At 36.0% G+C, this 72,089-nt stretch overlaps 5 protein-coding genes across 5 annotated transcripts; 3 read left to right on the top strand and 2 right to left on the bottom strand.

Moving 5' to 3' along the window:
- Positions 1-8,159: 8,159 nt before the first annotated feature.
- On the bottom strand, positions 8,160-22,411 carry LOC110739684. The gene is made up of 8 exons (XM_021920139.1): positions 22,028-22,411; positions 12,130-12,696; positions 11,991-12,045; positions 11,683-11,901; positions 11,498-11,590; positions 11,222-11,331; positions 10,654-11,109; positions 8,160-8,600 (listed from the first exon to the last, which is right to left on the bottom strand). Exons 2-8 carry the CDS (start codon positions 12,690-12,692, stop codon positions 8,585-8,587), a joined length of 1,512 nt encoding a protein of 503 aa, XP_021775831.1. The 5' UTR covers positions 12,693-12,696; positions 22,028-22,411; the 3' UTR covers positions 8,160-8,584.
- An 8,043-nt stretch (positions 22,412-30,454) lies between these two features.
- LOC110739685 (11-beta-hydroxysteroid dehydrogenase 1B-like) lies at positions 30,455-39,834 on the top strand. Its single transcript, XM_021920141.1, has 6 exons — positions 30,455-30,650; positions 36,394-36,586; positions 38,479-38,564; positions 38,711-38,842; positions 38,938-39,102; positions 39,295-39,834. Exons 1-6 carry the CDS (start codon positions 30,468-30,470, stop codon positions 39,583-39,585), a joined length of 1,050 nt encoding a protein of 349 aa, XP_021775833.1. The 5' UTR covers positions 30,455-30,467; the 3' UTR covers positions 39,586-39,834.
- Positions 39,835-44,529: 4,695 nt separating this feature from the next.
- Positions 44,530-49,056, top strand: LOC110739687 (11-beta-hydroxysteroid dehydrogenase 1B-like). The gene is made up of 6 exons (XM_021920143.1): positions 44,530-44,981; positions 46,383-46,575; positions 47,057-47,142; positions 47,248-47,379; positions 47,463-47,627; positions 48,283-49,056. Exons 1-6 carry the CDS (start codon positions 44,796-44,798, stop codon positions 48,550-48,552), a joined length of 1,032 nt encoding a protein of 343 aa, XP_021775835.1. The 5' UTR covers positions 44,530-44,795; the 3' UTR covers positions 48,553-49,056.
- Positions 49,057-49,676: 620 nt separating this feature from the next.
- On the bottom strand, positions 49,677-58,594 carry LOC110739686 (recQ-mediated genome instability protein 1-like). The gene is made up of 8 exons (XM_021920142.1): positions 57,858-58,594; positions 57,001-57,171; positions 56,152-56,297; positions 54,110-54,279; positions 50,745-51,247; positions 50,357-50,467; positions 50,140-50,268; positions 49,677-49,925 (listed from the first exon to the last, which is right to left on the bottom strand). The coding sequence occupies exons 1-8, from the start codon at positions 58,485-58,487 to the stop codon at positions 49,755-49,757; spliced, it is 2,031 nt and encodes a 676-aa protein (XP_021775834.1). The 5' UTR covers positions 58,488-58,594; the 3' UTR covers positions 49,677-49,754.
- Positions 58,595-63,785: 5,191 nt separating this feature from the next.
- On the top strand, positions 63,786-65,139 carry LOC110739622. The gene is made up of 3 exons (XM_021920072.1): positions 63,786-64,244; positions 64,324-64,675; positions 64,757-65,139. Exons 1-3 carry the CDS (start codon positions 63,786-63,788, stop codon positions 65,137-65,139), a joined length of 1,194 nt encoding a protein of 397 aa, XP_021775764.1.
- Positions 65,140-72,089: the final 6,950 nt, after the last annotated feature.

Consider the following 72,089-nt stretch of genomic DNA (forward strand, 5'->3'; position numbering starts at 1 on the left):
AAGAACAAATTGTTGCCGCTGCAGCTCCTGTTAAGGCCGGAGTCTTTGCTGTTAACTCCTAGTAGAATGCTGAGCAATCAACACCTGTTGCTGGGCCAAACGCGCTCACTGCTTCAGAAAAGGAGCTGCTAAGGAGTTCAGTAAGCTTTTTTAAATGCATTTGAACTTTTCGGCTTTGACTTAGAATTTCATTTGAACTTTCAATTTGTGAAATAATTCTTCGAAATTTTCCTAAGTATCGAATTTCGGCTGCCTTATTCTGTCTATCCAGACCTTTCAACTTGTGAAATTTGTCTAAGTATTAAGCTTCGGCTCATAGTCTTATATATATATATATATATATATATATATATATATATATATATATATATACACATATATACATACATACACATATATACATACATACATATATATACATACATACATACATACATATATATATACATACATACATACATACATACATATATATATACATACATACATACATATATATATACATACATACATATACATACATACATACATACATACATACATACATACATACATACATATACATACATATACATACATCTATATATATACATATACATATATATATATATATATATATTTGTTACTGACATCGTTCTCTTGCCCCCCTTGTCTCTTCTTCTGCAGTCTAACGAAGAAGAGGGAGACAAAGCAGAAACCAATAAAGTACCCTCATCTCCTTCGGACGACGAAATGGCCAAAACTAGAAGGAGAGCCGTTTGGAATTCGGGGCAATTCCCGGTAGACGAGCCTTCCCAAAAAGACCTCGGCTGGATGGGGACCAGGGCGAGGTGCCAAAGAGAAAACTCCCCCTCTTCTTGAAAACCGGGAGGAGGAAGTTCATCAGCAGACTCCCCCAACCCAAAGAACTTCTTCACTTCGTCGGCATGTCTCTGACTCATTTGTTGAGGATGTTCAAAAGGAAACTGAAGCCCTCTTCTCGTAGCCTGCCGAAGACGATGATTTAATGAATCTGGAGGAGAAGCCAGAGGACTTTAATGAAGCTGATGAAAGAGTCGAGACCCCATTTTTCAGGATGTACTTTCGGCAGGGAACTCTTTTTGGACCTTCTGGTCCGGTGAGATGGGGTTTGAGACCACCCCTCTTGTTGTTGTTCCAGATGTTGTTCGGGACAGCCTAATATCTAGCCGAAACTCTGCCGTTGAGTTCTTCGGCGATTTTTCTAGCCTTTCAAAACCAAAGAGGGCTAGATTTTTGTCTCTTCGGGCTGCTGCTGGAGCGTTCGAACCTCTTTCCTGACCCTTTTGTTGAGACATCCAAGCTCTTGATGCAGGTAACCACATTTAAACTTTCTTGTTCAAGAATTTTAGCTTCCTTTTTATCTAATTTGCTTTTGGATAACATATTTTGCTCAATTTCTTTAAGTCCATTTCCTCGGCTAACTCGTTTTTCCTAACTTGTAGGTCGTTTAGAGCCACGTTGTGGCCGTGGGTCTGAACAAAGAGCTGAACAAAAGTTGATGAGGCTGAGCGTCGAGCTCAGTTGGCTGAACTGAAAAGCAAGAAGGCAGAAGATACAGCCTCGGCAAGACAATCTCATACGAATGAAATGGCGGCGAGCTTCCGCAACTTTTTCCATGAGATTGAGCATTCTACCTTCCCCCAACTCGAAGAGGGGAGGCCTTAATGAAAGAATATGGGGCATATGATAAGTTGAAGCAGTAGCCCGACGCTCGGCAAGCTGAGGTGAAAGAGCTGAAGGACAAAGCTACCTTTGCTGAGAAAGAGGCCCAAAAGTAGCTAGATGATCTAAGGGCTGAGATTCAACGTCTCCGTGATGAGATGAAGGCAAAGGACCTCAATTTGCTTAAGGTTCAAAATCAGCTCGAAACTGAAAAGGATGCACTGCGCAAGCAAGGTCAGATTTGAAAGATGTCGAGGACTTGTTGAAGGTTTGTATCTATACCCAAGCTCAATATGACGAGGGGTTTGAGAACGGATTCAAAGTTGCTCCGCGTTTGGCCTTTCACGCAGACCCCCCACCATTGACTGGGACTCGGTTGAAGAATGTTCAATGGACCACAACCATCCAAACACGCTGACTGTGCATCCGGCTGAGATTGCCTGCCTTGAGCGACTTGCCGAGAAAGATGCCGAGGAGGAAGATGAAGGAGAAGGGGCTGCTCCAAAAGAAAAAGATCAAGTAAAGCCTGCCTCGTCTTCAGCTGCTGAAACCTCCAAGGCCCCTGATGTAGATCCGGCTAATGCCGACGCATAGGAACTCAGGCAGTCGTCTGCAGAATCTTGCGGGTCTACATGCTCCTAATTGCTTCAACGCTGCATCTGCTTTTTGTGTTTTGTTTCAGTTTTCCACATGTACAAAAACTCTTTATTACTTTTTGTTTGAGTAGTTTGTACTAAGCACGGCAGCTATGTTTCCGCTTGTGGGCGGCTGCCGATTTAGAATCCCTTTTTTGTACTTTGACAATTTGAATTCCTCATTTTATGAATCTGAAGTACTTCTTAGCTTCCTTCTCTTACTGCCTGTTTATTTCTGTACTTAATTACTTTCCTTGAATTTCTTCAAAAATTTTCTAAGTGTAGAATCTCGGCTTGAAGATACTTTTTAGGTGAGGACTTTTAATTTGCTGAGAGTGCACATTTTGCTTCCATTCCTTTTTGGCCTTGCTCTTTCTACTAAGCTTCGGCTCGGCCTTTTGCTGGCTAGCTGAGTGCCTTTCCCCCCCCCCCCAGAAATCTGAAGATGATTCCTTCAGGTTTTCTTAGGTGATTGCTTCGACTGTTCGGATATAGCCGAGGATTTTGCCTTAGCAACTTTTTGTAACATTTCAGGCTTTGCAGTTTCCACTCATTTTTCCTTTTCTTCTATTCTGTTTTTGAAAGGTCTGATTTCTTGCTCAGAAGCCAAGGGCTTTGGAAGCAATACTCTTGTGTTCCCTTTTTAATTCATCCCAGGGAACGACTATCCGAAACACAATGCCGGGGCGGTGATCTATCCGAAGTACAATGCGTCATTAGGCAATACTTCGGAAATGCAATCACCACCCGGAACCGATTCATCCGAAGTACAAGGCATCACTATGAAATACTCCGGGGCTTTATCAGTTCCTATTTTTTAGGCTATGTCTTGGATGCGCCTATGGCCCCTTTGCCCAGAGGAACAGATTCATCCGTAGTACAAGGCATCATTACACAATACTTCGGGCTTTTATCTTTTATCCTCGTCTTGGCAGGTTTTAAGACTTACCGAAGTACAATGCATCATTATGCAATACTCTGGACAACGCCGAACGAAAACCTTGAATTTTCGAAAACTATTTGAAGACAAAAATATAGAAACTTGCTGAATTTGGAACAAATGGTGGCTCTAAGGCCTTGCATTAATAATGAGGTGTACTTACATAGACCGTTCTTCCCTAAAGGGCTTTACACATGGTACTTCTTAAGTACATCGGCATTCCAGTGGTTTTTCAACTCGGTTCCATCCAACTGCCAAAGTCGGTATGTTTCTGGTTGAAGCTCATCATATATTTCATAAGGTCCCTCCCAAGTAGCTAAGAGTTTCCCATGAATGCGGCCTTTTTGTACAGCAGCGGCATTCTGAAGAACAAGATCCCCAATTTTGAGAAGTCTTGCATGGACTCTTCGATTGTAAAATTTGCTGATTCTCTGCTTGTATGCAGCCATTTTGTCTCGAGCCGAGTCTCTGATTTCATCAACGAAGTCAAGTGATTCTTTCATGAGTTGCTCATTTTCTTCGGCTGAGAAGAGATTTACTTGAAGACTTTCTGAGCCAATTTCCACTGGAAGGACGGCTTCGGATCCATACACCAATTCAAAAGGTGAATGCCCCGTTGCCTCTTTTTCTGTTGTCCGAAGTAATTAAAGAGTTCCCGGGAGTTCCTCTATCCACTTGGACTTGATCTTCAACCCTCTTCTTGAGAGCGTTAAGGATCTGTTTATTTGCAGCCTCGGCTTGACCATTACTCTAAGGATGACAAACTGCAAAATATGCCAATTTAATGCCGAACTGATCTGTGTACCGCTTTAGCGGCAAGTTATCAAATTATCTCCCATGATCAAAGACAAAAACCTTCGGAATTCCGAAGCGAGTGATAATGTTTTGCCAGATGAACTTTCTAACTGTTTGCTCTGTAATATTCGAAGCTGCTTCGGCTTCGATCCATTTGCTAAAATAGTCTATGCCGACTATCAGCTATCTTTGATATGGAGCATCGGGAAAGGGTCCCAAAATGTCCAATCCCTATTGAGCAAATGGAAGTGGATTCAGGATTGGCTGAAGATCTCGGGATGGCTGATGGATGACTAGTGCAAATTTTTTGCATTTTTCACACCTTTTAACCATCTCCTTAGCATCTTGAATCATTGTTGGCCAATAGAATCCTGCCCTTAGTGCTTTATGGTCTAAGGTTCTTCCCCTTACGTGGTTCCCACAGATGCCGAAATAAATTTCCCGAAGGATGTAATCTGCATCTGTTGGACCCACGCATTTCAATAGCGGGGCTAAGAATGATTTCTTCAGGAGTTCCCCTTTGAAGATGATGAACCTTGAACCGATTCTTTTCATCTTAGAGGCTAATTTCCTGTTTTCGGGAAGTTCTCCCCGAAGTTTATAAGCAACGATGGGATCCATCCAGCTTAGCTCATGTGCGACACAACAAACCTCGGGTTCTTGGTCAACACTTCTTTCTCGGCGCACCTCCACATAAACAGATCGGTTCAGCTCGGTTAGAGATGAACATGCAAGTTTGGAGAGTGCGTCGGCTTGAGCATTCTGACCTCTTGGGATTAGCTCTACTTCAAAAATTCTAAGCTTCGCAATTACAGTCTTGATCTTTGCGAGGTAAGAAACCATTGAGGGCTCTTTGGCCTCATAATCTCCTCGGATTTGATTAGTGAAAAACTGAGAGTCTGTCTTCAGACAGACATGTTCGGCTTCCAATGCTATGCACAGCTCTAGACCAGCAATTGCTGCTTCATCTTCAGCTTCGTTGTTTGAAGCCTTGAATGAGAATTTTAGTCCATACTCAAAGGATTTGCCTTAGGGAGAGGTCATGACTACCCTTGCCCGCGAACCATTTACAGTGGAGGATCCATCCGTGAAAACAGTCCAGATCTTCTTTTCTTTGTCAAGTGTCTCTTGATAAGAACACTCGGCTAAGACATCTACTAAGGCCTGAGCCTTGATAGCTGCCCTCGGCTGATAGCTGATACTGAACTCGGTAAGCTCGAAAGCCTACTTCGTTAGTCTACCAGATTTTTCAACCTTGCCGAGGACTTTTTCTAGCGGCTGATCAGTTAGGACCACTATCTGATAAGAATCAAAGTAGGGTCTTAACTTCCGAGCTGCTACCACCATTGCACAAGCAACCTTTTCGAGTAAGGGGTAGCGTGTCTCAGCATCTGTCAGAGTATGGCTGACAAAATAGATCGGCTGCTGAATTTTCTCTTTTTCCCTTAGCAACACAGCGCTGATAGTAGCCGGACTCACTGCCACGTAAAAGTACAGAGTTTCTCCATCAGCTGGGCTTGCCAGTGTTGGGAGGTGAACCAGGTGCTCACGGAGTTGCTAAAAGGCTTGCTTTTGCTCGTCTTCCCAGATGAGCTCTTTTGATTTCAGGAGTTTGAGCGCTTTGAAGAAAGGAAATCCCTTGTCCGAGGCTTTAGAGATGAACCTGGAAAGTGCAGCCATTCTGCCAGTGAGACGTTGAACATCCCTCTTTGTTTTCGGCTTGGGAAGATCAAGAACTGCTTGTACTTTAGCGGGATTGGCATCAATCCTTATTTTTCTGACCATGAAGCCGAGGAACTTGCCTGACTTCACGCCAAAGACACACTTCTTCGGATTCAGCTTCATTCGATGTTTGCGAAGAGTGGCGAAGGTTTCGTCCAGGTCCGCAACATGGCCTTCTGCTTTTTTGCTCTTGACGATGGAGTCGTCAACATAAACTTCCCTGTTTCGGCCTTTTTGTTCGGCGAAGACCTGATCAACCAACCTCTGGTATGTTGCCCCCACATTTTTCAATCCGAAGGGCATCATTTTGTAATTGTACACCCCGGAACTTGTGACGAATGTTGTTTTCGCTCGGTCATCGGGGTGCATGAAGATCTGATGGTACCCAAAAAATGCGTCCATGAAACTAAGCTAGGCATGGCCGCTTCTCGAGTCGACTAATTAATAGATCCGGCAAGGGATAAAAGTCCTTCGTACAAGCTCTGTTTAGGTCCATGAAATCAACGCACATTCTCCATGTGTCGTTTGCCTTCTGAACCATCACCACATTAGCCAGCCATTCCGGATATTGGCAAGGCTTGATGAACCCTGCGTCTAGAAGTTTTTTTACTTCGGCTGCGATGTCTTGGTTCTTTTGAGCGGAGTAGTTCCGCTTCTTTTGCTTAATACGTCGACATGTGGGGTCGACATTAAGCTTATGGGAGATGAGGTTTAGGTCGATCCCGGACATGTCTGATGCCGAGAAAGCGAACACGTCTCTGTTGTCTCGAAGGAGTTAGATTAATTTAACACGGAAGCTTAGATCTAGTCCTTGTCCGATGCTAACACACTTTTCATCATCTCCTTCGGTCAACGATATTGATTCTGTCTGATTATCCAGTTCCATTACTCTGGCACTGGATTCTTCGGATTCAGGCCTGCTGTCAATATCAGCGGGCTTCCCAGACTTCGGCTGACTTCCTGAGTCTTTCGGCTCAGAAGAGGAACTATCCTTCTCTTTCCCCAAAGATGTCTTCTTTGCCGGGGATCCTTAAACCGAGGGACTTAAGCCCTTGGGCCTTTTCGTTCCTCGGTCTTTTTCTTTTTCCTCCTCATCATCCTTGTCGCTGCAGCGACTCTTGGAAGGTTTGAGGTGGTTGCATCTTCGGGCCTCCTTTTGACTGCCGAAGATTTTTTCGTAGCGTCCCTTATCCGAAACGTAAATCATTTCTTGATGGTACGTCGAGACGACTCCTTGAATATCGTTAATGAGGGGTCTCCCCATGATCACGTTGTATACAGAAGGAACATCAACGACCAAGAACTCGGTCGTAATGCTCCGCTGCGCCAGGTCTTGACCTAGGGAGACAGGAAGAAGAATCTTCTCATCTGGGTATGATGAAGAGCCATTGAATCCAGCTACCGGGAAGGGCACTGGAGTTAGGTTTTTGCTCTCCAACTTCAGCTGGTCGAACGCCCTTCGAAAGAGGATATTCGCCCCGCTGCCACCGTCCACGAGGGTTCGATAGACATTGTGGTTTGCAATGCCCGTCATGATCACTAACAGGTCATCATGGGGGTACACCACCCCCCTACAGTCTTCGGATGTGAACAGCATGTTTGGCACCGGAGACTAAGGTGCTCGGAACTCAGCATTATGTACTTAATGGGTCAAGCCCCTCAAGCGGCGTTTCAGCGTATTCCGAGAAACACCCCCGAAAATAGTGAGAATGTCAAGGTTTTCCCTGTCATTCTGCTTGTCCTTTTTCCGGAGAAAGTCCAAATCCTGCCAAGAATCTCTCTCGGCTTTCTTCTCTTCGCGGCGCTCCGCGACGTAGTTTTTTAAGTAGCCTTTTTGGACCAAATCCTCAATCTGGTCTTTCAGCTAGAGGTAGTCCTCGGTGTGGTGTCCAGGGGATTTTTGGAACTCGCACCATTGGTCCTTCCCCTTTTTCTAATGCCATGATGGAAGTGGCCTCGACTTCTTGAATCTCCCCTCATCCTTGGTCGTGCTGAAAATTTTAGCACGTGGAAGAGCAAGGGGAGTGTAAGACTCAGACCTCCCCGTGGAAGGTTCTGAAGCTTCACTACAAGAAATTCGACTTTGAGCAACCACTAAACTCGAAGCCCAAAACCAGTATTTCGTCGCCCAAACCCTTGGGAAACGAAATGGGTCTAGACATGGGTCCGAAGCCCTAAGGTCGAAGCCCATTACATATTGGGCGACGAATTTTTATTTCGTTGCACAAAGGTTACTTTGTGCAACGAACAAGTTAGTTGCCTATGATCTGTTCATTTCGTCGCCCATAATATTTTGGGCGACGACCAAGTTCGTTGCCCTATATTTGATACTTTGGGCGACAAATTATTTTCGTTGCCCATAATATTTTGGGCAACGAAATTAATCGACGCCCATCTTTGCCCCAATGGCCCAATATGCGTTATGTCGTTGCCCATAGTACTTTGTGCAACAAAGTTACTCGTTGTCCATATTTGTCGGTATCGATCATATGCTTTTTAATAGGGTCGAGTGTTTTTATTATTTTCTTACTATGGGTAGTACAACCTATTAAAAAACAAATAAATCTGAAAATGAATTCAAATACCAAACATTTTGAATAATTATTATATGAAATAGTTTAATTTATAAAAACATATTAAGAAAATGTGTAAATTATAAGATAATCCCACTTTGTCAACAAGGTACATGATCCTTTAAAAATTAAATAAAATAACACTAATTACAAACTTAATTACATCGACCCCTTCTCAACGCTGCTCATATATACCACCTTCAATAGTTGCGATCATCCATCTTTCGAATTCATTGCTAGCCCATGTTATTCCTATGTAAGTGAAACATAAGTTAGTAACATCAAAATAATTATTGAAAGCATCCGATATTTTAGTATATAAATCATGCAATCATTTTCACAAAAATATATACTAGTTATTTTCACCTTGCGAATGAGGATATATCAAAGGGGATGCAAGAAGAATTTACATTTCCTTTCAAAAAAATAATATACCTTTGTCCTACAAAATTTGAGACTCAACATACCTCAGAAAAATTCATTCCAAATGATAAAGCATACCTCACGAAAATTCATTGATGATGAACACGGGCCTCCACCCAATGCTTGCCTAAAAAATCCACAAGCTTTTTTCCTGAATCTAGAATTCGACACTCAAAATGTATACTACTAAGTTGCCACAGGATCAGTTATAGGTTTGGTTATGTTATCAGGCTCTAGGTCAAGCTTTTTGACCTGAGCCAGACCAACGCACAATAGATATTGACTAGTTATATCAGGTTTTTAAAACCGGTCTATATTCAGATGAAGCTATAAATTTTGTGACTGGCTCGGAATTAAGCTTGGTAAAGAAGCTAATATGCATATGCCCAAAGATCCCAATAATAGAAATCAGATTTAAAACCATTTATCCCTACATCACACAACAATATCTTTGAACTGAAAGGGTATTTTATCAGTACTCTAACACCAGAAAGCTTGCACAAACAACGACCAGAAACCAAATCTGATGTTTGGTACAAACGCCCAGACAAATCAATCCCAACTCTAAACACATGGCACATTAACAAATTAATCTTGTTAATTACCACAGCAGCAACCCTAATAACAAATGATAAGGAAAAGAATGCTAAACTATGCCAAGTTTCTACATAAATAAAAAAAAGCAAGTACTGAAATGAAAAGTGTTATGCTAAACTATACTATGCTAAATTTTGCCAGAGCTTTATTTTTCGGAAGGGAAAGGGGATAGCATATGTACTTCATCGAAGGGGAGAGTCACAAGTTCCTGCTTCAATTGTTTATTCAATTTCTAGGAGAAGAATATGATAGCACAATCAGAAAAGTAATAGTTCGTATTGCAAAATACACATCGACCTATAAAAAACTCTTTTTTATGTCAACTAATAATTATCCTTCTTTCTGAACAAGAGTTGTCTTATGTTATTGAACATACGTTAAGTGAATCAATGGAGTTTAACATTACTAACAAGCCTCATGTGTCTAAGATCGATAAGATTATCATACATAGTACTAATTGATTAGAATTTACACTGTAATTGTAAAATGGCAATAAATTACACGGGAATAACTTCATCTTCCGCCAGTATAGCTTGTAAGTTACCAAATCTGATGTTTCTAAAACTTCCTATGAAAATACAAGTAATGCAAAACCAAAGTTGCAGATAGAGGAACACAAAGGCGAGAGGGGATTCTGCATACTCAGCCGACAACTTAAAATACATATAGTCGGCTGAGCAGAGGAGTCATCTATTAACTCTACTCTTTCACAGGTTCATATAATAGCTCCATGCACTTATCTCCAGTTAAAGTTGTGGTGATAGTCAGGACAATGAGATGAACACAGTCGTGGTAAGGAAAAATAAAGGACGATAAAATATGAAGCAGAATCAACCAGCAGTGCTTCTCAATGTCCTAATGATAGTAGGCTTGTAAAGGTCGAAAAGAGGCAACAAAAGAAAAGAAGGAAAAGTTCGAGGTTTAAGGATAAGACACGTGCTATGCTAAAAAGGATGTAAGAAAGAACCCAATGCTACAGAAACAGTCAGGCTCTACAGAGGAGAGTGATGGGGATGATGATAGACACCTAGACATAGTATACAAGGACTAGGTCCAATTCCAAGAAAGAGTCAGATCTTGGAGACATTATATTTTACATGTTTATAGAAGTGAATTATATTTGACTGCATACTCCATCCAACTATTCAGTATGCTTGCTTCATAAACTTCATAAAAAGCTAATAGACACTACCAAGAACCATAACAGCAACAACACGCAACAACATATTTTTTTTATAATAACTAAAAATATATATCTCAAATAGAAGATGAGTAAGTGTCATACCTAAGTTGCTCAAACATTTTCATCATATCATCTCTGAGCTTCTTTTCACGTTTCTGAGCTTCTATGTTGATTCTAGATACGGTCGCTTTAAGCTCATCATTTGATGCTATAAGCTCTTCATTTGAGGTTCTAAGCTCTTCATTAGATTCCTTCAGGGATTCAATCTGAGATACAAGTACACCCTCACGTGTTGCGGCATCCTCTTTTAATTGTTGAATCTCAGCTGATAATTTCACTCTAACTTCATTAGTTTCTCCTTCAACTCTTCTTTTCTTAGGTGGACGAGCTCCAGGACCAAGTCCCTTGACATATCCAGACTTTGGTTTGAAAACCTCCATGTATGCTGCTTTGACACTTAGTGTATCTTCACCATGCTCTTTCACTTCTTTTTCATGAAGGTTTCTAAGCGCTTCATAGTCTTTTTCAGCATTAGGTTCAAATCCCTTGTCTTTATGCCTAGCATATTAATTCAAGCACAAGAATAAACAACTCAATTCAATGATTTATAAAATTTAAAAAACTTATATAAAAAAATACTAAAAAAAACCACCAAGGGACTATTGATTACTTTTTAGTTTTCTCAAATAAGGTGATGTACAGAGGATCCTGTTGAGTTTCAAGTGGATTATCTGATGATCCTTCATGTTCTTGACTACCTTGAGTTTGTTGCACATTCATCTGCATTTATGATAAGCAATGCCAAATTATACAATGAAATGTGATCAGTGCTCAAATAATAGTTACAGTCCAAAAGCTAGCAGAACTAATCTACCATGAAATTATTCATTTGCACCACTTTAAACAAATTATTATATAAATCATTGTAAAAATATAAAAGCCGTACCAATTCATGGAAAATTCTTGCGGTAGACCTTGCACCATTTGCAGGAGTTTCAGTTTGCTTAAGCTTATTATCCGTGTTAACTTTACTAATACGCTACAAGCCATAAAAAAACAAGGCACTATCAGATTATCATAATATAAATTCAACTAATGGTCAGGTAAAAAAAGAGTCAAATGGAATTTTACCTTTTGCTTTTCATCATTCCAATACTCACATACTAGCCATGTCCATTGGTTAGCATCAATATTATCTGGTCTGCTATTTATAGCATCTGCAATAGACTTGTTTCTAAAGTATTTCTCTTTAAGCCTAAATCTCCAATGTTTATACAACATGGAGCACTGAAAGCTCAACGCATCAGTAACATCAGCACCAGCAACTTTATCAGGTAAATCATATTTAGCCTGCCAACGTAAATCATAATAAATATGCATCCATATATGCTAAACACATTCAGACATTTTTCATGGTCTCAAATACTTCCAAAACTTACTCGAATCTTTTTATACAGCCTCTCTTTTGCACCTGAATCCATTTTAGTCCAATTCCTGTCATAAATAAAGTACATTTAGAGTCATGAAAATTAACTTTAGCAGCATATATTCAAAAAACTTGTAAGTTAAAGCACATACAATGACTTGAGGGGACAAAATTCTTTCACCCAATTGCTACAATCACATATGAATTCATCTGCCTTTTCACCAACCACCCGTCGAAGCTCATCCATGAAATTTATTTTAATCTTTTCTTCAGAATTAGGATTCCACATCTTAGTAACATATTTCTTACCCCTAGTTGGCCCACGCCTCTTACGATCAGGAAACTTTAGTCGATGTTCAGCTTGTTCAAGCCTTCGTTTCTCCCGGTATGTCAATCTTTGCTCTCTGGACTGATCACTAGTTGATGCTTCTGCATCATGCTGCTGCTCCTGATTCGGTTGTTGTTGCTGCCCCACAATCTGCTGTTGTTGCTGCTGATGCACATTCTGCTGTTGTTGCTGCTGGACAGTTTGTTGTTGCTGCCCCACAATCTGCTGTTGTTGTTGCTGGACAGTTTCTTGTTGCTGTTCTGCATTTTGTTGTTGTTGCTGCTTTGTATTCTGTTGTTGCACATTGTGCACATGTTGCCTTGTACTTGACGCTTGCCTTGTCTTAGGCAACTGTGATGCATCCCGCTGCACTTGCTCAATTGCCATTTTCCTATAGCAATTTCTTGTGCATAATATTAGTGATATTCAAATAAGTATAAAAGCAGCATAAAATTATGAAAAACTAAACTCCATCAAATCCAATCTATGTAAAGAAACATATAAATGAAAAGACTTACTCAACAAATTAGCAGTTGCATTGCAATGGAGGGAAGACCCCAAACAAGAGAGAACAAAACAAGAAAAGCAAACAAATTGAAAAAAGAAAGCTGCTACAAAACAAAGAAACTAACACAAAGAACAGACTAAAACAAAGACTAGAGCTAGTTTATGTCAAGTGATTAACTTGTCACCATATTAGCTGAAAACCACTAATGCATAAAAATAGTTTTGCAAATTACTAACTAAGAGCAACAAAGATTTGATTATAGATTGTAGTAGCGCCTAAATTGCAACATTCTCCGCGGATGTTGGGTAACTGCAATTATACCAATACAATATATTTATTAATGTAGAAAAAATGATTTAAGTGACTCATTTACTTCATTTTAGTTTAGAAAACATCAATTACCAGAAACTAAGAAGGGGAATCTGTAGAACTATCGCTGTCAGATTCTATATCCTCAAGATTCTCATCTATCTCATGCACGCTAGAGCTTGTATCAAGATCGTCTTCATCATCCTCTTCACTTTCCTCTTCTTGCTCATCGTCATTATCCGTGTCAACAATGTTATTAGTACATTCTAAGATGACCTCTGCATCAACCAACTCTGGTTCAACATCATCTCTTACCATATTGATTTCCTCATCACTAAGTGCAGTGAACTCTTCAAGGTTAGTTGCTCCTTCTTCCACAATATTCCATAGATCTTCATTTTGTTCAGCGTCTTCATCATTAGGGAAATCAAAAAAGTTACGTGGCTTAACTTTAATTACATATTTCCAATGTCGCTCATCATGAGAAGAGATAAAGAAAACTTGTTCAATCTGAAAGGCTAATGCAAAAGGTTCATTTGTTTGCAATGTACGAGAAACATTGACAAGCGTAGACCCAAATTTATCCTTTTTAATCCCTCTTTCGTCGCTGAATACATCAAACCACTTACACCTAAACAATACCACCTTAGGACTTGTTCGGTTTTCTAAGGCATCATACTCCAGAACAATAACTTCATCTAAAGTCCCGTAAAAGTCCTTCCCTCCACTCTCTGCATCCCCTAATACAACAACGCCACTATTTTGAGTTTTTCGATGTCTTTGACGCTTTTTAGTGTGAAATCTAAACCCATTAATAACATATCCATCAAAATTTACAAGACGCTTCATTGGCCCTCGTGCCAAGCACAATAATTCTTCTGTAACTCGTTCATCCTTATCTTCCCAAGTTGTATAATCTAATTATTTTCAATATAAATACAAATAAAAAATGAATATATGTGCAGAATTTAATGTATTTATGTGTGTATATATATATATATATATATATATAGGAATAAAGCACTATCTTACTCTATTCTCAAACCACTTGCAGAATTCAACATCTCGATGGCCTATGTCATTCTCATACTCACTACGAACAAAAAAAAAATGTTTAGCAACATTTAGTCCGTATAATCGTATAATAATATAATTATAATTTTATATACTTACTCAAAAAAAGGTTGTGCTTCTTCACAATTCTGCAAAACATACAATTGAGCTTTTCTCCAATCTTCAATACTCAATTGCTTTAAATTTGGCTTCCCCAATGTCTTGCCGGTGTTATAAAACACCGAAAGACTATGAAGTTGTGGATAGTTCATATCCTCATTTCGATCTAAACGATTGAATTGTGTCTCAATCTTAGAGAGATATCTAGCACAAAATACTAGTAATTCCTTCTGAATATACCCTTCGGCAATTGAACCTTCAGGATGCGCTTTGTTCCGTACAAATGATTTAAATGTCCGCATTGCTCTAATAATAAAGACTAGAATAAGTGTAATAAAATTCACTTTATTTTTAGATATTTAGACATACAATAAATTAAACTTACCTTTCAAATCGATACATCCAGCGATAATGCACAGGTCCAGCCAATTTTGCTTCTGTAGCTAAGTGTATGGGAAGATGAATCATCACATCAAAGAAAGCCGGAACAAAGATACGTTCTAGCTTACATAATGTGATTGCTATATTTGCTTCCATTCGTTCCAAGTCGGCTACTTTTAAGGTCTTAGCGCAAAGCTGCTTAAAAAACAAACTAAGCTCTCTTAAAGGTTCTAAAACTTTTTCATCTAAGACACCTTGAAAGGTCGGGGTAAGCAAATCTTGCATGAAAACATGAAAATCATGAGTTTTCATTCCTATGATTTTTCCATCTTGCAAAGAAGCACATCGAGAAATGTTAGATGATTAACCATCGGGGAATGCTAATTTCGATAAAAATGTGACAATTTTCCTCCTTTCATGTAAGGTCAAGTTGAAAGGGGCTCGCGGTATTTGATACTTGTCCCTTACTTTCTTCGGTCGAAGATCATCGTGCATTTTCATGGCTTCTAAATCCAACCGAGCATTTACAGAGTCTTTGTTCTTTCCAGGTAAGTCAAGCAATGTGCCTAATATATTTTCACAAACGTTTTTTTCCACATGCATCACATCCAAATTGTGTCGAACTAACAGATGTCTCCAATAAGGCAATTGAAAAAAAACGCTAATCTTTTTCCACTGGTGAACCAGTGGCGGAGCCAGGATTTTCAACTTGGGGGGACAAAATGCTTAACTTACGAAAAGCTTAACAAAAAAAAAAAACTCACACACAAATTGGTTAATACTTAATATTAAATTTTCAAAATACAAATATATACTTAGTCATACAATTCAAAATGATGAAAAAAATTACATAAACATTACATTAAAATTACAAGTTCATTCTTCGAGTCTTCATACTTTGAAATCGATCAATAATCTTTTCGTCGGAAACTTGTAAGAAGACATCCTTCTCAATAAAAGTGACCAAACAATCATTCATAAGTTGATCACCCATGCTATTTCGCAACTTGTTTTTGACACATGTCATTGCAGAAAACACTCTTTCAACACTTGCCGTGGCAACGGGAAGAATCAACATCAACTTGATAAGCAAATGAATAAGAGGAAAAGTCTTATGCTTATTGGTTTTAACAAGCATCATAGAAAGAGAATTAAGGTCATTTAAACCTTGAAATCTTTCATCATTTAGCATATTCTCCATGAATACATCAAGTTGATATTCAAGAGCCATCAAATCAAAGCTTGAAAATTCTTCGGGATAAAAAGAGGCAAGTTTAAGTACCTTATCTTTATCAAAGGATGAGAAGTTATCTTTAGGACTTAAACAAGCCATACATAATAGTAACTCCATATTCCTCTCATTAAATCGTTCATCAAGTTCTTGAAGATGCAAATCAATTAGTCTTAAGAAAATTCCAACCCGAAAATGATGTTCATTTGTTGCTTCTTCAACAAAACGTCTTGATCTTCCATGAGGAACATAAAGAGAATCCATAGTGGGAATAACAACACCATGTTTAGTGCAAAATGAAGTTACCTTGTTTAAGAGAGTATCCCATCCTCGCTCCCTCATTTTTTGCAACACCGTTTTTGTATAAGTGACAAGTTCCATGGCATTTACAATATCTTGCTCCTTTCTTTGCAAAGCAACACACAAATCATTAGTGTATCCAAAAATAGTCAACATCAAGTGAGCAACAAAAATAAAGTCAAATGACTCTAATTGTCCTAAAACAATTTGAGCTTTGAACTTATCTTCCGATGCACCATGCTTCCCAATTTGTACAAGCACCTTAATAATTGTAGGAAATAAGAGGATGACATTTAAAAGTGACTTGTAATGAGAACTCCAACGAGTATCCCCGGGCCTACTCAAACCAAGTTCTTGATTTAAACCCGATCCACTCACAATATCCCCAACATCCAAGGCTCGAGCAACTTCTTGAGCTTGATCTTGACGAATCATTTCTCTTCTCTTGCAAGAAACTCCAACCACATTCAACAAATTTCCAAGTATCTCGAAAAGCCAACCACAACTATCATTCTTTTTAGCAACGACAACTAATGTTAGTTGAAGTTGATGAGCAAAACAATGTATATAGTAGGCACTTGGAGTATCATTCATAATCAAAGTCTTAAGGCCATTTATTTCACCCTTCATGTTGCTAGCTCCATCATACCCTTGCCCTCTTATCATAGATGGGCTCAATGAATGTTCAACAAGTAAAGACATGATTGCATCTTTAAGAGTTAAAGCGGTAGTATTAGCAACATGAACAATGCCTAAAAATCGCTCCATTACCTTTCCACTATCTCTATCAACAAAACGCAAAACAAGAGCTAGTTGTTCTTTTTGGGACACATCACTTGACTCATCGGCCAATATAGCAAAGTAATCATCACCAACTTCTTCTATTATGCACCTAGTTGTTTCTTTGGCACAACAGTTAATAATGTCCTTTTGAATAGGAGGGGAAGTCATTTGACAATTTTTAGGTGCATTTTCAAGAGTATGTATCCTTACTTCCTCAACCTTTTCTCCTAACCACTTCAAAAGCTCAAGGAAATTACCCCTATTATATGACTCCCCACTTTCATCATGTCCACGAAATGCCAAACCTTGCCCCAAAAGAAATCTTAAACAAGATAAAGATGCTTTCAAGCGGATAAAATATTCACTTTTAATCACATCACTTGCATTGTCAATCACATTCAAGATTGATTTCTTTTTTTCATCTCTTAAATTCACATATTTCTCATAAGCAAGATTATGAGCACTTTTAATTCCACCAACATGCTTCTCAAATCTTTCCGGTTTATTCCATGCCCTAAACCCTCCATCAACAAATGCATCACCCCCCGGTTTAATACCCACTTCATTCTTGAACAAGTAACATACAAAACAAAATGCAGCATCTTTTTCAATACTATATTCAAGCCAATCCCATTTGTTGAACCAATGAACACTAAAGCGACGCAAACCAGACACTTGTCTTGTAGGGAAGTCATGAGTTTTTGGTTGGCAAGGTTTTTTAAGAATATAACCCCTCCTAACAGCATTTCGTTCATTTGCGGGGTAATCCATAATGTTTATTCTTTTTCCCGGATCATGAGGAAGAAGTTCAACATCATACACCAAATCTTCCTCTAATGGTACATTACTATTACTTGAACCACCCATTTCCATACTATTTTCTTGACTTTGAGGGGAGCTAAATGAAGGTGAGTTATTGGACTCATTTTCATTGGACTCATTTTCATTGAGTTTCGTTCTTTTAAACAAGAATTGTCGAAGATCGGGTTGTTTAGTTGCCTTTGATTTGTTTGAATTTGGTGAATCGTTTGACATTTCCTAATTAAATCGAAAATTATATATCAATTTCCACAAGACCACAATCCACATCATTACATAATAACAAAACCTAAGAGGCTAAGATTTTAAATTTCTAATTCAACTACACATTTCAATAATTTACAATAATTAATAAATTTAAATTCACATTTCACAAAAACAACCAAAAACTCTAACAGGGGAAACAATCAAACAAATATAAATCAATAATCATTTATCAATTCAAATTATTCAATAATCAATACCCACAAGGCCACAAATGACAAATTCACAATAAAAATATAAACAATTAAACATTTAAACAAGTAATAAAAATATGAAATTCAGAATTTCAGATTTACTGTAAATTTAAACAATTAAACATTTAAACAACAAAACAAGTAATCAATTATTCAATTAATCATACATTCATTGATTCATACCTCCATTGAAATGCATATGACGAATAGACGAAGTGTCGAAGTCACGCTGTGGTCGCTGTCACGAAGTCACGATTCACGAAGGACGAAGGCTCAAGGGCTGAAGGGCGGCTGACGGCTGTTGAACCTCGTCACTGCTGCGAACTGCCGGCGAACGGTGGACGCGTCACGGCGAGCCGGCTAGGCGATTGACGAACATACGAAGTCACGAACACACGAAGTCACGAACTCACGAAGGACGAAGGCTCAAGGGCGGCTGTTGAACCTCGTCACTGCTGCGAAGTGCGAACTGCCGGCGAACAGACGAAGACTGCCGGCGAACGGACGAAGGCGAGGGCGAATCGAAGAGAGAGAAATTGAAAATTGAAAAACTTAGGGTTTGGCTTTGGCTGGCTGGAAAATGTCGCAACGCAAAGGATTGTAAATCTGTAATTGCATTTTTATTTTTTATTTTATTTTTTTTTTTTTTTAAATTTTTTTTTTTTTTAATTTTTTTTTTTGAAAATGGGGGGACAAGTGTCCCCACTCGTCCCCTTCTAGCTCCGCCCCTGTGGTGAACAATATATCTTTCCCCTCTTTTTCGTTTCCCTTTATTATCTTTACCAAATTCCACATTAGGGTATCCATGTAGCTGCTCCAAAGCATCATTCCCTGATAATGGATTAGGTGGTGCGTGCCTTTCAACTTTCTTATTAAAGAACCTCTTATTAAGTCTCCACTTATGATCTGGTTCTAAAAAAACACGATGACACATATAACACCATTTGTGGCCATGTTTCAACCATTCGGAATTTGTGTCTTTGTGGCAATTAGGGCAAGCCTTCGCCCCTTTAGTGCTCCAGCCAGACAAATTGGCATATGCTGGGAAATCACTAATTGTCCACATTAACACTGCTCGCATATTAAATGTCTCCTTACTATGGGCATCAAAGGTTTGTACCCCACTCTCCCATAATTCCTTCAACTCATCTATCAAAGGTTGCAAAAAAACATCTATGTCATTACCAGGAGATTTAGGGCCGGGAATTAATAATGACAACATCATGTTGTCACTTTTCATGCACATCCAAGGAGGTAAATTATAAGGTACTAACATAACAGGCCATATGCTATATCTACTACTCATGTTCGCCCCGGGATTGAACCCATCACTAGCTAAAGCCAAGCGTACATTACGTGCATCTGCAGCAAATTCGGGATATAGCTCATCTAAAGACTTCCACGATTTTGAATCTCTTGGGTGTCTCATAATACTGTCGTCATCATCACCAGCATGTCCTTTATTATGCCACCGCATGTGCATTGCGAGCTTGGAGCACATGAACATCCTTTGGAGCCTTGGAATAAGTGGAAAATGGCGCAAGACTAATTGAGGTACTCGTGTTTTTCTATGGACACCCTCATCTTCATCGTCTGAATTCTCATCATCTTGAGAAATATCCTGCTTCCATCGAGGTGCTGAACACTTAGGACATTTAACTTCATTTGCAAACTCCTTTCTAAATAAAACACAATGGTTGACGCATGCATCAATCTTAACATAATCTAACCCTAGCGCTTTAGTATATTTTTTTGCGTCATAAGAGCTTGAAGGCAAATTGTTATCATAGTTAAACGCCCTATGCAATGCATTCAATAACATTGAGAAAGAATTATCACTCCACTTGTTGCTAACTTTAATGTGCAACAATGACATAATAAACTCCAATCTCTTAAATGTTTTACATCCTGGATACAAGTCAGCCTCCATATCCTCCACTAATTTTTGGAGCAACATAGGAGTTTCACTAGTGCCACTACTTGATCCTATATATGTGGTTCTTTCATTTTCATTGATTGATGTAGAGTTTATAGAATTCCACGCGCTTGTTGCATCGAAAACAAATGGAGCCATGTCATCAAAAGGACGATCCTCACTCTCATTATCTGAAACCTCTGCTACATACCCTTGATCTTTATTTTTATCAATTTGCTCTACACTTTCTCCGTGACTCAACCATGGGTTGTAACTACGATCAATGCCATATACTAGCAAGTGACATAGCATATTTTTACGAGTTTGTGACATAACCAATCTACAGTTAAGACAAGGACATTTCAACATTGTTTCGCCACTTATTCCCCTAAAAGCAAACCGTAGAAATTCATTAACACCCGCTATGTACTCCTTTTTTTGTCTATCCTTTACACCATTATGATTCATCCAACTTCGATCCATATTCATTCTTACAAACAATAATTAAAAAAAAAAACATTAGCGACAAAAAATGATCACATTAGATAGTTTAGCTATTAACCGTGTGAACAAGAAAATCTTACATCATTAGATTCATCACAAAAACAAACATACCAACACAAGTGATGAAAAATTTGGAGGTTTTAATTTTTTATATAATAGGAACTTCAAGTTAAACTTGAAACTTTATTACTTGCATTATTTATATTGGTCTGTTAAAGTTTAGACTTTAGACTAACTAATATTAAATCTTATGGAATGATGTCGTGCCAATTTAATTGTTTCTTAAGACATTTCTAATTGAATATTATAAATTTGGTTTAGTGCCTAGTATAAAGATATTTGAATTAAAGGGAAATATATCTTTTGAACCCTTTAGATGTAACATACCTAATTATCAATGCAAATATTAATATGGTTATTATGTTATAGTTATAACTTTTTTTTGACACAAAGTTATAGTTTTAACTGGAATGAGATTGTATAGTGAAAGAATTATGGGGAATCTTTCCTTCCTCAATTCATTAAGCATCCTTGGCTTATATACAAGATTACAAGCGTGAAGTTAGGCAGAGTATACAAACTGATTAGCTAGGAATTAGCTAGAGTATACAAACTGATTAGCTCTAATTAAGGGATACATCTAAAGCTAATTATACTCCTAACATATATAACAAATATACAAAGTCAGAATATATCCCAATATATTCTAACATATAGTTTAAAGATTCTTAACAGGCAGCAGCTCAATATTTAGGCAAAGACAGCTCAATTACATCAATCTCATTCCATTTTTAAGTATCAAAAGATTGTGCAGGTAGTCAAGTTATCCATCTTTTCTTTTAATACTTTAAATTAGACCCACTTTATGAGAAAAATCCCAAGATATGTCCAACAGAATGAATATTATCAATGCAAATATTAATCTGATTATGTAAATTACATGTAATGATCATTTTAAGTATTGCCTAGATATAAAGTATAATCAATCAACTAAAATTGCAAGAAATTCTCAATGAAAATCACAATAAAATTGTAAATAAAACAACAATACAATTTGCTACAAAATTATCAAGAAACTAAACATATCTGAACCAAAAACACATAATCGCAACAAAATTGAAAGAGAATAAACAACGAACCAAAACCATTGTTAACATGATTCATTGATTAATCAATCGACTTTTATAAAAACGCTCAAATTTCCTATAATTCGACAAATAAAATGGGATTTCTACCTTGCATGTTAAATCAATCGACTCACATAGCAGATTATATCAATTCAAAGACCAAATTTCACCCAGAAATGTTAAAAAAAAAACCGAATTTGTAGATGAGAATTACCTGAATAGATACTCTTTAGATGCGAGTGTAGTGTAAGATATTGTGTGCCGCGTCGGAGAGAACCAGACTAGATCGGAGCGGCCACCGAAAAAACCTGATTTGAGGAGAAGATTATGCAATTAGAGGTAGAGTACGAGGGTTTCGTTTTAGGGAGAAGATTGAATTAGAGGTGAGGTGGGAGTTGAATACCTGATTAATTAAGAGTAGTTCATTTTTTTTTTTTGAATAGAATTAAGAGTTCATTAGTTTGGGAAAAACCGCGAGAGAACTCTATACTAATTTGTGAACGTGGGAAATTACAAAATAAAAATTAAAATTTCCGCCTTATTTTTAAGTTTTGGGCGACTGTATAATTAAATTAATTTGTCGTTTTATTAAATTTGGGCAACGAAAAAAAAATTGGTAGCCCATATATATATACTCGTGGCACAAAAGTCATATTGGGCTACGGCATTGTATTTCGTCGCCTAAAATATAGATTTGGGCAACGAAATTGGATTAGAAGCCCATATTAACATTTTTGTGCAACGACAACATATTTCGTTGCCCATACTAATGAAGTTCGTCGCCCAAACCCGTTTTTCTTGTAGTGCTTTTTCCTTCCCTTTCCTCGGCCCCTGGCCTTCGGACAGTTGTCCCTTAGCTTTCTCAACCCTGGGTTGTGACTAAGATTTTGTCTTGTTCCATTCTTCGGCTCGGATGAACTTATCCGAGGCGTCCAAAGCTTCCTCCAAGGTCTGCGGGGGATGCATGACCATGAAGTCAAGGAACATTCCAGCTTATAAGCCATTTCGTAGTGCGAATACGGCAAGGCCTGGTCCAGACTCGTAATTCTGGATGACTCATTGCTGAAGCGAGTCAGATAGTCTCAGAGGCTTTCATGCTCCGCTTGCTGCAGACTCATCAGCTCTGCAGTCGTTTTCTCTCGGCGATTTGCCATAGAAAACTTGCTCTTGAACTTGTTGGCAAGGTCACTCCAACCTATTATAGAGCCTTCTTTCACCCCCTTGGAGATCCACGATTGTGCAACGCCTTTGAGGGTGGTTAGAAAATATTTGCACCAGGTAGCCTCGGACCTGGGATTAAGATACATGTGCCCCTCGCAAGAGGCAATGTGCTCTTTCGAGTCTGAGGTACCATCGTAAGTAATGTGCGATGGTATTTTTACCATCGACACATGCTCTTCCAATATCCAACTTTGGAAGGGCGAGCTTGTAGGGACCATCACGGCTTTCCCTTTTTGCTTGGCTGAAGGGATCTCGCTTCTCCCTCTTAAAGAGGTGGAAGTGATTTTCGTCCCTGGCCGAGACAATTCAGGGTAGGGCGTGGTTCCCTCGGGGAAGGTGAGACGGTTGCGCACGTCTACCTCTCTTGAGCCTAAGTGTTCATGGACACTTCGGCGAGCAGACTCTTTGCACTCAGTGGTGGTGTTGCTACTTCGGAAACTCATGGAGTCACAAGTTTTGGAGTGGTGAAAGAAGTGAAGGTTCTTCTTCCTTCCCCTCTCAGTTTTCCATGTGTCCTCTTGCCATTTCTCCCCGAGCTCCTTGTAGGGTGGAACTTGTCCACTTTCCTCTTGACCGATTCTCCTTCTTAGGTGTCTCGGCTGAAGAGGTGAAGACTCGGGGAGCGTTAGTGGGAGTTGACCCCCTTGGGCTTTGAGGAACTCCATATAGACTGCTACGGCCCTTTCCACTTCCTCCGTAGAAGGCCCCAATTGAGGGGTTTCTTTCGGTTGAGACCACGAGTGTAGACTTTGCAGTGGAGGACTTCTCGTATTGGACCCACTCGGCCTAGGCGAACTTGTCGGCTGGCGAGTATGGTGGGATGGAGAACCCTCCGAAGTGTCCCCTTCCGGAGAATTGGGAGCTTTAGAAGAAGATGAAGCTGATTTTGGTGATGGTGAAATCAGTCGATTTTCCCTCACCGTGATCAGGTCTCTATTCCTCTTCGCAGAGGCCTGACCATTCTTCTTAGCACTCTTGGTGCTCTTGCCACTCTTAGTCATTTTTCAGCTAAGACTGGTTAAACTTTTTGGCTTAACTTTTTGTATGCTTCCCACAGACGGCGCCAAATTGTTCCGGATGGAAACAATGGGGCCTTCAGCAGATCCCTTTTTAAGGAGAAGACTGATCTCGGTTCAAAGAACACTGGAGCCGAGGATTTCCTGCACCGCAAAGAACACGTAAACTAGCCTCGGGGGTGGTTGCCGAGGAAGGCCCCTCCGATACTAAAGTCAGTTCAATTGAGAGAGAAAGCTATGCAAGAGATTTTGTGCTTGAGGCTTTTTGTTGCATGTGTCCATAAATGAGATAATTAATGGCTTTTATACCTTTGCTTAAATGAGGAGGCTTGGGCCCTTGAAGTCAAGTGGGCCTGCCTCGTTGACTGGGGTTTTGTTGATGACTTTAGCATGCTTTGGAAGGTTGAACCTTGCTTTAAGCTTTTAATTGAGTTATTTGGACAGGCCCAATCATGATGACCGGAGTGGACCCAAACACCAATTTTAGTTTAACCATAGTTTGTGATTAATAAAAAAATAATCAAATAGTGCATTGTGAGATTCAGATCAATGTGTTATTTTATAGTATTAACTTTTTTGAATTTCAGCAAATATTCACATCATTATAAATAGGTTGTGGTAGATTAATTCATGAACATGCCTTCAAAAAGATTAATTCATGAACATATTTATATAAAAAAAATAAAAAGTCAAATATTACCATAATGAACAAATTCTTTTCATCTTTAGATGTGTTCGGCACTAGCTTATGAGTAATAATTTGAGTGTTTGTACAATGGAGGACAATTGTCCCAAAAAAAAATTATTGGTTTCGAAATAAAAGAAACGGAAAAAATCAACGATGGCGATAAGAATAAATCAAGAAAGTAAAATTGTTGTTGAAAGATTACGGAGAAAGTCTTACTGTCATTATTTTTTTATTACAATATTTTCTTTATATTTTTTTAACGTACGTAAAGTGTTTTCTAGTATTTTCGGTGAAATAAAAAGAAATAATAATGATATTTAGATTTGGGTATGTCGAAAGTTATACGAGAAAAGAAATTTTGTATAGTAATTTTATGCGTAATGGAAAGCATGTGCTTTGGATGACTTTCATTTTCTCTTAAATACAATAAAATGAATCCATTACTAATAAGTGTTATAGGAAAGTCATTGCACGCACATGCTCATTATTTTTAGTCACAAGGTTTACCTTGAGGCACCATTAAACCATTAGGCCTTAATATTACATCTTGTAAAATACGACCATATATCATGGACAGAGCCTTCCCATTCAGGCAAGACAAATATTAGGTGTACACACTCCTAACACATTCATTGCAAGAATTCCTTTTCTTGTTCGATACCTCCCTCTCGCTTCATTTGCTACGTGGATCTTAATGAATGTATCATCTAGAGCTCTAAACAATTCTACAATATAGAAATTTACAAGTTTGTATAAATTAAAACATATAATATTATTAGTTCTTAAATAATTACAAATATTGAATTTTTATATTGTCAAGTTACATTAAAACATTTCCATCTATTATCTTCACAATCTTCTGGTATAGGTGTAGAATATTTGAGCAAGTGATGATGTAACTTTAAAACCGCAAGGAGAAAAAGGTTGAATTGTCTGCTAATATTTTCACTACTTTTATAGAATAATTTCCTATCGACCTATTCTTTTTGTAATGAGATAACGTGTAAAAAAAACAATGCAACAATCTCTTGTAAGCTCATAATACAAGTTCCTTTTAGCCCGAAGATCTCACAAAGTACACCAAAGGTTTATCTATTCATACGTAATTCACTCCTATACGCAACATCACTAGGATGTATTCTAATGACCATTATCATGCTATTTATGATAATCAATAAGGTTACGAGTAATTCATTTTGTCTCTTTCTCTTCCTCCTTATCAAGGATAATACACATGACTCCATTTCTGTAAAAACAACAATCATGAAAGCCACTTAATTGAAAACAATCATGAAAGATATTAAGAACAAATTAGAAAACTATTGTTAACAAATTGCAATTTAACAGAATCTTAGTACGTTAGCAATTACGCAAATTGCAATATTATTCAATTGCGGAATCTCGCCGGCAAGTTATTATATTTTACGCCCAACAAAGCAAACCCTATTTTTACTCTAACCATTCAATTGCAGAATCTCTAATTTTTTATGTTAAATTAGCAGTTACGCAAATTGCTATTACTCAACTACTCAGTTGCGATGTTTCAAAAAAAATTTTAAAAAAAAAACCTACTCAATTGCGAAATCTCTTCGGCAAAACTACTAGATTTTACATCTAACAAAGAAACTCACGCAAATCTCTACTTTTAAAAATAGTTCTAAGCAAAAAAAAAAAAAAGAAGCAATTTTAACGAATCTTGATTGATTTATCAAATAATTAGTTAAACAAAGTCTTAATTTCAAAGTAACAAGGTATGTCACCTATATTAATTAAGGGAATAGTCCGTAAAAAAAAAAAATTAAGGGAATAGGGCATTTATAGTCCATCGATCACATTGGCTATATGCCACAAGTGATGGGTAGTATTTGGTGATAAAGATTTCATTTATTAAAAGCTATTATTATTATTATTATTATTATTATTATTATTATTATTATTATTATATCTCAAAAATAGACAAAGTCATACAACCTACAATAAATTAGTGGGAAGCCAAGATATAATCTGGGCCCCCACTCCTCTAGCTATAGCAAAGGCTACCCTAGTGAAGATATGAGCTGCAGCACGAGCCCCAATGTCTTGCGTCGTCGAGAACCTCTGAACCCGTTTCAGCAACACAACAACCTCCTTCTCTAATTCCCCAAACAAAGAAAAGGAGAAGGGAATGAAACCATATCCAATTAGCCGAGATACAATCTGTTGTTGTTGTTGTTGTTGTTGTTGTTGAAAAATAAGTAACCTACAATCAATTTACAAAAAATTAGTGGGGAGCCAAGATACAATATGGCCCCCACCCCTCTAGCTATAGCGAATTCGATCCTGTTGAAGATGTGAGCAGCTGCACGAGCACCAATATCTTGAGTCCTTGCGAATGCCTGAACCCTCTTCAGCAACGCAACAGCATCCTTCTCTAATTCCCCCAATGAAGAAAAGGAGAAAGGAAGAAACCCATATCCAATATCCCTACAACGCGTCCCATACTTGTCCCACTTCCGCTGAGCCGCAACCGACACAACTCGATCAGGAACGAAGTCAGACAACCCAGATTGTGTCAAAGGAGAAGATCCCGTCAAGTCAACACATACATCAAGGCCTCTGTCCGAGGAATAAAGCAACACATCTGCTAGTAGAAGAACCCCGTCGTTTCCTCCAGTCAACCCAACGTTAACCTCCTTTCTTGCAGAAATCCCAGACCGAAAACATATATCAACAAGGGTATCACGAACAACGTTGTTACAACTTAATATAAGCAATTTTTACGGAAAATTTGAAATTGGTTGGTTGATAAATTGGTTTTCACACCCTTGCTTATTTTAGATAGGATAACATTGATGAACATACATTTATTTCCATGCATGTACTTGTGTGTGAAAGATGAATAATATAAAGAGATTTGTGAGACATTTAAACTAAGCATGAATAATGCAATCATGTTTTCAAACCATTAAATGTTTTTTTTTTTTTTTTTTTTTTTGACAAGACACTAAATATTTCCTGAAAGGCATTCTCTGATGACTACCTTAAAATAATACCTACTAATAACATCAAAAAATGTTCAATACTAATAGTGAAACATAGTTCATGTGAAAAACATCCTTATAGTTAGAAATTTGAAAGCTTAAATCTTAAAACTATTTTTTGTTTTATTTCTTCTTTTACTTACCTACGTCGATTTCGAGCTCCAAATATTCATAAAACACCAAATCTAGAGATTTATCACTCAAGTTCTTACTGTCAATTAATAATCTCTTCCCTCGATTTTCCACCCCAAAAGTTTTTGGAAACTAAAATGACTAGTCGAGCTCTAACCGAAGATCGTTAATTGAAAATGCTTTATGTTTTTTCAACGGCGAGAACTCTTGTCTACGTACCTCTCTCTGATAATTCAACTCTCATTATCCCTAGTAATTATGTTATATACATTAATTTCAATTTTAACCTTAATTTTTATTCTATATATTTGTTGCTAAAAATCGCTGTTAAAAAAAATTACAGATATACATCATTAAATGTTTGTGAATATCTATTGTTCATGAACTATGTAAGAGAGTAGTGCAAATTAGGATTCATATAACTCAATATTGGTTTTTTTTTTTTAATGTTTTAATTTGTTTCTAAATACGAAAAACATAAGAAAACAAAGGGAGTACAACCAATGGCGGAGCTAGGATTTTCCACCAAGGGGGACAGACTAAAGGTGGCATTCTACAAATGGACAAAACCTTTCAAACATACATAAATTGTACGGATTATGCTTAATACTTATAAATAAATTTTACAACCCGAAAACCCAAAATTCTTAATTATACAGTCCAAAAATTGAAAAAAATATCAAATTAATTACAACTTCACCTTCAAGTCTTCATTTTTTTTAAAGCAATCAATAATTAATTAGAAAATTGTGAATCAATTATTTAATCATATAAAATTAAAATTATCAAATAATTCATAAATGTGATTTCTAATTAACGATAATATATCCTAACATATAAACCATTTCTCATTCCAATTTGGGCAATGGCAGTGTTTTCAAACCCGGGACACTTTAATATATATTGAGATATATAATAAAATCAAACACCTTTGCCGAAATCCTTACTACAACCAATAATTCGGGGTTGTAATTTATGCAATTAAAAAGAAAAATATGTAAATTACTAAGGTGATTTAGAAGTTAGAACATGATGCCATTAAATAGTACTCCGTATTACTTCTAATTGAATTTGTGAATTAAAGAAACAAGCAAGGAAAGGGGAAAATAAAAATAATAAGAAAATGCTAGAAAAAGAATCCCTATAAGCCTTTAACCATTGAACCAACTTCTTTTACTTATTCCTTATCCTGCACATAATTCTCTTTACTATTTTTTTTTTTTTTTTTTTTTTTGAAGTGGAGGGACAATTGTCCTCCCTTGTACCCACCTGGCTCCGCCAGTGAGCATAACAATATAGTTTAACATTATAAACCATAAACTATGTATATATATAAAATCGATCATGTACATAGTAAGAAAATTTGATTAATTAAAATTTAATCTTATTAAATTATATTATTTTGTTAGGGAAAAATATTGACCAAATTTCTTTAAAACATGGTTATTATTCATACCCATTGGTTGTAACATATAATTTTAAAATACTTATTTGGCTAATAAAAAGGAAAATGATACTCATTTATCTTTGAATTTTTTAAACACTCATATGGTCTAAGATGTAGTTATAATATACTTATAGTTTAATCGACTATTTCATTACATTACATGTTTAAGTTTAAAATATACACAAAATAAGAAGAAAATAAATACAAAGTGTGTTATAGTTGTATCTTGTCCATGTTATTACTGTGCATGCATGACACGAGATCATAGTTATTTAAATGATACATCATATGCCACGTTAGTAAATATAATATCATTATTGTTCATAAAAGTACTTTTATTACTTGTAATATAACCCTCAAATTTACCTCAATGTCATCCTATTTGTTTTTATTTTTTTCCAAAAACAAATAGACCCTATGTGCGCAACATCTTTTATATATACCCGAAGATAAATGCACTCTAAGGTGGTTTTTTTGCTCATTTTAAAATTTTAAAGTGAGCAAAAAAATAAGTAATACATCAGTCTTTGAAAAATGACTATCACATTATTTTAATGACAAAGAACATGATCGATTCATTTTTCCACATTATAAAATGGACAAAATTAGTCTCCTAATATCTACAATGCACATATAATTTTTGAACATTTTAATCCAACGTAAAATAAATATTTTTCGATAAACTATAAAATAAGAATAAAAATTACATAAATGAAAATTTGATAAATCAAAAAAATGTTGATAATACTATTTTATACCAAATTTAAATAATTAGTTGAGAAAAAATATGCCAATTATAAACTACATAATCAATAAAACATTATGCTTTTCATATTTCAAACCACTACTATGAAATTTTGAAGAAAATACCCTATGATGCACGTCGCATCCGGTTGTAGAATTTTATTTTATTTTTATTTTATTTTTCCTACGTGTGATTACTCCTCTCGTCTTAAAGATTAATTACACGAGTAAATAACTTTGAACTAGCTACCACGTGTCTTTCTTGTTGCATGAAACAATGACACCAAACTAGATAAAAAATTGACACGAATTATCAATGCCATTTAGAATTCTACATTATAAGTTTTGGTATAATCAATTTGCACATATGATACAAGTAATTAAAGATGAATTTGATAAACGAAATCTTGAACATAGGAGCTCCACCGTTTATATTCTTCTCCCTTTGTTTCTTTTTACCACTTTTTCAATTTCTTAAGTTCTCTGTTTCTATCTTAAGCTCAATCTACGCCGAAGATGTTGCCGGAAAAGTTGTTATCATCACCGGCGCTTCCTCCGGTATCGGTGAGGTAATTAATTCTAGTAAAATTTTTGCATGCCCCCAATTTACACTAATTTATTGTACATCGAGCCATTAATATTAGTTTTTTTCTTTTTTTCAAAAGTAACTCATATTTTCACAAAAGTGACCTATATTTATACAGAAGTGACCCTATTTTCACAAAAGTTATCCATAATCTCATTCGTTATATATTTATTTTTTCAAAAGTGACTCATATTTTCACAAAAGTAACTCATATTCTTACAAAAGTGACCCATATTCTTACAAAAGTGAGCCATATTTTCACAAAAGTTATACATTAAAATTATTTAGAACTACACATAAAAACATAGAAATATCAACAAAAACAAACAGAAAAGTTAAAAATTAAAAAATTTGGTCACAGAATTCTAAAAATGTAGCTTCAATTTTTTCGTTTGAACTAATAGGAGGAGCAATTGTCTGGTTCTTTGGAACCTTAACATTCGCCATTATAATTGAAAAGTAAAATTAAAATAGAAACTAGATGAACATAACTTTAAAAATATCCTAAAAAAAAATTAAAATAGAAAAATGGATGAACACATATCTCGAAATTGGTTGTAGAAGAAGAATTAAAGAACAAAATAACAAAATAAAGTAAGAAATTAAGATTCAATCGAAAAAAAGAACAAAACTGTAAAACAAAAGATGGAGAAATAGAGAGAGGAGAGAAAAAAAGAACACAAGAAAGAGAAAGGAAACCCAGGAGGAGAGAGAAAAATAGAAAAAAAAAAAAAGGAAACAAATATAAAACATTCGCACATACCGTCATTCAGTAATTATTGTACACCCGTTTTTTTTTAAACTTTTGTCTTAATTCTAACTCATGCTATTATCTTAATTAGTGTTGCAATTATAGTTAGGGTCAAGATTGGGTCTAGTAAGCCAGCCCTCCTAAGAACCTGCCCGCTTAAATTACAATTTGAATTATGTACATATTTATTCCTGAATTAATTATCATATTATCTCACTTTATTATAACTAGTACTTTCTTCATCTTTGTTTGTTTGGCCCAAAGGAAAAATGTGCTTTATTAAGGTTTGGACCAAAAATTTGCAAGTGGATGGATTATACTCTATATTTGTCTTTTTTACTTTTATAAATAAATGCATGCAAGTGGGGTTATTGGGTGAGGATATGTTACTATATGAGTAAATAGTGACTGGGGACCTCAATGAGGATGGGTCCCGGTTTATTAGCAAGTGGTGGGGAGGATGGGATAAAAACCATACTCGTCACGGGTGATGGGATTAGGGTGAATTTTACGTTATATCCGCCCCACCATCTACCCCGCCCCGCCCCACCCCACCCCACCCCACTTTGTATTCGCCCTTTACCCACGTACATATTTATTTTAAAAAAAAATTTATATACTTTCATACTATTTTATAATGAAAAGTTTTATTTAACAAATTTTTTATTGCAATTTATTTGGAGGCAAGGATTAGACGGGTGTAGATATCCGAGTGAGAGGTGGGGCGAGGATAGTTCTAGAGCTGTACCTGCCGAGGCAAGGATGGGGATGAATTTTGGGCCAGGCGCGAGGATGGGGATGAATTTTGGGCCAGGCGCGAGGATGGGATGAGAATGTTAAGCGGGGATGGAGATGAGAATGTTAGGCGGGAATGGGGATGGAAAGGCCAACATCCGCTGTGCATCACCCATTGACGTCCCTAAAATAGTGCAATGATGGCCCACAATGGTTTTTAAAGCTAACTACTAGGGACAGAATGAGTATCCTATCATAGAATTATGTGAAGTAGGTATATAGAATAATAGTGCAATGTTCTCCCAAGGCCACCCTCATATATTTACCGTTCCATTTTACCCCGTAGTACAACTTGTTTTGTGCAACGAAGTTACCATATACGAAGTACTAACACTTACTATTTGCACGCAAATTAAGAAACGTGAGAGTGAATGAATGGATGCATTGTTAAAAAAATATCTTTGAAATGAGAGGTGTTTAGACAAGTGAATATGTTAGAAAGGTGAATAAAGTAAGAGTAATTAAAATGGTGTAATTATTGGTAAAAGTGGTAAGATAATAAATTTTTATGTCCAAGAAATTGGAATAAAACATATTTCATTCTTTGAATATTATAGAAAAATTTTAAAATGGATTTAAGTGGACATTGTTTAGATCAAACAAGAAACTAAAACTAATTATTTCTCCAGGTGCATACTTACTACTCAGTATTTAACACTCTTCTCGTCTCAACTTATTCATAACAATTTTTTATCATCTTTTCCAATACCTTTTTTTCAACTGAAACCTAAAATTTCTCCATTATCTTTCTACTTTTTTATATTAAAAAGGAAATATCGACGCCAACGGTTTCAACTATGGCCTATTAACTTAAAGCGTACATACCTAACTTTAGGAGGTCCTTCTCAATACGATATATAACATACTCTTACCGGTTTGACTGGTAGTAGTGTTGTGCCTTGTTTCATTAGTTGTAGTTAAAAAAATAAGTTAAAAATAATAATAATAATAATTCACTACCAGTTAATACCCACCCTTTTGATTTAGGGTCCATTCTCTTCACCTTAAAATATTAATATTCAATTAAACAAATCATTAATTTAAATGTTCAACACATGACAATCTTAACAGGTGTACATGGCCATAATAAGCTATGGGTTGTTTAAAGAAGGATCCATTCAAAGTTGGTATCATCATGAGGTAATTGATAGTTAGAACCTTTTAAGAAAAATGTCTTTAGTTGGAACGAGCTTTATGTTAAGAATTCGATATATCTAACCAGCGAGCTTGTTACGAATTACATAATTGCAATTTTTGGTGTGACAATTAATTTAGGAATGGGGAGCATTACACGTGTAAAAAAGGATACATAATTCACTAAATTCCTCCTTTCCTTGTTTCATGTCAATATGGCCTGGTAAATCTTGCGACAGCAAAAATAAGCTATTTTGCAAGATCATTATGGCCTGGTACTTTTATGTAAGAGTGTGAGACTTTTAAATTCTGTCAAAAGGTGTATATCGTATAATTTGGTTTGCGCTTAGTTTTTTTTTTAAGGAAAAAAAATAAAATAATGTTAGGGTTGGTGAGTACACAGCGGAAGCGAAGATGTGTTTGATTGAGAAATATAAACTAAATTGATAATTGGCAAGATAATTAATATAAATGAACACACGATTTAATACAACAACGAACACTTTTATTCCACTATTTGAAAGTAGGAAAGTACAAGAACCCTTGAGGGTGATTATTACAAGAGAACTCTCACTATAAGAAACTCACAAAGGAGTATTATGATAGTAGTGGAATATTACAAGGAGGGAGAATATTTTGTAGAAAGGCTTGTGTTTGGTATGGCTTCTTGTGTTGTGTTCTTGTTGTTGTTATTGTTATGCCCTTGACCCATATTTATAGGTGAGGATGGAGGCTTCTAGATTTTATGGGAATTTCTCCATAATTATGGCTCTTAATCTAGAGGCTTCTACTTTTAATATTCTCTAGAATATTCTAGGAGATATTTAGGTTGTAGATAACTCTAGAAAAATCAAGTGTAATCTTCTCTTGAATTTTTAGGAAGCTTCTAGATTATACTCCATTAATATAATGAGCTTATAAAATTTGGGCCATACCCAACAATCTCCACCTTGGACCAAATTTTATCTGTGCGCTCGTCGTATGTTACTTGGACCCGTATTATGTGAGTGTTGTTGCCGAGTCCGGATTGAGTATGACGAAGCCATAATAGAAGATCCTTGTAATACATAGAGAATTCTATGTCTGATGGACTTCAATATTTCTTGAGCACCTTTGGAGACTTTGAGTGCTCCACCTTGAGCCGAAATCTTATATCCTTTTGAGTCCAGAATGCCAAGAGAAATGATATTCTTTTTCAGATCAGGAACATGATGAACAGTAGACAAAGTCCTGATCACACCGTCTTGCGTCTTGATCCGTACGGAGCCAACACCACGAACTTTGCAATGATAATCGTTACCCATTGTAACAGTTTTATTCTTCACCGGTTGATAGTCGGTAAAGTGAGACTTTTGAGAACAAATATGGTTGGCAGAACCCGAATCAAGTACCCATTCAGAATTCTTATTTCTTCTTGGTGAAGTAGCTAAGAGAACTTCATCATCGGACTCTATTTCTCCAAAACCGGCTTCTACCGTCTCTTTCGGCTTTTCCTCATGCTCTTTCTTTTCGAGCTTTTTATTTGCAAACCAACATTCTTCAACTGTGTGCCCAAGTTTCTTGCAAAACTTGCAAGATTTTCCGGATTTGTGTACATTAAATTTGGACTTCTTATTGGTACTTTTACTACCGTGTGATCTCCCTTTTATATTTAAACCTTCGGCATTTTCATTAGAATGAACTTCAAGGTCAAATTTTTCTTTTGAGAGTAAGTGAGATTTAACATCCTCAAAAGAAAGAGTATCACTATTGCCATAAAGCATAATTTCCTTGAAGTGTTTATACGAAGGTGGTAGGGAGACAATTAATAACACGGCCTTATCCTCATCTTCGATTTTAACATCTAAATTTTCAAGATCAATTATAATTGAATTAAATTCATCGAGATGAGTTTGAATGGAAGTACCTTCGGCCATTCGAATTGTATAAAGCCTTTCTTTAAGTCGAAGCTTGTTAGCGAGGCTTTTAGTCATATATAGTGACTCTAACTTCAGCCATAGGCCGGCTGCTGTGTCTTCATGGACAACCTCGCGCAGTACCTCCTTGGTTAAACATAGTTGGATTGCCGAGAGGGCTTTTTCGTCCAACTCTTGCCATTGCTCGTCTGTCATTGACTCTGGTTTTTTAGCTTTTCCATCCAAAGCCTTCTTTAATCCGCTCTGTACTAGAATGGCTTTCATCTGGACTTTCAAGATACTGAAATTAATCTTGCCGTCAAATTTCTCAATCTCGAACTTCGTGATCGAAGACATCTTTAATGTGTAAACACTCTAATCAACCTTTGGCTCGGATACCACTTGTTAGGGTTGGTGAGTGCACAGCGGAAGCGAAGATGTGTTTGATTGAGAAATATAAACTAAATTGATAATTGGCAAGATAATTAATATAAATGAACACACGATTTTATACAACAACGAGCACTTTTATTCCACTATTTGAAAGTAGGAGAGTACAAGAACCCTTGAGGGTGATTATTACAAGAGAACTCTCACTATAAGAAACTCACAAAGGAGTATTATGATAGTAGTGGAATATTACAAGGAGGGAGAATATTTTGTAGAAAGGCTTGTGTTTGGTATGGCTTCTTGTGTTGTGTTCTTGTTGTTGTTATTGTTATGCCCTTGACCCATATTTATAGGTGAGGATGGAGGCTTCTAGATTTTATGGGAATTTCTCCATAATAATGGCTCTTAATCTAGAGGTTTCTACTTTTAATATTCTCTAGAATATTCTAGGAGATATTAAGGTTGTAGATAACTCTAGAAAAATCAAGTGTAATCTTCTCTTGATTTTTCCGGAAGCTTCTAGATTACACTCCATTAATATAATGGGCTTATAAAATTTGGGTCATACCCAACAAATAAAAAACCTTAATCATATTGTGATCAGATTTGGAAAAAAAAAAGAAAAGAAAAAGAAAAAAACAACCACAAAATTTGGATTCATCATTTAATCGTTATCATTTCAATTGGTTAATTTATCTTTAAATATTTTTTTGGGTGAGTTATTGTTGCCATTTAACATTTAATTTACATGGTATGAGCAGCAATTGGCATATGAATATGCAAGAAGAGGAGCATGCCTAGTGCTAGCAGCGAGAAGGGAACAAAGCCTCCGAGATGTGGCTTATATGTGCCTTGAGCTTGGTTCACCAGATTCCATCACAGTTACTGCCGATGTTTCAATTGTTGATGATTGCAAACGAATTGTTGATTCCACCATATCACACTTCGGAAGGGGTAAGTTGCACTAGCTTTTAATGCTTTATATATATCTTACACTCCTAGTCACCAGATCGAGGCAATAATATATATTCTCAATAGGCCTGGTTGTCAAAGGGTGGCTCTAATATAGGAACTCGATAGATACATATTTGGATAAATATTTATTGAACTAAACCAAGGCTACACCCCCTCTCCTCTCTCCTCTATTCTCTCTAAAAAAAACCTAGCCTCCATTCTTGATTTTTGAAGGGGCTTCTATCGGTTTTACTGATGGAAAATCCCAACCTTTGTTTCTTTACACTTTTTTGTTTGTTTTTTTGGTTTATAATAATGATTTCTCCCTCAAAAGAAAGGTTTTTCGATCTCCTTCGAAAGACAAGGTTTTTCGATCTCCTTCAAAAGACAAGGTTTTTCTCCTCTTTTTAAGGGGGAATTTCTTTTGCTTAAAATCTGGGATAATAGATCTGATGAATTGCCATGGAATTGTTTCGTTGGTGAAAAATTATGCGGGGTCACAAAGGTTTTCAATTTTTTGGATACGGTTAGATAAATCCGATGGAAATCATTCTCACTACAAGAAAACGTTAGATTGTCTCTCCAACAAGGCTGTATTTTCCAGCGATATAAGCGCGAAATGTTCCACATTACAAGATCTGCTTAACGATCGTAGTTTTTATGGAAGAAATTTTTATTTGATTCAAATTATGTATTATTATGTATTTGTTAAATTCGATTATCGTTGTATGTGTCGTATGACTTTTTATTAATGGATTAATTTTACTATTCAAAAAAAAAAAAAAAACCAAGGCTACACCCATGGACAATCTGATCATACACAAGCCCTACATGTTTACATCCTAAAAACAATTGGTAACAATTTGGAGTAGTACACACCAAACTTATAAAGTTATGCTACCTCGATCTCCTTCAATGTATGTAGGACTATTATTCCTACCTGACATATGTATTACTTCCTTTGTTCCACATTTCATGACATGTTTTAACTTTTGATACTATTCACTAACTTTGCTTTGACTAACATTTGTAATTTATAGGTATAAAAAATAGTCATGTGAAATCTTGTTAGATTCATTTCAATGTGTACTTAATTAAAAGGATTTTTTTGACAATTACCACCTACAATTGGTGCTTTTAGCAATTACCACCTAAAGTTCTTTTTTTTTTTTTTTTGAGTTTTACCACCTACTATTTTTTAAAACATCAAAACTTCCCATTTACTTGGCTCTCTAACTCAAATGTGACGTCATGTGGGGCCTACTAACTACCTCCCCACCCTTTTGCCCTCCCTTTCTTTCTTTCTCTCTCAATTTCTCATTCCCCTATATTTTTAACTCCTCTCAAAATTGGGAAAAAATTTCAAATCATGAAATAATTAACATGAATATGTAATTTAATTTGAAGTTTTTCCCCAATTTTGAGAGGTAGGGAAATGAGAAATTGAGAGAGAAAGAAAGAAAATGAGGGAAATAGGGTGAGAAGGTAATTAGTGGGCCCCACATGACATCACGCTTCAGTTCAGAGCCAAGTATGTGGGAAGTTTTGATGTTTTAAAAAATAGTAGGTGGTAAAATTTAAAAAAAAAATAAAGAATTGTATGTGGTAGTTCCTAAAACATCAACAATTGTAGGTGGTAATTGTCAAAAAATCCTAATTAAAATTCAATTTTTAGTATTTTTTTTACAATAATATAATTGAAGATATTTTCGATTGAACTTTTGCGTGATAAAAGAAACCTTGTCATCTAATTTGAAACGGAGGAAGTATTACCTTAACCTTTTTTCATTATCTATTGTTATAGAAGTTCATTGTAATCTTTTTTCTAAAGAAAAGATGGCCTAAGATTTCAATTTATTGTGTTGATGATATGTTGATTTGGTAAATTGAAGTGGACCATCTGGTGAATAATGCTGGCATTACATCAATTAGCATGATCGAAGATTATGAAGACATCATTATCCCAACATCCATCATGGTAGGTTCTTTCTTTTAGTACGACATCCATTTTTCTTTTTACCGTGTTAATTTGAAATATACGGAGTATGACATTAGTCATTTAGTTCTCTCCGATATATGGCTAGCTATTTTAATATAACTAGTATATATTTTCACTATTTGCAGGATATCAATTTTTGGGGTGCTGTATATGTAACTCATTTTGCGATTCCACACCTTAGAAAAACTGAGGGAAAGATCATTGTCATGTCTTCCTCGGCTGCTAGGTTACCAACCCCACGAATGAGTATTTACAATGTATGAATTATCTACGTCAAAAATTACTTGGTTATAAGTTTTGAGTAATGATATAGCAGGTTATATATTTATATACATGTATTTGCCTATTTCAGGCAAGCAAAGCAGCAATGATAGCCTTCTATGAGACATTAAGGGTAGAGCTCGGGTCAGATATTCAAATAACTATAGCAACTCCTGGATTTGTAGAGTCTGAAATGACAAAAGGGAAGCACCTTGCACCCGAAGGTTTGATGAATGTGGATGTGAACTTGAGAGATGTAAGATTTTATTGATCTTATTTCTAATTTGTTATTATCAGTAGTAATCAATTCCAACTATTGATTTAATCATTTAGAATAAAGGAAATTTTCCTTAAATCCCCTTAACATGTTAACAAAAAAATTTTACTGGGAAATAATACTTAGTAAACTTTTTCTTATGTCAATAACCTTGTGATTAATCAATCATAGGTGCAAGTAAGTGCATTACCAATAATCACGGGACAAAGGTGCGCGAAGGCCATAATAAACAGTGCATGTAGGGGTGATAGATATGTGACGGAACCAACATGGTATAAGGTATTCAGCTGGTGGAAAGCATTTACTCCGGAGCTCCTGGACTGGTTTTTCTCCGCGTTCTATCTTATCAAGATTGGTGATTCATCCTTTAATTCATTAAGCAAGATGATATTGGATCTCCCTGGGTTAAGGGCTATGGTTTATCCATCTTCGGTCTACTCACCCGGAGTCAAAACCAAGTAATATGTTGCTCTTGTAATGTTTGTTGTGTCTTAATCGTCTAGCTAGATAGCCAAAAACATAAAATTGTTAGTTCTTTCATCATGGACTTGCAATAATTATACCTTTTATTACATAGTAGAAAATATATATTATGTATTGGGCTAGTTTATATTACGTGGTTCATTGGATGTCCTACTAATGCAAGTTATTACTCTAGGAAATTATATTATGTACCATAAGCTCATATATAAAGTACTAGCTATTCTTGTTCTTCTCCGCCGGGAATGCGACTTTTTGGCCAAAAAGTAGGCTTAAGGTGGTGTTTTGCATGATATTTTAATTGAAGTTACTAGTTGAGGAATATATAAGGTACTAGCTTGTTGGGCTTGAGAAGTGTGGAGAATGATTCAAGAAGGCAAGGGGGTGCACAGCTTTAGAGTTAAGCTGTGGATTGATTGTTTGGTGCAAAGCAACAATGAAGGGCAAGGGCTGACTTCAAATGAGCATATTTCAAGATCTAGAAATGATATTGAGATAATTCAAGTTGGAGGTGATAGCTCATCTCAAGAGCTTTCCAACTATTGGTCATAAGCTCGATTTGGTCAAGATTCGAGGAAGTTATGGCCATTTTAAGAAGATATGTTTGCGTAGTGCGGGAGTTTGGCCGAACTTTTGAAAAGTTCGATCGAACCATTTGAAGAAATAGAGCTGTTGTTACTGATTGCCTTGTTCGACCGAACATTTGGTCGGTTCGACCGAACCTCCCTTGGTTCAGTCGAACAGGGGGTAGGTTCGGTCGAACCTCTTGCGTGCCCCTGTTTCTACGGTTTTGCGACTTAAGTGACGTGGCTTATTTAGGACCGTAGGATTGTTTAATTTTGCCTTGCACTATATATACTCATGTTTTGTCATTGTTAGAGTAGATAGGATGAAGGGAAAAATGTAGAGAGAAAAAACCATAATGTAAAACCCAAAATACTTAGGCATGCTTGGATTGGGAGAGATGTATTATTAGGGTAATAAAAGTCAAACTAAGCAAAATGAAAGTGAAAATAGGAAATGAGGAGATAGTGATGGTGTGATTGTAAGGAAAATTATGTAGTAATGGTGTGGTATGAGGTGAAGAAAGAGAAACTAATACCCTCATTTTGGGGGTAATAGTTGTTTGGGGGTTTTTTATGTGTCCTACGGGAGAGTTACAATTTCCTAGTATGCTCCTTCCTTTGCCTGTACCTGCACAAGTAACGGAAAACTCCGGCTGGGGCTGGGGTGTTCCGCCTCCGAAGATTAAGTTAGTATCTTTCTTAATGAGGAAATAAGACAATAAATGCTTCTCGATTTGAGAGCGTTTGCAAGGGGATTTGTGTTTGGTTGGTGTTTTGAAAATGATTCGATCCCTATAAATGAGGTCTGCCCTTACTATTTATAGTAGGGGAAAGCTGTACCTCAATTAGGGTACAATGGCACATGTTGCAATGGGATTGAGCCTTTGCTGACCGTTGCAAACTTTACACGTGGCAAGCCTTTATTGGGCCACGTGTCTTAGGGGTATTTTTACCCTAAACAATAGTTACACTAGAGGGAGGATGGGTAACTATTACCCTCATTATGAGGGTCTTCCATCTCTCTCTTTTCCTCATGGCGCAATTACTTTATTTCATTTGTAAACACCATGCCTCCTTCAACAACACCTCTAATTGCTTATGTTTTTTCAAGTTTGACTTTTATTACCCCCTTAATATATTACCCCCAATCCAAGCAAGGCCTTAGGGTTTGAGTGTTTGAGAGGGTGAGTTTGAGGTGGGAGTTTTCATGGTGAATTGAAAGCTTGTAATCTACATTGTTCTTCATCAAAGTATTACTCTATAGTGGATTAGTGGTTTTTTTCTCCCGGTTCTTGGATTTTCCACGGTAAATTCTCCTTGTCTCGTTTATTACTTGTTTTCCCCTCTTCATTATTGTTAAATTAGTTAGCACATTCGTTAATCCTTTCATAAGCTACCATACAAAATCAAGTAAAAACAAACTACTTTTTGACAATTTTGCCATATATGAATGGTATAATATTGTTGAGATAAGTCATTAAATTGCCAATTTAAGCTACGAATTGTTGACATAAGCAATAAAAAAAATCGATATTAGTTGGTGTAAGCTATTAAATTGCTGATGTAGGTTACTAAATTGTTAAGATATATAAGCAATTGAAACGTCATTACAACTTACAAGTTATAAAATTTTGGGAAATTATTATTGGTGCACCTCTGGTATGGACTTTTTTCATTGATATATTCTTAACTTTTTGTTTTTTCACTGGTACACCTGTGGTTTAATTTTTTTCCAACTGTGACTAACACCATTAATAACTAGCAAATTAAGTTAATTAATGAAGGAAAAAACTATATATAATACCCATTTTAAACATCTAATGTCTTAATATGTGTGTCGAAAATTGTTCGATTAAGGTTTTTGGGGTTATTTTTAACCCTTTTGGGTCCAAAATGACCTTGAAATTAGCAAAAAAAAAAAAAATAATGCAAATGTCTCATATGCGTGTCAAGAAATGTTTCGGTTTGCGTGTCAGTATATTTTGCGTGCTAATAACACTATTAGAAAAGGGCCAATTTCCGACGGAATCGTTACGACGGACTGAAATTCCCTTGGAAAATTTGAATTTTCCGACAGAAATTGGATCTGACGGAAAATTCCGCCGAAAAATATTAGTTCCAACGGAAAATCCCTCAGAAATATTCCGACGGATTTTTTTTCCCTCGGAATTTACTGCTTCCGACAGAAAATTCCCTCGGAAAATTGTTTCCGACGGAAATTTCCGTCGGAAGCTGTCAATTAAAAATTTCCGTCGGAAGCTGGAAATTTCCGACGGAATTTTAAGCTTTTCCGACGGATTTACTAATTAAAAAAAAAAGAAAGAAAAAAACCAATTAAAACCCGGAACCCTAACTTCCCCTCCCCTCTCATTTCTCTTTTCTCTCTCCTCTTTCCGCCTCTTTCCTCTTTCTCTTTCCTCTTCTCTTCCTCTCCTCCTTCATTCTCTTCTCTGTTCTCCTTCTTTGTTCTTCGTTCATCCTCTTTCTCCTTCATTCTCTGTCTCCTTCTTCCTCTTTACTCTTTTCCTTTTTCGTTTTTTTTTTTCGTTCTCCTTCGTCCTCTTTCCCTTTTTCGTTTTTTTTTTTCGTTCTCCTTCATCCTCTTTCCCTTTTTCGTTTTTTTCGTTTCATTCATTTAATTTTCGTTTTCTTTTTCGTTTTCTTTTTTGTTTGCCTTCATTTTCGTTAATTGTGGGCTGGTGGTCGTCAACAATTATGGTGTTTATGGTCAAATTCGACCATAAAAATTCCAGATCTGGAGTTTTTGTGGTCGAATTTAACCATATAATCCCAAATTCAAGGTTTTGGAGGTGGAAATGAGGTATGTCTTCGTTTTGTTTCTAATAATTTGCTTTGTTTTATTTATTTATTTATTATTGTGGGTTAATTTCGATTGTGTGGTTTTTTGATTTCGTTGTTTAATTTGAGTACATTTTTGTTGATTTATTTTTGCTTGGTTTTTTTTTTTGGGTGAATTTTGTGGGTTTTTTTTGTGGTGGCTGGTGGCGGTAGGTGGTTTACGAGGTGGATCTGGGTGGTTTACGGTGGTGGTAGGTGGTTTATTTATTGTGGTATGTGTGTTTATGGGTTGGTGGAGGGGGTTGGTTGGGGTGGGTAGGGGGCAGTGATATGCGTGGGTAGGGGTGGGCTGGTGGTGTGGGTTGGTGGTTGGGGTTGGTTAGGGTGGTGAGCAGAGGGGTGTGGGCTGGTGGTGTGGGTTGGTGGTGGGGGTTGGTTGGGGTGGTAAGCAGGGCTGTGGGCTGGTGATGTGGGTTAATGGCGGGCTGGTTTTTTTTTATTTAATATTCCGACGGAATTTTCCGTCGGAATATACCCCCACCGATGGAAAATTCCGTCGGAACATCTCCCCCACCGACGGAAATTTTCGTCGGAACCTTGCGACGGATTTTCACTAAAAGTCAACAAAAGCGCCGACAGAAAAAAATTCCGTCGGAAAGGTCTCTTCCGACAGAATTTCCGACGGAATATCGCGAAATTCCTACAAAAGGTCGACAACGCTTTCCGACGGAATTCCGTCGGAAATCAGGGTTTTCCGACGGATTTTTTCCGTCGTTGATTGACTGTTTTCTAGTAGTGTAATGGTTCAGTTAAGGTTTTAGGAGTCATTTTGGCCTTTTATGGGCCTAAATCGAGCTCAAAATTGGCAAAAAAAAAAAAGAACGAAAAATGCCATGTTTTACCTATTAATAATGTATCGATTTACGTGCTACTATTTTGCTCTGAAAAAATTGTTCAGCCAAAGTTCAACGGTCATTTTGGCCCTTAAGAATCCAAATTGAGGGCAAAGCAAACAAATTAAATGTCCGAGCAATATTCTTTACTAGCACGGAAAACGAAATATTTCATGACACATAAAACGAGGCATTTCTGTTATTTTTTGGCCAATTGCGAGCTTGGTTTAGACCCATAAAGGACCAAAAAGACTCCTAAAACCTTAACTGAGCAATTATTAACACGCAAAAAAAATACCGATACGTAAACCGAGACATTTTTTGACGCACATACGAGACGCTTGCGTTATTTTTTTGCTAATTTTGAGATTAATTTGGACTCTTAAGGGCTAAAATGACCTCAAAAACCTTAACCGAACACTTTTCGTCATGCAAATCAAGATATTAGATGTTTAAAAAGGGTAAAGTAGTCTTTTCCTTAATTAGTTAATTTAATTTACTAGTTAAGTCACGGTTGGGAAAAAAACTAAGCCACGAGTGTACTAGTGAGAAGGCAAAAAGTTGAAAGTGTATCAATGAAAAAAGTCAATATAATTTTGATAGAAGTCACTATATTGCCGATCTTAAGCTACAAAATTGTTCAGTAAGCAATGACTTTATCGATATAATCATATAAGTTATTGGTATAAGTTACTAGATTTGCTACAATAAATTAGATTAGGTTCACAATGAATCCAATCTCACAAAACAACGCCACAAACCACAAACGTGGCTAATATTTTGTAAAGGTGGTCTAAATTGTTGCCACATCACAACATATTGGAAATTGGAGTGAGTTTACACCTTTCATACCAAAGTTAGTATAGTAAATCAAATAATCACACCCGCCTTTGATCCCTTTCTTTCACTTACACACAGGACAAGAAAAATAGCAATGAACAATCTGGTAAATCAGATTCTAGACGTTGCTACTTCATCCATAGCTTTCATAACTTTAATCTTTATTCTTCCACCTTTCTTGTGTTTGAGGTTCTTTCTCTCAAGTCTGAATTCCATCTTTAGCGAAAATGTGTCCGGAAAAGTTGTGCTCATTACCGGAGCATCCTCTGGTATCGGCGAGGTTTGTCTATCTTGTGTCCATGTTTGTTGTCACCATAGTTCCTCTCGTTTATACATGCAACATGTTGACTTTAGCACTATTTATAAGCAATATTTATTACTCCCTCCGTCTCATAATATAATGTCTATTTGGGTTTTTACGCTAAGAATTAAGAAAGTTGTAAATCCTTAAAACTAATGATTAGAAGTACATATATGCATGTGGGGTTAGAGAGAGATAGAGAGAAAGTAAAGGTAGTTGAGAATAATTAGTGTTGGAAATTGATGTTAAAAGTAAAAAAATAAGAAAAAGAAGATAACTCATAAAAAAAAAAAAAGTAATACATAATGCCAAAAAGTGCAACCTTTAAATAGAAAAAGGTATTGTATTTTGGTTTACCTAAAAAGAAAAAGAGGCATTGTATTATGAGACGGAAGGAGTATTTTATTATTATAACAGTTAGAGTTGGGCATTTTCCAAATTAAAAATTTATCTGTTAGGTAAAAACTATATGAGGTATACAAAAAATTAATATTGTGAAAGTATATATGGAGATAAATTTAATAAGACTCCACTTAATTATATTTTTCTTTACCTTTCCATTACTATGCATAGTCAATGAATAGTGTGTGAATAGTAGAAAAACATAATTGTTGTTATAATTAAAATGTCAAATATTTAAGCATATAGCATGAGAGATTCATTTTACATGACTGTATTGAAGATCGTGAAAATTTCAATAAAACAATCTTTTAAAGTAAGATGAAGTATAAAACAAAATCTACTTGCATCTAGGCACAATAATATGGTAAATCACAAATAGCAAAAACCAACGCCATATTTGTGATGTCATAAATCATGGAAATGATAATGGAGTTGTATGTAATTTTGTTATGATTTCTTATGTTCATCACCATGTCAATGGAAATCAATCTCCAAACATGTGGTTTCGTGCATAAATTTTCATTACCGCACAATACCACATATAAAATGATAATGGATGGTAACGAAAATTTGTGAAGAAAATGAGGCATATGAGGAGATAGAAGCACTAACCTGTATTTGTTTCAAAAAAAAAAAAAAAAAAAAAAAAAAAAAAAAAAAAAAAAAAAAAAAAAAAAACTAACCTGTATATTGCCATGAATTTTCTCCCATAACTTGCTAAAAAAAATCATTACCTCTACCACTATAAAATATCAAACGGATCTTTTGGACAATGCTAATGTTCATGTAATTCTAGACGGTATATAAATAAGAATAAATTTTCATGTTATTCTATCAATGGCATTGTTATCCCAATACTATTTTTTTTTGGGCAAAGTAAAGTTGATCTGTAGTATTGTAATGGAAATACTTTGTATTCGTTGCCACTACCACTTCATTCTCTCACAGATGATATTTGACTTGTTTTGATCCTCAAAGCATCTTACATATGAGTATGCAAGGAGAGGAGCCAGATTAGCCCTTGTAGCAAGACGGTGGCAACGTCTCCTAAATGTTGCTGAAGTCAGCCGTTATCTCGGTGCACCTGATGTTCTTGTCATCTGTGCAGATGTTAGCAAAGTTGAAGATTCTAAGCATTTCATCAATGAAACAGTGAATCATTTTGGTAGATGTAAGTAAAGTTTATGCTTGAGGCTTTGCATTGAGTATATGGGTATATGCATAACATATATTGAATTTACCACAGAATGAATTAGTGCATCAGAAATATAACTACAAGATTTTTTACATGTATGCTACACAACAGTATCATAACCAAAATAATTAGTACAGAACAGATATCATCCTACATTCAAACACTAAATGCAAAAAATAATACTTAAACCACAATATTATTTACTCCCCAATTGATCAGGATACCTCTCCCAGCTCCCCTGGGCTTTAAGTTGAGCATCCACATTACACCACAATATTATGATACAATCGAAACATGGAAAAGTCTATTGATGAATCTTCAATCATTTCATAATATATACCAAAAAGTAGTTCTATACAAAGCCATTATGGCAGGGCGGGGGAGGGAATCATAGCAAACAAACAGTTGAACAATTTGTAATTAACAATTTGTCTTGCATTCACGCACCCTGCAATAGTGGACCATTTGGTGAACAATGCTGGAATTTCCACAATGAGCATGTTAGAGGAATTCCCTGACATAACCAATGCTGCACCTGTGATGGTAAATCTTATTTATTAACACTTTTCAGCTTCTGCGTACTGGTTTAACCCTTGAATTAAGCCGACACAGCTTATTAATGACTAACCATCCTGGAGAGCTTTTCAGGAAACAAACTTCTGGGGTTCAGTGTATAGTACCCACTTTGCAATTCCACATCTAAAAACAAGCAGAGGCAAGATAATAGTTACTGCCTCGTCTGGCGCATGGTTGACTGTACCACGAATGGCTTTCTACTCTGTGAACATCTCATCATACTTGATAATACCGATTCTTTGTTGCTTCATTATTTCATCTCACTTGTTCACCTATGGCCCTTACAGGCAAGTAAAGCTGCAGTAATAAGCTTCTTCGAGACATTGAGAGTTGAGCTTGGAGGAGACATAGGGATTACAATTGTAACTCCTGGGCTGATTGAATCAGAATTGACCAAAGGAAAGATCCTCTCAAAGGAAGGCAAAATGGTACTTGATCAAGATATGAGAGATGTAAGTGTGCCACGTATCTTTTCAAAAATAAGATAATGATACTATGTTCAATTACAAGCATATACCATGACGTCCATCATATAGAGCATAAGACGTACCTTCTATGCAATAAATTCTTTGATTCATGTTGCCTGCAAAATATATACAGAGACACGTGGTGTTAATAAAATATTTAATAAAACATAGAATGTAAACTAGAGATACCACAACAACTAATCAAGCTCATTAAAAAAAATACTGTGAAATTTATGACGGCCTACTAAATTCTTAGTAAACAAAATTTATACTTCACACTAAGAAATTTGATTAAACAGCCTACATTTAACTCAATCAACTGATGGATGTCTAATAAGAACTTCTGAAAAGTAATCACAATTTCATCTAACAAAAAGTGCAGTAAGACAGTCTTGAGAGCTGATGAATATGGTGTAGATAATAATTAAATTTCTATTATGCAGTTGGTGAAATTCTCTAATATAACCAACCTTTTCAAAGTGTAAACAAAAAGTGGAAACACATGATGTTTACATCATAGGTAGCAGAGAGTTCTCCACAAAACTGCATATAAACCAATCTTTTCAAAGTGTTAACATCATATGTTTACAGCACAATTACTGAATTGAGTCATCTGCTGCTTTATCATACTTTATGCCAGGTAGAAATTAGTGCAGTCCCGGTAACATCAGCGGAGAGATGTGCAAAGGATATTGTAGATAATGCTTGCCGTGGTGACAGATATTTGACAGTACCATCATGGATGAGGGTAACAATCCTATGGAAGGTATTTCTACCCGAAGTACTAGAGTGGAGCAACCGCATGTTGTTAGTGGCTGGACCTGAAAGACCGCCAACAGAAGCGCCTAGCAAGAAAATCCTGGATCTTACTGGAATTCAAGAAGTCATGTATCCACCTTCAATCCAATAATCAAAGTCCATAGTTGTCACCAGATGTGACAATTGCATATGTAGAATTAACACCAAATCTTATGTAGGAATGCACTAATGCACTGTTGAGACTTGAGAAATTAACGGCTCCCTTGGCAAAATTACCAATACATATGTTCTAAGACAAACACTATACATTAGCCATGGAATACCATTTCCCTAGTCTAGCAGTCCATATCTCCAAGATATAATAAAAAAATCTTAACAGCAAATAACTGCATCTAACTCTAGCTGACTGAATTTGGTTGCTCATACAACCAAATGTACTTCGCCATGGCATATGGATTCCACTTGGTTTATAGATCTGCATACCACCAAGAGTAATTCACCTTGGTTTATAGATCCGCATAGCCCCCCCATAGTCCAATCCCACAAATATTTCCTAGTAACTGCAACAATGCTGATACGAACTTATCTAAAGACTTTGATGATACTAGCCCAGCAAGTATGCAAAATCATCATACATTTTACCCGGGGGGGGGGGGGGGTTTGATTCATCAAAACCATTTTTTTAAGGGGAAAGTCATCATACCCAAATTGGGGAGCTTTGCTATACCAATCTTTGGAATGTGTGACAATGCATGATAGCATTTCTTGTCAGCAAACAACTTTATAATCTTTCAACGGGAATTAAACAGCTAATAGGTTATATAACTCGTACTAGGAAGAATTCTCGCAAATGGATGTGGAATATGAGTTTAAATGTACATGTACCTCTATAGATCTCCAAAAGTGGAGATTGCTTGGTTGTGAACATGCTATCTTGAAGGAGACAACGATGCTGAGACCTTTGGACTTCAGTATATTACCAAACAGAAGAGAAAACCTTTCATCCACCAAAATTGACCAAATCAAATTCCGCCATGCTCCAAAAGTGGATTACTGTAGAATAGAAAGTAGATACTGCAAAGCTAACTTCTGCCTTTCAGATAATGTCATTGTTCAGCATCATACTTGCAAAAGGCAGTCTCAACTCCCAATCATAACAGGGAACAAATATTGCCAAAACACCTTCCCAACCTTAAAAGGCAAGCAACTTGAAATTATGCCTCAATGTGACCCATCCATACCAAGATACACTTATTGATTCTTCTTTTTTTTTTCTTTTTTTTTTTTTTTTGACGGGACACTCTTATTGATTCACCTATTCACATATCTAAGAATTTTGGAGCATTTGTCGGCTCAAGGCGACAAATTGATCACATCTAACTGGCTATTTTGGAACATTGGGCCAGAAGAGACAGGCTTCAGTCTTTTCAAAAGTAACAATGCATCTGACGCAGGACAATCTTGGTTCATCTCAAGAGCAATCGGGAACGTAGAATTATCATTCATCTCCACAAGCATCGTACCCTGAAAAGAGAAAATATGAGGTAACAATTGCTCTTTCTTCTTTTGAGATATCTGCTAAAGGAAGAAAGAAAGGGGGTGGAAGGGGGCCGGGGAAATGGGAAGCCAAGATATGACAATCATCTCATTCCAGGGAAAACAACTAAGATTAAACATCCTCAAAACCACCACGGAAATGCAAGATTTAAGAGGAAAAGAGAATTCTAAAAGAGCTTGCCTCAAAATTCATTAAAAATAGTTGAAATTGATTCAATTTGTTCTTCAGGCCTCCAACTACTTTCTCATTTGAGGAGGAAAGAGCAGCATTCACCTCTTCAGGTGAATAACCTATAGCTTTCTGCACAACCTGATAAAAGACAACGATACTACAATTCAGTGTGTCCCAAAATTCACATATAAGTGCATAACAGAAGCGAGCCAACAACTCAACTCACATTATGGTGAATAAAGATTTCAGATATAAGGCTCCCATCTTCAACATAAACCTGAAGCTCAAACGTAGATCGCCCCTTGTACCGAAATCTATTCACACCAGTCAAAATGCACTGCAAAATTTAATATTAGAGATCATAATTAATAACATGTGCCAAAATAGTGCATGGTCGAAGTCACACATAAATAGAATTTTATCTAGATATAAGAACATATCAGAGGATCAAAAAACTTGTATAAGAATGAAGCTAAGTATCGACCAAACCTCAGCCTCAACAATTTTACATTGTAGGCTCTTAGTAATATGATACATCCATTGTCAATTATGCATTTGAAGAGCCTATAGAAACATTCACACGCATGTGGAGATGATAAAACAGAAGCATATACCTTGATCTTCCCTCGGACAGAAGGCTGGTTACCCTGCACAGCAGCCCATTTTGCTGACAGACTTGCCAAATATATGAAAGGTAATTCCTTCTCTCCACTTAATATAAATGGGTGCTCCATATAATCAAACATGAGAGCATCTTCATTTTCAATGGCAATGGCAGAAACTGGATTGAGCCCAGTAGATTGTCTAGCAGGAGCTTGCTCAGAACCTTTGCTTGCTGTAGGAAACTTCTGGGTGTTTGTACTGATAGAACAATGCGCAGTCTCTCGGCTAATAAGATGCTCAGAAGATAATCTACCATTAAGTGGATCAGTAGTTTCCCTACTTGAAGGAAGCACACGAGCTTCGACACTGTTATAACGTTGAGCAGTTTCTCTACTGATGTAATTTTGAGCAGAGTCCCTACTTAGAGAATGTTGGTCAGTTCTTTCTGAAGGAAGCTCAGTAATAGTTCTGCCTGCCAGAGGGACTTGCCTAATCCTACTGCTTGGATGAACACCTGCCACATAAGAGCAAAATCATACTTTATACGTGATTTCATATGTGATTGAGAGCAAACATTTTTCCTTTTTAACATTGAATGAGAGAGCAAAAAAAACTACTGTGTTAAACAACTTTGAAATCTTTTTGGAAAACCAACAAATAGGTATATTAAACTAAAGATCCATACATCTAGCTAGCAACACAACTGCTACTGAAAACATCTCTCTGTATGCATCGTAACATATAAAATAAACTTTATGAAGGGAATAAGTCAATAGATTAAAAGACCTTACACAAGCAACTTACTCAAGATCTAAACATGCATGCATCATCTGATTTGAGTACAAAATGAGCAATCTCTAAAAGTTCAGCCACAAAATCAAGGAAAACAGAAACCAACAATACACTCACCAGTAAAGGAGGTCCTTGTCCGACATTTGATAGATAGCATTAACAAACAGCATTTTTTATGGTAAGAAAAAATAAATTCTATTAAAGCTGACAAACTGAAGATTTGAATAATAGTCAGCAAACTGAAGAATTCATAAAAGTGTTTGCTGAATACTCAGTAACTTTTTATATGTGAAAAAGACTTGTGAGAAGTAAAAATTAATGTAAAATAGCATAAATATAGTAGAACCTTAGACAGGGGTAAACTTTTAAACCAACTTTACTCTTCAACATACTCCTCTCATTAACATAAGATTAGTATGATTATCTCAATTTACTATTCACCAGACATCATTACATAGTGAGGTGACCAGATAAGTCTACAACTTCAACTCCTATCCACATTCTCCAAATAAAGCAAACAAAGTCATAAACATGCCCAACAACTGGGACATTAAAACGTGACTCAATGTTCTTGTGTTTACATATCACAAGGAAAAATCTAAAGGCAACATCTGCAAGAATAATCAGCACATGTACTAAATGGACAAAGGAAGACAGATGCAAAGTCATAATACCAAGAATAGGATGGTATTATCCCCTCAAAACTATGCCTCCAAAGTATTCCACTGGAATTCTTAGAAAGATCCTCTTTCCCTAACCTCTTAAAATGTTTAGATTTTAAAATCCCATTTTTGGTAAAACTGAAATTAACTTTGAGGGCACAAATGAAACTTTTTTGTAATCTATAACCAATATCCATGAAATCTTAACCCAATATATAAGACAACACAAGAAGAACAATAGATGTAGTCTTCACCAACAATATGAAACAAAATTGTAGTCCACATTTCATTCCAAATGGAATTGGATGAACTAGAGGCCTCATTTGGTTCCTAAACTAACATTATTCTGCATGGTAGTCATGAATCCACGAAAAATAAATCTACAAATGACCAAAACTACATGACTTCCCAAAATTATTTTACTATGGTTTACAAGACAGTTTCTTTAACAGTGGCAGAAATAACAATGTTACCCTCAATGATATAATCATTCATTTAAAAACTCGTAGAAAAAGGAGTAATTGTGATATACTGGCATGCCATGAAGTTCCCTCCCCTTCTCTCCCTGAAAGCAACTTCCCAAGCTCCTATGTTTTGTAAAGAGTTTATTTACCATGAAAATTTGATAGCCCATGGTAGATGAGCAACCAAACAAAAATTAATTTATTCAATAGAACTTGATTGAAATATGGCTTAAACAAAGAAAGAAAGGCAATTCCACTATCAACTCTACCCTTTTAAACAGTTAGAAAACATAGCCTGCCATTAGCAAGTGCAGGATAAACATTTGACAGGACACAAATTGGGGAGGGCCAAAAAATTTCCAAGTAATTTCCTCTTTTTTTTTTCTACTTACAATTTGGCTTCTCTATAACATTAATCAAGAAAATAACAATAATCAAGAAATCAAGGCCTATGTCTCCCTAATCCAATTAATTCTCTTCTCACTCCTTTCAAAGCTAAAGTCACATAGCAATTTTAATACTATTCACCCTCCCCTCCCAAAACCAGCTTTAGTTACCTAGATAGAAGAGCAACAACAAACTTAAGCACATGAATTGTAACCAAAATCTCTTCAAAGTTCAATGAGACAAGTAGACAATTAAGAAAAGATGCATACTGTTTGTGCTCCATTTGGCAAGAAAATAATCATAAGTAACATTCTACATGAGTTATTTTTGTAAATGCACCTATTTTAGGGGGCTCACTTTTACAATTAATACAAGATATCCAAAAAGTTTACTTAAAAATATATACTACCTCTAATCTCACATTATGATTATGCACGTTTACCAATGCACCACTTTGGTAAAAAAAATATCTATAGTTGCATATTACTTTAATAAAGACACATATGTTGAATACAAATACAGTACTCATTGAAACAAATCAAATAAGACACTTTATGACTATGTTATGTTGTATACATTGAGAGTAATTTAGAAAATTCTCTCAACTTATAAATAGTGTCAAGATTCCAAATGGGGAGAACAAAAAGGACCGGGAGGAGTACAAGTCTTAAGAATTTATGTTGTTATGATAAATACTCAAAGTTACAAGTTTGCCCTTGCCCAACCCACTTTTTAATAGTCATTTCTCTCTCCTTTCTAATCACATGGGGTTTTTGGTCTAAAATTCTCCCTTATATCATTTTAAATTAGTAATAGGCCATCCACTTGCAAATGTTGCAATAATTAAATAAATTAAAAAAAAAAAAAAAAAAAAGGAGTAATGAATAAATAAACACAATTAATAAAGAACAAAAGGTGAATATGGAAGAGTACATTAATCATATAAAACAACAATAAATATGAAACAGCCCAAACAAATTAAGACAGCAATTCTGAAACAAAGTGGAAAGATCTATTTCCTCCCAATCAAACCATCAAAATGATAAACGAAGCTACAGCTCAGTAGCTTACCCAAGGTATTTCCACGAAACTGAGTTGCAGCATGTAGCATAGAAGTTGTGGTGTTCCCTGGGACATGATTAGCATCATTCAATGGCATGGCTTCATTACTAACATCATTTTGTGGCCATGCAGCACGGGTTGCTCTTACTGACAATGGAGAAACAATACCATTTCTTGTTCTGGATACATTTAAATTAAGGAGAAGACACAGTAAATAAGTAAAATTACATCTCAAACTTCAACACAACCCAGCAACTTGCCCGTGACCTTGTCGCAAAAAAAAAAAGTGGGATAATGGCCATTCTAAAAACATGTCAAGGTAAAAAAAAAACAGGAGTTTTGACATAGCAGAAGATAAGAAATTTGTCAACTATAATTATCCTCAGCATATGTGTACATTAAAGATCACTTAATAAATTTTAACTATGTTTATTTTCCATTGCCTTCTTTCCTAGCACATCAAACAAAAAGAAACATTTATTTATGTGCTATTAATTTCCAATCATATTAAGAAATACTCTGTACATAACCCAATAGTGAAAGAACTTAGAATTCAAACACATCTGCTGAAGACATGGGCCAAATATCAGCCTAATTCGAAGTAAGCATCACAGCCAATAAGCTTTGAAATATTACCATCACAGGCTAAAACATAACACAAGTAAACAATAAAGATATTGATATAAAGTTGTACAATATAGTTAGACAATAAAAATAAAATTTAAATTAAAAATATATAAACGTTAAAAATAAACTCCAAATTGTAATCATATTCTCAAACTATAGGAAGATTGTACTCCCTCCATTTGATCTTCTATCACAAGTGCACCAGTTACACAATTTAATAATACTCAAGGCTCTAAACACCTTATCTCCAGTCCAAATAGTACAAAAAAAATTTAACGCTTTGTTTGGATAGCAAATAAGGAAGGAAAGGAAGGGAAGAGAAATAGGAGGAAAGGAAGGGGAAAGAAAGGGAGGAGGAGGTGAACTCCATTTTCCCTCCAAATCTCTCCAATTTTGGAGGGAATATACTTATTAAAGAGAGAGGGAAAATGGATCCCTCCCTCTCCTTTCCCTTCCTTCCCCCCAATCCTTTACCCAAACAAGAGAGTTTGTCCCCCTTCCCTTCTCTTCCTTCCATTTCCTTACATCCAAACAAAGTGTAAAATAACAAGAGTCACTTTCCAGTCACTCTCATCTTTCATTAAAATCCATTGCTACAGTAAATAGAAAGGTATTTAAAGAGCAAAAGGGAGTATTATCTAAAAAAATTTGAAGAGTGTTGTAACAGTTTATTAAATAATTTTACAAAGCTTTACATAGTCTTTTGTAGTATATTGTTTTATAAGTATATTAAATATAGATCTTATTTCAAACATGTTTTGAGCTGTTTTCATTGGTAAAATGATGATGAAATTCTGTGGCAAAAACCTATTATAATAAGCATTGGTCTACTATTGCAAGTTAAACTCTTCTTTGGTTTATATCTTTAAGCTTATTTATGTGTCTTTATCAAACTAATACTCCAGTCATATGTATTTTTTTTACTACCCCTGTTTCAATTTATTTGCAACGATTTAACATAATGTGAGTAGAAAATGTCTAATCGTTGCAAATAGTCTAAAACGGAGGTAGTATTTTTTACTTTGACATGACATGCATTGGTGCATATGTGGCACAATCTATGCTTTCAAAAAAAAATCTTTTACATAATTAGATTAGCCAATTACTTCAAATTCTAAATCAATATTTCTTATCTTATAATACAAGTGCTGGTACCAAATTGTCCCAATTGGTTACAAAGCTCCAATAGTACTGGTACTACGTTATGAGCAGCATGAAACTTTTCTTCCGCAATACATCAAATATGATGCAACTAGTATATCATACAAAGTATATGAAGTATATGTCAGTCATATACACTGTAAATTTGATGATAGATGATATCAATATCCAACCAAAAACCAATAAAAAAAAAAAAAAAAAGGACAGGCACAAAATCTCTTCACTTACAAAATAAAACATCAACATGAACCATTTGTTTGTACCTTTTTCCCCTCGGAGGCTTGTTAACTTCCTGAACGAGACTCTGCCTGGCTGCTTCAAGCTCTTCAACAGAGCCACCAAGAATTTCCAATACTTCAGGAACCAACATGAGAATCCCACGCCTTACATTCACATCCCGAATGACAACCTACATAAGAACACCAACTAATTTTAGTCTGTCAGAAATAAAAGCATTAAACAGTTGCCAAAAGAAGTACCATCAGATCCACTATTAAATTACAAGAGTACAAGAATTAAATCAAGGAAAAAATAAACAGTAACCATCAGATCCATCAATACGTATAGACATTAAAATGAGCTTTAAGATGATATATAAGCAGCATTTGTTTTCATTCTAGGAAGTGTCTGACCAAATTCTGCAGTGGATCATGAACAAATATACGAAATAGATTTGTCAAAAATCAAAAGTCCCTGCAAACAAAAATTTGCTTGACAATCTGAAGATAGACCAATTTCAGGGGTAGAATGCCAATACATACAAATTTCTCATAATACGTAATCACCAACACATATCAACTGTATAAAAACTTCCATAGAACTCCCATCTTATATTGTCTTTTTACCCACAATATTGTCTTCTAAGAAAAGGCAAGGAACCATTTGGGTGGAAATCAGGACCGCAGGAGATCATTTTAAGGTCAGAAATCACAACTATAGGGTGTCTGTATGGATAACTTACACCCACCAATCATAAATTTAGCAAGAAACAAGATTACAGAATGAGGTATGCAATCATAACCAGAAGCATTAGAAGTATACAAAAAATGATAGAAACTAAAATGAAGATTTGAGGAAACTGAATGCATTAAAGATGATAGAGCAAGTCAAACCTTAAACCCAGCAGGTGCAAGGGCTTCAATACTTTTTATAGGCCTATACTCCATGCCAAATACACGTTGAACGCCATCGGTCATGGAGAGCTTGAGGCATCTTTTATGCCCTGAAGTTGCATTCTTGTATCTCTCCCTCAGAGGACAGCTAATATTGACTACTTCATCAACCTAAGGAAAAAAATTCCAAATAGTGTAATAGTCAGAAGTAACATATAACTCATGACAAGTATGGTGAAACTCGTTCTTGTCATCAAAAGCACTCAATTTCCAGCCATCTTCGCGTTTATAAAGTGCTTGGCTACAAATAATTATATTTTGAACCTGTGTATCAGAAGCATCAACATATCTAATACACAGGTTTACAAAACTTGAGCCATTTTGAATAATTTGGACTATCAGGTCTAGTAATTATGCTTCTTGAATCCTTAAATTGATATCCTCTGGATCAATGATAATGTAAAATATTTAATCGAACAGATGCTATCAAAAACAATTCCAAAACATATACCATCATTTACTGACAAAAAGGAAAAAAACTGTAATAAAAGACCAAAGTTGCAACCTTTTGATTATATTTCTTTTTTGCTCAATGATAAACATAATTAGCTTGCCATTTTTTAAGCTATATAAACTTCTAAGGACGGTTAAAATCACCATATCAAACTAAAATATAAGTTTATAATTCATAAGTTATCAGCATCAAAATATCATCGAGCTTTCTAGGATGATCTTAAAATCCCTAAATCAAAAATAAAATATAAAAGCTAGAATCTGGTATAAATTTTATACCAATATTAACCAAATTAGACAAAAAGAATTAACTTTCAAGAATATATAAAGGGAAAAACCATTACCTGCAAAACAAAAGGGCCAGTAAGATCAACAAGATGCAAATCCTTTAAATTTTCAGGGAGAATTCCAGCACCAGAATAATTCATATCCGAGTTCAAAAATTGCCCAAAACAAAGCTTAGCCTTAGTTTCGACATCGAAATTGGCGAAACCCGGCACAGAATTCTGAAGCCCTAATTTACATGAATCAAGCCACTCTCTCCTCAAATTCACCCCCATTTTCCTCAAATGATCAGTAACCGGACACCCCGAAGCGGCGAAAGAAGCAGTAACCACCGGCGGAGGAGAGAGATTATCAGAAACGTCCATAAAATCCTCACCGGAGATATGAACTGAAGGATGTTCGGAGACGGCGGTGGTGGCGGCGGTGGTAGAGGTGGTGGTGGTGGTGGAATTTAGGGTTACAGAATTCATATTAGGGATAGGGTTAGGAGAAGGATTTTCAATTTCTTCTTCCTCTTCATCTTCTGATTGAACCGGCATTGGTTCGTCATTGTCATCTTGTAGAGGCGGTTGTTGTTGCGGTGGTTGAAGGTGGTTATGGTTTTCTTGTTGCGGAGGTTGTTGTGGAACGTCTTCGTCTTCGTCTTCGGAGGAGGAGGTGTAGACGGTACGAAGTCGCCTTCTTGACATTGAATTGAACTTGAGCACTGGTGCAGACGTGCAGTAAACAGAGAAGGGAGAAAGGAGGGAAAAGGATTTCAGAAATGAGGAAGCAAATAGTTTTCCCTCCAAATGGAGTGAGGATAATATACGAAATGAATTGCTAAATTCCACCCAAAAAATACTACAGTAAAAAACGCGATACTAAATGACCATATTGCCCCAAGTAAATTGTTAAATTCCACAATAAATATACGGAGTACTAAGGACTGTTTGGTTGGAGTGCAACTAGGCGCATAACTGCTATTTATTTGAGATGCATATAGGAGGGCTAAGTAGTAAATTCACATGCCACTAGATAATTTTTGTGATTTTTTATGATTACAGTGGTATTTTTAATGTATTATTATACATGTATTTTATACTATTAGAGTATAGGTTGTTTTAGTAATACTATTTATATTCATTATAGGTAACAGTGGTACAATATTTGATGACAATTTATATACTTATTTGTACCACTAGAAAAACATTTTTCACCACTATTTTGTCTTATTCATGCTAATTACGTGCCATGTAAATAGCAGCTATATGTCAATACTTAACTGTTTGGTTGAGATATTCATCAAAAAGGTAAGGGAATCAACTGTTCTTATTCCCTTTAATATAGTTTGTTAGCCCTTTTTTCCATTATCTTTACCTTTTATAATTTTCCATTGCCCCCAACGGCCCAAAGTGTTCCAAGTTGATTCCCCACCCCCCTAGGTATTCTAATTCTCTTTCCTTTGCAACCATCACCCCCCTACTCTACCCCACCACCAAGAAACCCAACCTTCCCACCGCCTCCCCCCGCTGGCCATCGCCTTCCCCGAACCACATCCATCCCCTTCCCCAAACCACCCTCCCTCCCCCAAAAAAAACCCCTCACCCACCCCCCGAAACCCCCAATCACCCTCCCCCACCCCGGAAACCCTAGCGGCTGGGGGTTTCAAGGGTGGGGGAGTGATTTCTAGGGTTTTTCAGGGGGGTTCGGGGAAGGGGAGGGGAAGCGAGGGGAGGCCACTGGCTGGCCTGGGTGGTGGGGTCTTCACGGTGGTTGGAGAAAGAGGGAAAGAGAACTGAAGAGGTGGTTGTGTGGTGTTGATTCTTTTTTTTTAAAAAAAAGGTTGATTCTCTTTCTTGTTTAAAACAAACATCATTGTAAATCAGAGCTAAGGGAGTTACATTGTTCGTCTATTCTTCTCCTTAAATCATTCCTTTTCCCTAGATAAACCAAACAACCCCTAAGGAAATTCTCAATGATAAATTCTGTTTTTTTAATTTCTAAATAGTGACCTCCAATTTTTTATATTATCAAAAATGACCTCTAATATTTGTTTGCTAGTTAAACGTGACATTAGTAAGTAAAAAAGTTAAATGCACATGTAATGGGGCTTTTGCTGTTAAGTGCTCCTAACCTTAGTTAAGTAGCATAGTTAAGCTAATTCCCTCCAAAAATTGCCTCCCAAACTAAACCCTGGACTCTATAAACCCAACCTGGAATTTGCCAAAAATTAGACAGAGTTTTAACCTTTGATCGCCTCTAATAGATTAAACCTTTAGTAGATTGAGTGAACAAATCAAAACAATTACAACATTTTAACCATATTATAGGGAAATTCTCATTGGTAACCCCCTATTATTGCTACACCCCAATGGTGACCCTACTTTTTTTGGATTATACAAAATGACACCACTTTACTGATTTATCCTAATTATAACATTAATGATGATTTTTTAACTTTAAATTAAACCATGGTTAAGCAAAATAGGGAAATGACAAGAATGCCCCCTTTTATTTCACACAACCGTCTGATTTGTATTCCCTCCATTTAATTTTCTCTCTCCTGCTTTCTCCCTCGTCATAACTCATCATCTTCTTCCTCTGAAATCTTTCCCATCAAAGGTTCATCGAGACACAAAAAAACGCAGAGCCTTGAATGCCAGTGTATAATACCATAAAAAAAAGGCGATGATATACATTTTTCTTCTGGGTTAAAGTGAAGGGGGATTACAACATTTTTGATTTCAACAATTGCGAGTAGGGTATTCAAATTTGTGCTAAGAATCGGGGGTACCTGGTGAAAGATCGAATCTTTGTGCATCTCCTTTTCAAATAGAAGTTCAAGTATGCATGAAAAACCCTAATTTTTATATAAAGAATCCAATTGTGCATTTTATGTACTCTGTTTTGGCATGATCGTTTTGTTGCATGTGTATTGTGGTTGTATGCAAGTATTTTGCTTTAAATGTAAAAAAATGTTTTCTTGTTTACTGATTTTGTGTTATGGACCTGCTTGTCTGTGTTTGTGCTTAGAATATGGTATGACGTTAGAATGAGTGATGCTGTAGTGTTGAGGTTTCAGTATAAGGGTATTGAGGTTGATGTGGTAGTTGAGGATATTGATACAGTCAACCTAATAGACCTAGTGATTGAGTATTGGGATAAGGCTGTTGAGAGTAAAAAACCTATGCCAAAACATCCTAGTTTTGCTTATGCTCACAAAATGAAACATGTGGACTTGATAACTGATAAAGACCTGATGAAAATGTTTACTAACTTAAATGGAAGAGACCTTATACATATATGGGTGGGTGAGGCTAATTCACCAAATGATTTACTGAAAGCTGCTAGGACTTTGAGGGCAAGTAGAATAGCTGCTGATTTGAAAGAAAGTGTGGGATAGTTGGGTATAACAGAATGTGATCCTGAAAAGGGAATCCCTAGGAAAAGTCTAAGGAATCTAGAGGGTAGTTCAAGTCAACCTGTGATTTCTGTTGAGAGACCTAAGAAACTAACCCCTAGGAGAAACACTTCATCTAATGTGACAGAACCTATTGATGAAAGTGATGAAAGTGATGGTGAACCTATTAAAAACCCTATAGTTGAAATATATAATTAGGGCTGTACAACGGTCCAAAACCGGACCGGACCTGGACCGGACCTGTTGGGACCGGGACCTGAATCAGGGAATTTTGAGGACCGGAGACCGGACCTGATTCAACAGGTCCGGTTCCGGGTTAGACCTGAAAAATCAGGTCCGGTCCGGGTTCGGACCTGAATAGACCTGTTTTTTTTTATTTATTTTTTGATTTTTTATTTAAAAAATAAAATAAATAATAACATAAAATCTGATATTATCAATCATGAATACTACATAAATTGTATAAATTGACTAAAGTCCCAATTTCCAAACACCAAAAATACTAGACAACAGTAACCACCAGATCTACCACCTTCAAAGTAGATGGTCGCAAAGGAAGGTCGGGGTAGATCGTGAAGCGAGTAAGAGGGCGATTGGTGTATGATTGGGTGGCTGCAGTCGCTGGAGTCGCGCGATCTGGTGGATGCGGTCGCCGGAGTCGCGCGTTCTGGTGGCTGCGTTCGCTGGAATCGCGCGTTCTGGTGGCTGCGTTCGTTGGAATCGCGCGATCTGGTGGTTGCGGCCTCTAATGTCGCGCGTTCTGGTGCCTGCAGTCGCTGGAGTCGCGCGATCTGGTGGCTGCGGTCGCTAGAGTCGCGTGTTTTGGTGGTTGTGGTTGCTGGAGTCGCGCAATGTGGTGGTTGCGGTTGCTAGAGTCGCACGTTCTAGTGGCTGGGGTTGCTAGAGTCGCGCGATCCAGTGGTCGCTAGAGGAGTGTGCAGCGTGAGGGAGTGGGTTTGTAAGTGTGTTGTGTGACTTGTGTTGGCTGAGTGGGTTAGGGAGTGAGTGATTAAGTTAGGGTTAGAAATGAACTGACTTCTTGTTTTGATATTTGGGAAAAAAAAGTTTTTTTTTTAAAAATACATTTTTACCGGGTTTCAGGTCCAGACCTGAAAACCCTGGGTTTGGACCTGATCCGGACCGGGACCGGAAACCTTGAATTTTAAGGACCGAGACCGGACCTGAATCTACAGGTCCGGGTCAGGTTCGGTCCCAACAGGTCCGGATCAGGTCGGTTTTCAGGTCCGGTCCTGTTTATGTACACCTCTATATATAATGCAGTGCCTAGTGATGATACATGGGCTGATTTGATGAGGGAAATGGAAGAAGAACATGAGTTGGAAAGTAGGGGGAGAGGAAGAGGGAAGGGGAGACCTAGAGGGAGAGGTAGGGCTGGAGCTAGGGGGAAGAAGCACCTGTCAGGCTTGTAGGAGGTAGGATATGGCATATTGGACCTGGAAGGGACTTGAAGGCATGGTATAGGAAGCAAATAGAGGATGCAGTAGAGACTGAGGCTGAGAGGTTGGCTAGGGAAAGGTATGAGAAGAGAGAAGAAGAGATGAGGAATGAAGAGCTGAGGAAAGAATTAGAGTTACCACATATAGAACAAGCCAAACCAGTGTAGGTACTCAGAAGAAGTCCTAGAAAAAGGTTCCAAAGTCAGACATGAACTAAGATGGATGTGATTGTACCACCTCTGTCTGAGATGAATGTTATCACAAAGCAAGCTTCAGGGCCTTCTGGGGAGATGGTGACATCTTCTAAATCTTCAACAACATTTGGTTAGAAAATTCCAAAGACTACAGCTATGAGGAGGGGATTGATTATTAGAACAAGTTCTGATGAAGCAACTGAACCCTCAAACCAACTTACTATGAGTTTGGGTGGAGATGGAGCTATGCTGAGTGATGAAGAGGATGAAGGGGATGTAGGGGATGGAGCTATGCTAAGTGATGAAGGGGATGAAGGAGATGAAGGGGATGTGGGGGATGGAGGTGATGGTGAATTTGGTTCTGAAGAAGGAGATGATCAGGAAGATCTGAATGTAGATCAGGAAAATGAAGATGAAGATGATATGGATACTTTTGATGATGTAGGGGCAGTTGTTGACAACTTTGATCCTTGGGAAGGCCCTGTGTGGGATAATGACAATGACTGTGAAGATTACTTTGCAAATTTGTATAAAAATAGAGAGTTGTACAATGAGGAGGAGTTTGGCAAAATTGTCATCAAACCATAGCAATTATTTACAGATAAACAACACTTGAGGGATGTTGTGAGGGATTACTGCATACAAAGTGGGTTTTCAGTAGTTGTGCTAAAGGCATCAAATATGAGGTGGACAGTTACATGTTCTGATATTAACTATGAGTGGAGGCTGCATGCACCTAGGCTTCCTGATGGTGTCACATGGGCAATCAAGTCCATTAAGAACATGGAGCACACTTGTTCTAGTTTGGAGGTGAAGAATCCAATGGTGTCTACCAATTGGGCTGCCAGAGTGTTGCTTGAGGATATAAGAGCCAATAATGATATATCTGCCAAGACATTGAACCAATTACTTTGGTAAAGATATGGAGTACAAATGTCTGCAAGTACTCTATACAGAATGAGGTCAAAGGCTCTGAGGGACATTAATGGTGGCCATGACATCTCATATGCCCAGCTTCCTGACTACCGTGAAATGGTCAGATCAACAAACCCAGGTTCTGCTACATTCTGTGCTTGGACACCCCAAGATCATATTGACAGGCCTTTACAGTTCCTAAATATCTTCATATCATTCAAAGGCTGCATAGATGGGTTGCTAAGTGGGTGTAAGAGCTTCATAGGTGTTGATGGGGCTCACTTAAAGGGGAATTATGGTGGTGTCCTGTTATCTGCAGTGGCACTAGATGCAAACAATGAGCTTTTCCCCTTTGCTTGGGCAATTGTCTCAGTTGAGGACACAGAGAATTGGAAGTTCTTTGTGTGGCATTTGAAGAACTTGCTGAAAGATAGTGGGAGAAGGGATGAGTGGTGCATTATCTCTGACAGACAGAAGGTATAAAAGTTAACCTTAATTGTAGTTATTATCTTCCTTCACCACATCTCTGTCTTACATAAATCTTGTGTTTTTTTAGGGTATTGATGCTGCATTGACTGAGTTGTGGCCAAAGGCTGGAAGGAGATATTGTTGCAAGCACTTGGTAAAGAATTGGAAGAAACCATTCCCTGGCCCTTTGATGTTTAACCTTTTCTGGATGGCTTGTGGGGCTTATTCTAAGTTCACATTTAGAAATTCCATGGAGCAGCTGCAGAAGGTCAATCCAGCTGCTTTGATATGGTTGTCTAAAGTTGGCCCACAGTCAACATGGACCAAGCACAAATTCAATGAGGCTATCAAATGTGATGTAAACAAAAGCAACTTTGTGGAAAGCTTTAATGCCACATTGGGTACAGACAGAGCAAAACCTGTTCTGACTTTGTTGGAAGGTAACAATTTTCTTAGTTATGTACATGTAATATGCCTATATTTCAGAATGTAGCATTAACACTTTTGCTTATGAATGTTAGGAATTAGGAGAACAACAATGGTGAGGATGTGCACAAGGAACCAAGCTTCTGCAAACTGGGTAGATGATGATATATGTCCAAATATCAAGGCCAGACTTAAAGTGATCACTAAAGAGTCCAGGGGTTGTAGAGCATACCCCAGTGCTGATGGGTATGAGGTGACTGATGGCAAATCAATGCTACCTGTAAGTTTTGCTGAAAAAAGGTGCCTTTGTGGGGTGTGGCAGATTTCTGGAATTCCTTGCAGGCATGGGATGAGAGCCATCTTGCATGCAAGGCTTGATCCAAAACAATTTGTCCATGAATGGTACTCTGTGAGAAGGTACAAAGTTGCATATGCTGGTGGAATCAACTCCATCCCTGGACAGTTATCAATGGCCTGACTTTGACATGCCTAAAATTGACCCTCCTGCCATGAAAAGAGGTGTTGGCAGGCCTTGTAGAGAGAGAAGAAGGGAAGAAGATGAAGAAAGGAAGGGCAAGAGAAGCAAAACCATTAAGTGCAACAATTGTCAATGCTTTGGGCATAACTCAGCTACATGTAAAGGAGGCCCCACTACAAAACAAGTTGCTGCTGCTTCTACTTCTACAAAGGGTAAAGGGAAGCAAGCAAATGTTGCTCCTGCCTCTACAAAGGATAAAGGGAAGCAAGCTAAAGTTGGTCCTGCATCAGCAAATGATAAAGGCAAAGGACCCATGTCCTATTCACAGCCTACTCCAACACTGAGGCCACTTAGGGGAATTATCTCAACCCAGCCTCAGTAGATGAATGTCTTGGTTGTAATTAGTATAAGTAAATAACTAGAAACTGATTTTTTTGGGTACTTGAATCAGTCTATTTTGGGTATTTAGGGGGGGGTACAAGGCATCTTAATATTTTGGATTGTGTACATTTGCTTAAGTTTGGTTTGTGAACAATTGCTTAAGTTTTAATCTGCAAGTATTTCCTTTATGTTTATATTGTGTCTAGCTATATTGTATACTTCATTGGTACAGTTGCATAACATATTCACAAAACATAAGAAATTGAATTTCAACAAACATTCTGATTTTTATTTAGGTAGGATGATCAGTACATCATTCAACTACATAGATTGCCCTAAAATGAAACCCTAATTTGAACCCCTAGCCAATTTCCAATTGCCCTAAAATGAAACCCTAACTTGAACTAATTTCCCCCAAATTACCAATCTAGGGTTTACAACCTACTTAATCAAAGTACAGAAAAACCAAATTACAAAAATCCCAATTGCAATCTTCATCATCTTCTTCCCAAAGCCATCGAAATAACATTCATCATTCACCTCATCAACAATCCTCACAATATTTGCTTCAGGAACCCATGCAAAAAAGTGACAAGTACTGCATTTGTAGTAGGGCCTGTCTGGATTGGAACGTGTATCAGAAAAACGTACATCGAGATACCTCTTAAATGAACAGTCGCAAAGCTTGATTGCTCGACCTCTTCTCATGGTGGCTGCGCAATATTGGATGGCAAAGAAGACAACAATGGCGGAAGTTGAGGGAATTAAGGGAGAACGGGTTTTTAAACCCTGTTTTCTGACTTTTTGGGGGGGAAAGGTTAACCATGGTTAACTTTATTGATCAATTTAAAGTTAAAAAATCATCATTAATGTTATAATTAGGATAAATCAGTAAAGTGGTGTCATTTTGTATGATCCAAAAAAAGTAGGGTCACCATTGGGGTGTAGCAATAATAGGGGGTTACCAATGAGAATTTCCCCATATTATATGATATTTTAGACCTGAAATTGAGCTTATTTTTTATTTGAACCCTAAAATTTCTAAGGTGAAGAGATTAAACCCCAAGGACCACAAAACTCTTTGAAGGGAAACATATATACCTTATTTGCTTTTATCATTTTCTATAATACTCCATCCATCCCTAAATATAGTTCCCGTTTAACTAATTTCACGAGAATTAAGGAAAGGGAGGAGAAAGTACTAAAAAGACATGGAAAACTCAAATACTCCATCATTTGTAAAAAAGTAGAGAGAGAAAAGATACTTTTTTTTTTACTATTTTCAATGACAAAAAAGAATAAAGTACAAACAAGGAGTAATGATGCACAAAGAATAAGAAAAATTAGATGGTATTTTTGGCATGCAATTCACATAAAAAAGACAAAAAAAAAAATGAGGATTCATTGGTAATTTCCAAGGGACGATAAATGTTAAAAAATGAAATGAGAACTATATTTAGGACTATCAAATATGGCAAATGGGAACTATATTTAGGGATGGAGGGAGTAGCAGAAATGGGAGAATTCAATTATTTTTTATGAATAGAATATTTTTTATAAGACGTTGAGTCTAGATTCATGAGACAGAACGAGGATGATCACATTTGTGAGTAAGAGATGAAATTAAAGAATATGGAGTATATGCTTCTACCTAATTTATCTTTAACTATATATGTTGAGCAAATCAACCAATTCATCCCCAACTTAACAACAATAATTTGATTTAGCCTTTTATTTTTAGTTAAGAATGTTACGTTTAATGATTGGTTAGTAATTAAGGGTTAATCTTAAAAATTGGGGTCACCATTGAAAAACTAAAACCTCTTTTGTGCCTTTTATTCCTTCGATTCTCATGTGCAAAAATTGAATAAATATGTTGATGGGCTCCACTTGCACATAAATCTAGGCGAAATCCGTTATCTGGTGGTAAAAATTAAAATTTTGGAAAATATAATGTAGTTGTTAAACCTATTTTAATTTATAGATTTGCTTGGCGATGGGTATATCCGTATATCATAGTAAACTGGCGATTGTTACGTTAGAACCATAGTCAATAAATTGAAATATTAAGTCAAGAAGTGAAGCAACAAAGCAAGTTTAAGCAATGGTCAAGATAACAACAGTTGAGCGCAATAAATGGAAGAAATTGGCCATTTGTCAACAGAGAATGATTTACAAACATCAAGAGGATTCAAAAATGAAAGTGCCCCAAAATCAAGAAAGTTAAATAAATTCAAACTGCAGAATCGGGAAAATGTGAAAGTCATAATCAGTCAAGGATATTTATTAATAGCAGCCCAAGATCATATATAGAAAAGACATCAATCAAACAACAATTAGTATTTCACATTTCTTAATTCTTAGCTTTAGCTTTAGCCTCTAGGCTTAACCTATATGATTAGATAAGTATAGTTCTGTCTCATGTATTGAAATAACCCCTTTTCTACGATTGTATTGAAGAAGATGGTTGTAATCATCCCCATCACGCTTCTTTGTAACTATCAAGCCTGATTTATCTTTCGCTTTTCGATCATTTATATGAATTGAATTCCTAGAATTGAATGAATGTTTATATCTCTTTCGCTTTTCATTTTTATGCTGCACCAGTTTTTACTGGTTATGGTAATTATTAGCTAGATTACTTGCACGATAGCAATCATTTCCCCTTTGTAAAATTGTAAAGGCGGTAACCCCTAGAGGCATACCCGCACGACATTCTAGACCCCAAGTGATAGGTCTGGTGTCAAGTGCTTGTTGGCAATTTTCGCTCCAATAGTAGTACAAAAAATATTTTTTTTAAAAAATCAAAGGTGGTAAAAATCAAAATATTTTCTTTTTCCAACCTTCATTTCCATTTTCTTTTAATAAGTATTGTAGTCATTAAAAACTTAAGTTATTCTATACCTATACCAAATCTATACTTATATATGCCACATCACCTTTTTCATGTATTGTATGCAACATCATCCATTATAATATAAACATGTTGGCAATAAAAATGTTTATCACAAGATTTGAAGTCTTTGAACACAAGACCAATAAGAAATGAATTAATGTTCTTAACATCTTTGCTATCATTTAATTATGTTCCATATTCAATTATAACAAACTAAATACTTTGTATAAAGCACCAATTCACTTATTTTGTTTCATAATTATTATTGTTCACTTTTTTTTTTATTATTATTATATAATTAAGATTTTATAACTCTAATAATATTTATTGATATTCAAAGTAAAACCTAGTGCATCTCCCGGATATACATATTAAAAAGTGTTCTGAATCAAAGCCTCTTGAGCTCTTGAATTCAAGGATAATCAATACTAACTTCACCATTGAACAATGTCGTAACATGTGTCTTTTATTGCAAAGTAAATATATGACAACGTAATATATAAACAAAAATCAATAAAAATAGGAATAAATCTTGGATTTCATGCACAATCTACATAACTAATACTCCCTCCGTCCCTTATCTACATATATAATTCACATTTTGCACGGGAATAAGAAACTTAGAGATTCCTTAAAAGCCCTAATTGAAAAGTACAAATATGCATGTGGGGTTAGAGAGATATAGAGAGAAAGAAAAAGTGCTTGGTAATTATTGAAGAGATGGAGAGAGAAAGTGTTGGAAAAAGATGTCAAAAATACAAAAAAAAATAAAAGAAAAATGATTACAACTCATCAAAAAGTGAGAATATTGTCAAAAAGTACATTCTTTAAATAGAATTGGGCATGTAGTTTTGAAACCCCCAAAAAAGAAAGTAGGCATGTAAATAAGGGACAGAGGGAGTACTAAAGTAATTACCGCTGACATCACCATTACCATGTGTCAACTTCTTATTAAATAAATTCCCTCCAAAATTATAAATGACATCCTTTTTTTTTTCTCCATTTTAAGATAAAGCTAATGTTTGAAAAAGATAGATTTATTTTCCTAAAAGCTTTTATGACTAAATTTACTAAATACAAAATTCTCCTTTGTTTTTCTTTTTTCCTCCTATATACTACATTTTTTTTCCCGCTACATTTTATCTGTGATGATATGAGTTTGAATTTTCTACTCTTTATAAATTCTTCAATTTTTTTTATAATTAAACAAAAAACCAGTAAACTAATATAATGGTAACATTTCATATATTTTATTTAATTATGAAGTTGATTAGAATATTTAACATCTTTTTTTTTTTAGCTCAATTTATCTAATAAGAAAGATCATTATATATTATGTTTTTTCTTAAATTACTATAGCGCACATAAGAGGAAATGTTTTTTCTTAAATTATTATAGCGCACATAAGAGAAAATGTTTTATTGCTAAAACCGTGCATCACACGGGACTAACCTAGTTATTTTATAATAAGGATGTACATATCTAACACAATTAAGGGTGATGAGAATTTTATGATAAGGATTGCAACTCTGATAAACGAATCTAGACCGCACCCGTCACGAGTGTCCACTTTATACGAACAAAAAAGGCTCCACCTCAAAATTATATGGTAATGAAGGAAGTAACTTCTTAGCCATATAAAATGAACACAACTTTCTTGCTTCTTCAATGTGGGATATACTTCCCAACACTTTTATACTCTTTCAATGTGAGAAAACACTCTTATCATATATGAGTTTGTTCAAGAGCTCAACTCTTTCTTATTCTTTTCATGAGACTTGGCTAAAATCCCAATCACTAATCCATTATCACATGATTTTTATCAGGATGTTTCTAAGTACTTACAACGTAACAATTATAGTGTAGCAAAACTTAGCTTACATAATACAACCCAAATCACCCAATCTAACTCTTTTAACCCATATAATAAATAAATAAATCGTACAATAACCACATTAACACGTCGATATGGATTAACTGAAGAAAATAAATGAATATGACCCGACTTGAATATACCTAAAGCAGAGTTAATAATAATCCAACTCCCTACAGATTAACAGATACTAGTAATAAGGATTCCTAATTGCTACTCGTATGGAGTACTCATAATAAGTTAACATCAACGCTATTTATTGGGTGTCAGCATGTCAATATGGTTAGCAGGAGCAGCATATGCTAATTTCTTCCACTATAAAAGATACATACTATTACTTACAAGTATATATAGTGACAGATCTTTCATCCATCACTATTACAGTACACAATTAATCAAATTAAAACTCATATTTATGTGTACTTCAAATTCCCTATTTTACCTAATAATCAACAAATGAAAAAGCACTAAATATTTAAAATATGAGAAGAATCAGAGAATTAAATAAACAAAAATGTGGAAAAAAAAGTTTGAAGCTTTTGTGGAGAGAGTGGGAAAGGATGGCCCAAGAGTGGAACACCACCAAACAGAATAATAAATGATAAGGGTTTTCCATGTGTGTCTCTCCAATTGACAGTTGGGTCTTTTATTGGAGAGCCAATCATTGCTGCTACAATCATGGAAAAATTGGGGTATCTTGTTAAATATTGTTCATGCTTAGTAAAAAAAAAATTTCAATCATGTGTCAAAAAGATTAAACCCCACTTGATCTTACTCACTTCTCACTCCCTCTTAGGTGGTAAATTGGTTATACTACTATAATAGATTATTAGATCATTACAAACAAACTATGTCACATAACTATTACGAGTGGTTTGTTTCGTAAAGTTACAGAAAATGGTATATGCTTGTATGAGCTGAGTTTGATTGTATTGTATATATAAAATTCTTTTTCGCTAACAAATTGGTCTAGTTTAGGTCAATGAGACTTTTTATTCAATAATATGTAAGTTTAGAGTCGATTTATAAGGTAATTGACTAATGTTATCTCCGTTTTCTTAAATCCTACTCACTATATGTTCATTTGGTTCAACTAGTTTTATTCACTTTTACTTTACTCCTTTTTTGACAAACTGTCACATATATATATTATACAAATAGAACATTATCAGACAACTAAACGAAGTATAGAGTATGTCTTGAAATTAAATTTCTAAATTATATGTCACTTCATAAATGAATGAGAGGAAGGGAAAAAAAAAACATCTTATCTTTAAAGCATAAACTTTATCTTAACCAATTGAATAAGAGAGTTATATTGAAATAATATGAAGCACTATCTTGATAATGGGATGCTTGAATTTTCTTTTAATTAAAATTTTGATCTAATAACGATGACAAACACTTTTGTTAGATCTTTAATTATAAGTTAATTTAAAAGCTATTGGTTCCATGTAGATTTAATAGACAAATATTCTATAATAAAGTTTCTACTATAGTAAAAATTGTAAAAACACTTCATAGTTTAAATCAAAAGGTGTTATAAGTTCTACAATAAACGTATTTTATTGTAAAGGTTATTTAGAGAACTGTTTTAGGAGAAATTAGTGAAAATAATTATGTAGTCCATATTAAATGGATTTACCATAATACCTCACTTTATCTTTATCACCACCGATTTACTTATTGTTACTCTAAATATGTTTTTTTTAATGTTTTTGTCTAAGTAGAATGTGTCTTATTCAATTTAGCATATCCTATATATAAAATGAAAAGGGGTTTAGGGTGATAAATTTCACA

Source organism: Chenopodium quinoa, unplaced genomic scaffold (assembly GCF_001683475.1).
Source record: "Chenopodium quinoa cultivar QQ74 unplaced genomic scaffold, ASM168347v1, whole genome shotgun sequence".
In the NCBI taxonomy this organism is placed as follows: domain Eukaryota; kingdom Viridiplantae; phylum Streptophyta; class Magnoliopsida; order Caryophyllales; family Amaranthaceae; genus Chenopodium; species Chenopodium quinoa.

What these genes read in the sequence shown, in the direction of transcription:
- LOC110739685 (XM_021920141.1), top strand. Translation starts at nt 30,468, where the DNA reads ATGAATTTGATAAACGAAATCTTGAACATAGGAGCTCCACCGTTTATA. An exon ending in CATATCACACTTCGGAAGGG is followed by an intron (nt 36,587 to 38,478) that starts GTAAGTTGCACT and finishes GGTAAATTGAAG; the next exon opens with TGGACCATCTGGTGAATAAT. An exon ending in TGGATGTGAACTTGAGAGAT is followed by an intron (nt 39,103 to 39,294) that starts GTAAGATTTTAT and finishes AATCAATCATAG; the next exon opens with GTGCAAGTAAGTGCATTACC.
- LOC110739684 (XM_021920139.1), bottom strand. Translation starts at nt 12,692, where the DNA reads ATGGCAATTGAGCAAGTGCAGCGGGATGCATCACAGTTGCCTAAGACA. An exon ending in GGCTGTATAAAAAGATTCGA is followed by an intron (nt 11,902 to 11,990) that starts GTAAGTTTTGGA and finishes TTACGTTGGCAG; the next exon opens with GCTAAATATGATTTACCTGA. An exon ending in TTATTTGAGAAAACTAAAAA is followed by an intron (nt 11,110 to 11,221) that starts GTAATCAATAGT and finishes TTAATATGCTAG; the next exon opens with GCATAAAGACAAGGGATTTG.
- LOC110739622 (XM_021920072.1), top strand. Translation starts at nt 63,786, where the DNA reads ATGTCTGCAAGTACTCTATACAGAATGAGGTCAAAGGCTCTGAGGGAC. An exon ending in TTATCTCTGACAGACAGAAG is followed by an intron (nt 64,245 to 64,323) that starts GTATAAAAGTTA and finishes GTGTTTTTTTAG; the next exon opens with GGTATTGATGCTGCATTGAC. An exon ending in TGTTCTGACTTTGTTGGAAG is followed by an intron (nt 64,676 to 64,756) that starts GTAACAATTTTC and finishes TATGAATGTTAG; the next exon opens with GAATTAGGAGAACAACAATG.
- LOC110739687 (XM_021920143.1), top strand. Translation starts at nt 44,796, where the DNA reads ATGAACAATCTGGTAAATCAGATTCTAGACGTTGCTACTTCATCCATA. An exon ending in CCAATGCTGCACCTGTGATG is followed by an intron (nt 47,143 to 47,247) that starts GTAAATCTTATT and finishes AGAGCTTTTCAG; the next exon opens with GAAACAAACTTCTGGGGTTC. An exon ending in TTGATCAAGATATGAGAGAT is followed by an intron (nt 47,628 to 48,282) that starts GTAAGTGTGCCA and finishes ACTTTATGCCAG; the next exon opens with GTAGAAATTAGTGCAGTCCC.
- LOC110739686 (XM_021920142.1), bottom strand. Translation starts at nt 58,487, where the DNA reads ATGTCAAGAAGGCGACTTCGTACCGTCTACACCTCCTCCTCCGAAGAC. An exon ending in TTGCACCTGCTGGGTTTAAG is followed by an intron (nt 56,298 to 57,000) that starts GTTTGACTTGCT and finishes GTTCTTATGTAG; the next exon opens with GTTGTCATTCGGGATGTGAA. An exon ending in TATTTTTAATGAATTTTGAG is followed by an intron (nt 49,926 to 50,139) that starts GCAAGCTCTTTT and finishes TTCTCTTTTCAG; the next exon opens with GGTACGATGCTTGTGGAGAT.